Source organism: Coffea eugenioides, chromosome 5 (assembly GCF_003713205.1).
Source record: "Coffea eugenioides isolate CCC68of chromosome 5, Ceug_1.0, whole genome shotgun sequence".
Taxonomy (NCBI): Eukaryota; Viridiplantae; Streptophyta; class Magnoliopsida; order Gentianales; family Rubiaceae; genus Coffea; species Coffea eugenioides.
Genome location: NC_040039.1, coordinates 6,455,602 through 6,527,690, shown reverse-complemented (window position 1 = coordinate 6,527,690; position 72,089 = coordinate 6,455,602). Strand labels below are relative to the sequence as shown.

Here is a 72,089-nt window from a genome sequence, read left to right as displayed (position 1 = left end):
AAAAATTAAAGCTTACTCTGGTAGCAGTACATCATTGTTACTGTAAATAAGTTACTGTATCAATTAGTATATTCTATTAATTTAGCGCATTAATTAGTCAAATAGCATTAATTAATAATTAATATCAATTAATAATTTATTTTATAGAGACTAGTCTAAATTCATTGTGTTAGTTGTCAATATTCACTTTGTACAGGTCTATAAATACAGGCATAATCTCTTATAAATGCGTATGAGAAATATAATCAATTTTCCTTTCCTCCAGTTCTTCTAAAAATGGTGACCATAATACGCCCTTCAAAATGTCCAGACAAGGAGCCCCGGGACCTCTGAAATTGTTCGCCCAAAAAAAGTTATTTTAAATGAAAGAAATGTCAAAAGCTATCAAAAGTCGTGCTTGATGTCCCCTGCCTTGTCTAAAAGGACTTATAATTGCCTTTAGATCAGTGAAACACAAAGTAAATAAGATACAATATTGCGACACCGGATTGCAAAATTATACTACCGTTTTATAAAAATTGCACTATGGTGAATAATTGACATTTTATTTCTCAATTTTATATTATTTTTATTTTGTACCCAAGAAATTTTTTAGTTTTCACTAATCAACTACGTTTTCAATAATTAATAGCACAAAAATGAGAATTACAGTGTTTAGATCATGTTTAGGCTTTAAAAGTAGTCGTACTTGTCAAGAAATAGTTTTGCAATGCCAAAAAATAAAGTTTTGGTTTCTTTGATTGAGAAAAATATTCAAATGTATAAAAAATTAAACCTTTCTCGTTTTGAAGACCAAATCATTGCCACTCGTTGAATTACACCGTTGTTTTGTATTGAAAATTCAATTTTTCACGATTACAATGATTCGACTAACTTTTACGTTGTAATTGAAAGTTTATTGTCAAAATAATAATTTTATGACGTCACATCACAACATTTTGCTGCTACTAATCAAGAAAAGCATTTAAGTAAATGAAATTTTGTTCCTTTCTCATTTTAGCAACGTAATCTTTTGTACTCATGAAATTATTTTGCCTGCGCATACTAGAAGTTTTTTTTCACTAATTATTGTGTGAAATGCACGATTAGTAGGCAAAATTAAACAAACCGATAGAAGACATGAAACTAGAATTGGAAAAAAAATTATTATTTAGAAGTATCTGTTCCTAGGTTGCATCCTTGAAGAAATCAAATTCCAATAGTCATGTGCCTAATGGTCTCTCTAGCCGTATACAGAAATCGAGAAGGAAAACTAAGTGTTGTTGCTTTTTAATTATGTTATTGGTTATAACCACTTTGAAGCAAAGTAATATGATCATTTTTACCACTAAAATTGATTACTTTTAGCATTATTTAGCAGCCTAATTTTACAACAGTTACAGTATTACTAGAAGTTGTCTCGTTTAGTTTTAAGGTTAACTTTTGAACCTTTAATGTACTAAAGTTACTACTAGGTTACAGCAGCAATTGCAATTGTTTCAAGGACATTCTTATGTTCGTTATGGGCTGCTAATAGTAGCTTAATAATGGTAATGCTCTAATTAGTTAAGTCAGTTAAAAGGCTTTATTTTAAGATGTCTTGAAAGTGCTAGAACTCTAATTTTGTACAAAAATAGAAAACACAAAGATTGTGATAGTAACGACAAAACAAACAATGAATTTACAATTCAAAGTCACTGACATATTGAGAAAATTTTCTAAAATAAATGTTTTTCAAAATAAGCGACTTGCTAAAGTTATGGACTTTCCGAATTTAAAGACTTCTTTAAGTGCGTGACCTTCCTAAAATAAAGAGCACTAATTTAATAAAACTTTCCCTAAATGATTGGCTTTCCAAGAATATGGACCTAAGTTAGGATTCTTTCCAAAGTTAGGAAGACTTACCAAAAATAATAACTTTCTTAGAAGGAAACTTTCTAAAATAGAAAACTTACTAAAACGGGAAATGTTAAATATATACACTTTACTCGCTTAGGAATGTTAATTATCTTAGTCAAACTTCTCTAGGGGATGCATTAGAGAAATAAATGATGAACGGTCAATTTACACAAGGGATTTACATGTCATTTCTCTTGGGTTAGAAGGCAAGGATCAAGAACCTTAATTGGGCTTCCTATCAAGTGAATTGAGGTGAGTGGAATCTACTCCTTTTTATTTTCTTAAATATGTTTTTCTAATGTTTAATAAAATGTTACTTTCTATATGAAAATGGAATTTGTATGGCTATATTTGTTGCATCTAAATGTTTTTTTTATGAAAGCTATATGTATATGAAATGTTACTCGATTGTTTGATTAAATGTGAATGTTGATGGGATAGCTCTAATGGTCACGTCTTTATCGGTAGGGTTTATAGTCCTATCAATGTTATTGAAAGGTAAAGTGCAATGTTGGTACTTTGGAGGTCCCTTTCACTGTCCATTCTAGTGGGGTCAATCACTAGATTGAGTAATCAGTACCGATGAAGATGAAGACGTGTAACTATTAAGAGTCAATAAATATTTAATGAATGTCTATATATTATACCAATGTGCAAAGAATATGATAAATATTTAATGAATGTCTATATGTTATACCAATATGCAAAGAATTTGATATGGCAAATCAAGCCGTTTAATCTTCAAGCGTCGACCAAGTGAAGGTTCCTTTAGGTCCTATCACTAGCGTTCGTGCTAAGCGGCTTAAAGAGTCATTCCAAGCACTGATGCGGGCTATCCAAGAGCAAATTGGAGTACCTAAATCAATTGAAAGACTTGATCGTGGTAATTCGTCATTCGTTACCTTAATTCAGGTGGAGTAAAATTGATTGATCAACCCTAGCTCGAGTTCGTTGGAATCAAGGGGAGTTCTAAGTCATTGTCTTAGCTATATTCTAGAGTCATTTGATACTTAGTTATGTTATTTAGTTGTTTGTATGTTGAATAAAAGCCACCAGCTCATGTTGAGTTCTTGGTTGGCTAGATTGTTAGGGTTGAGTCCAAATTCGGCCAACTTAATGTTTGGTGGGCCATGAGGCTTGTTAGTTTATTAGAGGAAACAATTGGCATGCTTGGTTAATGGGCCAAGTAATTAGTTTAGTTAAGCTACAATGAGTCAAGTTAAGCTAATAATTAGTTAATCGGCTTTTTCCAGCTTATCTCCAGCTCAAAATTTCTGCTGCAGCTGTAAAGAAAAGTGTGAAAACTTGTAGAAACGTATTTTGGAAATCTCAAGATGCATTTCACATTAATTTTAACAATTCATTTTGAAGCTTGAATTCTCTATATAAAAGGGGCTTGGAAAACATTTTTTATAACTTTGAAAGGCTAGAGACACTACCAAGATGCTGTCTTTACTAGATTTTTTAGTTCATTAGTATAGTATAATTAGTGTAGTATATCCATCTTGCACTTACATTTAGATTTGGACGAAGAAATAAGAAGCAAGATGGAGAGCTTGGATCATGTGACAAAGTTGATTTCTCTCCTATTACTTTCTCTTTTATATTTGAGTTCATGTTTAGTTATATTACAAGTATGGTCTTTTCTTTCATTCTCCTTATGTTTTGTTAAAGTTTATGTCTAGAGTTATGAATGAACTTTCTATATTTTGTTTGTGACATTTATTTGATTATTTGATGGTATTATTTTGAGAAAATTATTTATCACTTTTGCTTTTCTAATCATGATTAACCAACCATTAATTGTGATAATCTTAAGGTGTTAAGTATACAATGAAAATTGGGATTTGACACTAGTTCAAAGAAGTGCTAAACCTAGAGAGTATATTCACAAGAGTAGAGGTATACCTTTGTGGTTTTAGTGGATTGTTCCATGTAATTTTATAGAAGAAATAAACATGTAGTTAATTTCATAACCACGAGAGTAGGTTTGGATTAGTTATAAGTATAGTTGATTCACTACAAGAGTAGGTTTTACATACATTAGAAAATTATGCCATAACTAGTCAAGATAATAACATTCAATTAACCGGTAATTTCAATTTCAAGAGTAGTGAAGAATTCCATAACTTTAGGAGTTTTCTATTGTTACTTTTATTTCATGTTCGTAGTGTAGATTTAATTTTTTGCACTTGTAAGAATCTAAATAATAAAGGAAATCAAAAATCACCGGTAATTGATAATTTTCCTTGTGAAATCGATACCTAATATTCCTATACTCGATAAACGATCTGTATACTTACAAAAAAGGAATGTTTAACTTTTATTAAAATTTGGTGCATGGTAGAACCTCGTCATGTATGACAAAGGAAATCAAGTAGCATAAGTTGTGCAACTTGCACAAAATTTTCGACTCTTGAGGATGAAACATAAGGAGACTCGTGAGGATTCATCACCTGATTCTTGCTTTGTTCTTGAAGTGCCAAGGAGAAAGCAATCTGACTAGAATCGAGAGATGAAACCACTCCAACTTCTTGTGGTTTCTTCCCCTAACTCACAACTAAACTTTTACGCATAACGTTTCTTGTTTTCACCACTTATCTTGGTGACTTGGTATATTCATTTTGCTTGTCCCTTTTTCTGCAAAACCAATCACTCAAAACAAGTAAAAGTGGACAAAGATAGTAAAATTAATCCATCAATACTCAAACATTAATTCTTAGGATAAGTATCACTTCAACTCTTGGTTCTAATAAAAAATAAATTAAAACCAGCTAAAAGAGCCATAAAATATATTACATAAGTAGCACTTATCAAATTCTCCCACACTTAAACCATTGCTTATTCTCAAGCAATAAGAAATACAATCCAAAATAATGACTCAAAAGTTTTGAAATAGCACGTGCATATTTCAAATTCAATTCCTTAAAACTAAGAAAACAACCATTGTGCAATTATTCATTTTATCCCAAGTATTCATAATATCAAGTAAAGGAGACAAGATTATACTATAATTTAAACATATCATCTCAATTTCTTATTCTCACCTAATTTTACAAACAAGGAATTCACAAGATCAATAAAAATGCTTTCTAATTCTATGATCATCTTTTTTTCAAAGTCAGGGATTTATTCATATAGCATATCCACTGAAATTATGAAAGTGCCTTTTGACATGAAAATCGACATTTTTAGATGAAAATCTCCAATTACTCAACATTTCACATAGTTGCTTTGCATGCTCTTAATTCAAATACTGTTTTACACAAAAGTCGACAAGTTTAGATTAAACCTCCCGGTTAATAAGAACATGAATCATTGGAGTAGAATAGCTCATATTCTATTTTTTTTCTTTTTTCTTCATTTTTTCTTTTTTCCTTCTTTTTTTCTCTTTCTCTTTTTTTTTTTTAAATCAATGACATATTCCCTCTTTGTAAATTTATATAGAAATAATCTTAGGCAAAATATTGCATTTATTGACCAAGTTTATCACTAAACTTTGTAAAAGCAAGTAAAGATAGGAATTTTCAATAAATATGCAAAAAATTTAGGCAAAATTTCCTCCACTTTACAAGATCTACTTCCTTAATAAGCAAAAAACTCCCAATCACATAATAACTATTTCAAAGTTAATTGAGAAATGAATTTTTCAAGGTACATGTAATTATTTTAACAAGTAAGGGAATTTGAAAACTAATGGCTTTGGAACTTATTACCCTTGCATTAAATTGAAAAATTTTGAAAAATTTTGGGCAATTATACAATTTTGGACAAGATTTTGAAATAATTTCAGCAAAGTCTTCCTTGTAACTAGACGACACCCCTTGACGGCAAGCCCATTTTTAAACAATTTAAAGCATAGGAAATATTTCCAAGACAAGTCCAAATAATTTAAACAAAAACCAATCACAATAGTGCATACATAACCTTAATTCCCCCCTCCCCTCAACATTTAAAATACACATGCTCCTCAATTTGTAAGAAGGAAACGAAAGGTAAGAAAGTAATACTTCCCTATGTAGCGATTGATAGCAAACTAACATGAAATTCACGAGCCAATGATCCAAAATCTACTAAATCCAAGCCAAAATTTTCATGAGTTTCATTGGTAGATAAAAGAAAAATTGAAAACAAGCTACAAAACTTTGAGATAAGTAAGAGAGCAAACAAATGAACAAGTGATAAGGTTCTACCATGCACCAAATTTTAATAAAACCTAAACACCTCATTTTCTAAAAGTATACAGGTCGTTTATCAAGTATGGGGGATATTAGGTGTCGATCCCACAGGGAAGATTGTCAATTACCAGTGGTTTTTGAACTCCTTTATTATTTAGACTATCACAAGTGCAAGAAATTAAATCTACACCATAAACAAGGAATAAAAGTAATAAAAGTAACAATAGAAAGCTCCTAGGGCTGTAGAATTTCTAACTACTATTGCAAGTGAATTATCGATTAATTGAATTTTATTATCTTGGCTAGTTATGGCGTAATTGCCTACTGTATGTGAAACCTACTCTCATAGTGAATCAACTATACTTGTAGTTAAGTCACACCTACTCTCGTGGTTATGAAATTAACCACAACCTCATTTCTTCTAGAAATTACATGAACAAGCCACTAAAGTCACAAATGTGCACCTCTATTCTCGTGAATGTACTCGTTAGATTTAACACTTTCTTAAACTAGTGTCAAATCTCAATTTTCATTGCAAACTTAACACTTTAAAATTATCACAATTAATGGCCGGTTAATCATGATTAAAAAAGCAAAAGTAATAAATAACTTGCTCAAAATAATATCATCAATTAACCAATTAAATATCACTAACAAGATATAGAAAGTTCATCCATAACTCTAGACATAAACTTTAGCAAAACGTGATAAAATCCAAAATTGTATTATAACTAAACATGAAATCAAATACAAAAGAGAAAGTGATAGAGAAAAGTCACCCTTGTCACATGAGATCCAACTCTCCATCTTTGCTTCTCAATTCTTCATCCAAATCTAACTACAAGTACAAGATGAATAAACTATACTAACTATACTATACTAATGAACTAAACTAATGAACTAAGAAAAACTAGCGAAAACTGCATTTTGATAGTGTCTCTAGCCTTTCAACAGTTATGAAAAATATTCTCCAAGTCCCTTATTTATAGAGGAATTCAAGTTACAAATGAGTTGTTAAAGTTGATGTAAAATACATCTTGAGATTCCCAAATATGCTTCTACAAGTTTCCACACTTTTCTTTACAGGTACAACCGAAATTCTAAGCTGGAGATAACCTAGAAAAGCTGTGTGAATGTAGAACAAGTTGATAAGCACGTTGCAGGTTTGTTTGAAGATTATGTGGGCATGAAAATGTGGGCATGAGGTTACGTATCACCCCCTATTTTGTCTTATTGCAGATCTCCTCATTTCTGATCAATTTTCAACTTTACTATGTTTTTGTACCAATTTCAACTGATATTTTCTTGATGATGGAGGCTGAACTAGCTCTTGTACAAAACATCAAAGTTTCAACCCTTTGAGTTGGCTTTTCAATGCTTTAAGAATCACCTAATTTGGAGCTCTGTAGACTAATAAATAACCAAAATACCCTTGATTGATCAATCCCCTATTTCAGCTTTTAACAACAAAAATGGCTGACTGTATTTCGACTTTTTGACTAGGAAAACTCATGAACTAGATTTTGATGTCTCACAAGAAATGTAGAGCTATGTGTTATTTTCAAAATAGCTCAAGAATCACCTCAATATGATGCTTTTAGCTCAAGATATAGCTAAAATACCAATAGGTATCAAAACTGTTAAATTTCTCTTCTTTTATATTTGATTGCATTTCAATCTTTTGATTATTTTGTACTTCATATTCTCTTTATATTGTTTCAAATTATCAACAATCATTCAAATATCTTCTTAATTCACCCCAATTGATGATTGAATCATTAAACCTAAAAAAACATAAAATTTTCACCATTTTAATCCATAGAAATGTAACGTTTTACACTTTAAACCATCAAAAGTAAACTTCACTAGAAACCGCATTAATTAGCTATAAAAATAACTAAAACACATCAAAAATATATAATAAAACACACTTAAACACACAAAATGCAAGCTTATCAACAAGAGTCATCGGCACTCCATCTCCTCCTTAGGCATCACCATTGTACCTATATAAGATAAAAAGGTAGTATAAGGTACATTTAACAAGTTTTTTATGTTACAAATATGCATCACAAATTTCACCCGATGCTCAAATTCACCATTTCCCCAATTTATGCAAAATTATCCTTAAGTTGCCAATTTCACCCAAAAGTTCTCCATACATACAAAATATAGATATTTAAAGATGATAATGAGGTCATATGGAGTTAACAATAAAGCCTAATGAAACTTAGGTACTTTTTTCTATACAATATTCATTTTTGTCAAATTTTGGGAAAACGACAATTTGGTATTTTCACAATTTTCACCCTATTTCTAAAGTTAAGAAATTAAGAACATTTATAGGGTCCAATTGTGTCTATTTAAGCCCATAAACATCAATAAACATCACCACATGCCAAATATTTACAATGATCAACAAATTAGAAACTTGACAATTTAACTTCTTCAACAATTTTCCTAATCTATCCTTTTTGACATGTTCATAGATGCTAATAAAGTCAAGGAAGTCCAAAAAATCAACAAAAAGCATCATATAATCAGCATTGCAAAGTTAATAAAAAACTCAAGAAATGCAAAAATATTGAAATATAAACTATGGAGTAAAGTTGAAAGATGTTACCTCTAATCTGTAGAATAATGCTAGAATAAGCTATTGATGCAAAAAGCCCCAAGAAATTGCTTCAAAAACAACTCCAAACTCAAGACTTTTAGATTTTGAAAATCCTAATTTCTTGAGCAAAAATCCCACAAAAGTTATTTTTGTTGGATTTAAATCAATGGAAGTTGCTTCCCAAGATGTTTAGAATGATTTTATGGTGATTTTTAGTAAGAAACATGGATGAAATTGGGGATTGAGGAGATGGTATGAAGAGGAAGTGTGAATGTGTGAAGTAAAGAAGAAAGGAGGGAAGTGTTAAATTGAAATTCAATGTGAACAAAAGGATATACAAACTTCATACGCTCATAACCGTCCTTGAATCATGAGTTACATTAGCCCGCTTTATAACTGGTTTCTTCTCCTATTCACACAAAACCATGGAACCTTCAGCTTCTTTCATCGATTGATTTCTATTAGATTGGTTTTCTGAGTTTTTGCAAAATCATTCAAGATAAACCAGTCTAAAATCAGGTGAAGTATCAACTGGTCTATTCTCCTGATTCTCTCCCCTATTTTTTTTAACACAAAACCTAGTTTCACATGCATAAAGGTCATTTTTCCAACTTTGATTCAAATATGTAATTTCACTTCAAAGCCATCTTTTATTCACAAAAACACATTTGTGTTCAATGATTCCATTCTCATTTCAATGAAACTAACATTAGAAACTTGAAAGTGCAAATTGAGCATGAAAGTTCCCTTGTTTTCGCTCCTCTTAAAAGCACATTTTGCTGCTTTCTCGAACTCCTGCAAACAAGCATAATAAATGAACTTTAAGACCCATAAGAAATGTAAAAATACACCAAAATGGAATAAAGTTATAAAAATGTTCGGTTGCCTCCAACAAGCGCTTCTTTATAATCATTAACTTAACTATTCTTGTGCTTTTGTTAAGGTGGCTTCGTTAGTGAATTATCTATCAACTCTGGACGTGACAGGTCAATGAACAATGGCTCCACCTCATGAACCCTATCTCCAAATGATTTGAGAGTCAAAAGTGGCTTACCTATTTCAAATATTTCATAGATTTCACCTTACATTTGCACCACTTGAGAACTCACCAAAGCAATATCTGCAAGACTTTCTTGGATAATTATGACTTTGGAACCTACATTTTCAAACGATTCCTCAAGAGAAGTTAAATATACATCATTTACACTTGCCTCTTGAGGTTGAAAGTTAGCTCGATAGTTATTATTATGTGAAGTAGATATTTCCTCACTAAAATGCAAATTAGTTTCATCATTCTCACAATAAAGATATCCACTTTAACGTGCAACATCCCCGTCATTTATGTTAGGGTCGTTTTGTATATTATTAGAAGTAATAGCTTTACACAAAACATGTAATTAGTTTTGTATTGTGCTAAAATGAGAAGCTAATTCATCTAGCCTTTCCTTAGCACTATCAAAATGGCCAAAAGATGCATTAGATAACTTTTCTAAATTTGAATGAATTTGATTAGTTAACCTTTTTATAGTTATCTCCCAAGATGGGTTAGATTCGTTAGCTAATCTTTCACTAGTTTTCTTCTAAGATAAAGATGCATTAGCTAACGTTTCTATAGCTAATCTCCAAGATGACTTAAATTCATATTGGACACACATTTGGGTTGATAATAATAAATAATTGAAGAATTACTATATATACATTGAGTATTCCAACCATATTCATAAGAATTATCTCAATTAAGGTTGCATTGATCAAACAAGAATTTAATATCCAAGTTCACCATAGTAATCCACATTTTATGCTTGCATGATAACGTCCACACCAATCACAAATCATATGATTAAAATTGAAAGCATTAGCATTATTTTTTGTTCAAGAATAGATGTCAACATATCTACTTGAGAATTTAATGCACTAATACCATCATTTTCATACATACTTATGGTCTTCCTTTGTTACCACTAGTGTAGAAGTATTCTAGTAGTTGGGGTCTATTGCCAAACTTCTTTCTCTCAAGTCTTGATTCTCCTTTTTTGACTCTCCTTTAGAACCTAAAAATTCTTTCAATCAATTCAAAAGCAAAATTAGTCAAGAAGAATAGCTAATAAAACTCACACAAAAAGACTCTACTAAGACAAAACTTCAAGCAAAAGAAATACCAACAAAATACCTAAACTAACAAAGTCATTCTTAACACCGATATTGAACCAAATCTTCACTAGCAATAGTGCCAAAACTTGGAGTGGTTTACATCTTACAAGTTAAAATTTTTAATTATTAAATTAATTATGCCCAATTGCCACACTTTCACGGCAGTGTACGGATATTCAACTACTAGTGGTTTTCAACTTCTCTATTATCTAGACTACCACAAATAAAGCATGTAAATCTACTCTACCAACATGCAATGAAAGTAGGAAAAACAACAACTAAGACACTCATAGAGTCATGGACTTACCAACTACTCATGCAAATGAAATTACCAGTTAATTAAGTTTATTTACCTTGGGTAGTTATCGTGTAATTTTCAAATATACGTGATGCACGCTTTCGCTGATGTACCAACTATACCAATAACTACTTCAAATCTACTAACATGACATGAAACTAGCTATAGATTCATTAAATGTTACAAAATTACATGGACAAGCCACCAAGGCTACAACGGTGCTATCTATATTAGTGAGTTAACTCCTTAAATTTAACACTTCCATGGACTAGCATTGAATCACAATAGTTATTGATGATACAACATTTTTAGATAATCACAATTAATAGATCAAGTTAATCATGATTGAAATAGCAATAGTGCTAAATAACTTGCGTAAGAAATAAGCTCAAATGACCATGAAAAACCCCACATAACAATAATAGAATTTCATCCATTCCCTAGGTATAAAAACTAACAAGACATAAAAAAAACACAAACAAGAACCAAACTTGAATGCTCACTAAACATGAGAATCAATACAAGAAATAAAGTGCTAAAAAAGATGTCACCCATGTCACTTGAGTTCCAAACATTCCATTTTCATCCTCAACTTCATCTTTGTTTAACTACAATAAAAGATGGATAAAGTATACTAACCTATTCTACATTAAAGAACTAGGAGCTTAAGTGCAATATTTTATGGTGCTTCTCTTCTCTCCAATCTCTCAAACTTAGCTCAAATGAAAGACACAATCCCTATTTATAAGGAAATTTTCAAACCTCTGTGTGTCCTCTAATGTAAACTCTTGACAAAAGTTGGCTTCACAAGTCAAGAATTGTGACTCCATGGAATCTAGATCATTTGAAGTGATATAAAGGTGTTTCTAGATGATGCTTGAGCTTTGCTTCTAACCACCAAGATGTCCCATCAAATTTTTCATTCACACAAGAAAGTGTAGGACAAAGGAAGTTGTGCAACTTGCAGAAAATTTTCGACTAGACAATCAGGAGATGAATCATCAGGAGACTCATGAGGTTTCATTGCTTGATTCTTGCTCTATTTTTGAAGCATCAGGGAGAAAGCAATCTGACTGGAATCAAGAGATGAAACCACTCCAACTTTGTGTGGTTTCTTCCCGTGCCTCACAACTAATCTTTTACTAATAACACTTCTTGTTTTCACCACTTATCTTGGTAACTTGATATATTCATTCTGCTTGTCCCCTTTTTTGCAAAATCAATCACTCAAAACAAGTAAAAATAGACAAAGATGGTAAAATTAATCCGTCAATACTCAAACATTATTTCTTAGGAAAAGTATCACTTCAACTCTTGATTCTAATAAAAAATAACTTAAAACCAACTAAAAGAGCCACAAAATATATTGCATAATTAGCACTTATCAGTTGACTTGGTTAGTCTCAATCAAATCTATAAAACCCACGTTTCTTTTCAATTTTTATTTTGCTCAATTAATTAAATGGTAATTTGTCATGGGTAAAAGTAAAAATATTTGTAAAATAGGTTAAAGGATAAATTGGGGGTTAAGAAGGAGATAAGATAGGATAAGGGTTCATAACAATAAAAACTCTTATCTAAACCATCAAGTATTGGGTAGTTATTAGGGGTCTAAAATACTTATCTAAAGGTTTAAAGAAACAACGATATTCTTATTTCTCATTATTGTTGTTCTCTTAGAACAGGACTCGTCATAGAATAGAGAAGGAGAAGGAGACGTCACTGTCAACCAAGTAGGCAACTAGGCATCTAGACCTGTAAATCCCAAACGTACGTTAAACCTTTTCTTTTAAATCTTATTAGTTTCATGAATTATTTTAAAGAATTTATATATGCGTATATTATGATATGTATATGCCTGCACGAGAAATTTAGGAATATTCTTGTCCAGATTAGTAAAAATGGTATGTTAAATTTTAATTATGGGATGGAATAGAATCTACCCCAAATCTATTAAAAAGTTGAAAAAAAAAGAAGCTGCTATTGTTGTGCGCCGTTGCTGAAGTTTCAGCAACGCAACAACGAAAAAAAAAGGGAGGAGCAAAGCTTGGCTGAAAGGCCAACCCAAGGAAAAAAAAACAGAGAAAGCAAAGGAGGGTCTGATGACCCTCCTCTGATAACTAGTCAGAAGGTAGTTGATTATGTGTGTGGGTTTGTTAAATTAGACCTTGGGCCAAGTGTAAAGGAGTATTGGGCTAGGATTGGAAAAAATAAGGTAATGCTTGGACCTAAGGAACTTGGGCCGTTATTATTCAAATCCGAGAAAAAAATGGCAAGTATACTTGGGCCAATAATATAGTATAGGTTTAGTGAATGTTCAATAGATAAGTTTTAGGTATAACTAACCCATCTTTTATGGACTATCATGGGTATTAAACTTCAAAACCCAGCCTAGAAATAATTTTTTTGTTTTAAAGATTTAGTCATTCAAGCTTATACTTTATTAATTAAGTCTAACATACTTAAACAGAAATCTGAAACATCTTAATCTAACCTTATTAGATTAATTTATAGAATGTAAGATAAATCCTAGATTGTTAAAAGAAATGCTTAAATAATAGTAATAATAATAATAATAATAATAATAATCGGGACAAAATTCAGAAAAAATCATTTTTACTGTAGCACCGGAAGCACTGTAGCAATCCGGCAAGTTACTGTGCAAACACGGCAACAAAAGACAAACAAGTTCTAGCAGCAATTCTTCAAAGCTACTTCTCTCTCTAGCTTGAAGAATCCTCCTCCCTCTCTCTCTACAAACAAGTTCTTAGTTTTTATATTTTAGTTTTTAGGATCAAACAAAGGAGCTTGTCCAAGCTTCATATCCTTGTAAGTTTTCTTTTATATTCCCCTACTACTCAATCCTTCCAAATCAAACTCAGAGACGATGCATTCTCACGCCTCTGGACAGAATATCACTACTTGGAAAACGAGCACAAAGAATCCAGAATCAGAAACTTTGATAGTATATTCTTTAACCAAGACACCGGTGAAAGAATTCCTATCTATCATATACACAAATACAATCACGTTGGAGTAAGAGAATCAAATTACTCCATACAAACTTTAAAGGAACAATGCTTCATGCAGAGAAGATACATACAAAGGATGGTTCTCAACAAGTATTTACTTGAGAAACAAGGAGTAAATACACGACACTACAAACAATGGATCAAAGAAGCATTAGAAGAATTATCAGCAATGATTTGCTGAACAAATGCTTCTAGAAACATTCAAGCTGGCTCAATCGGGACAAAATTCAGAAAAAATCATTTTTACTGTAGCACCGGAAGCACTGTAGCAATCCGGCAAGTTACTGTGCAAACACGGCAACAAAGACAAACGTTGCACTGTAGCAACACTGTAGCAAATTACTGTAGCGGGTACTATAGCACTACGGAAATTTTGCTATAAATACCCCTCAAACCCAACACATTCCACACACCATTCTAACACCAATTCTTCAAAGCTACTTCTCTCTCTAGCTTGAAGAAACTCTCCTCCCTCTTTCTAAAAACTAGTTTTAAGATTTTTAGTTTAGATTCAAACAAAGGAGCAAGCCTTGTGCGAGCTTCATATCTGTAAGTTTTCTTTTCTTTTCTTTTGTATTCTTATATTCAATCAAATGGTTGGTTGGGCCACCTACATTCATATTCATTTACTTTGTTTTTATTTGTTTTGATTATACTAACCATACATGGCTGGTCTAATCGCCTATACTAACTAGTGGCAGTCCGACTGCGACCCACTTTCTAACTTTTATGCTTTCCTCCTCTATTCTTTTATCTTTCCTGGTTTAAGGGGCTAACCCCTCATCCCGTCTGGTATCAGAGCCAGAGGGGGAAGTGGGGAGATAGCTATCTTTCTTTACTTATTATGATGTTGGTAGTGTAGATCTACAAAATTAAATCTTTCCGATGAGATTTATTAATTTCGTGATTACCATCTTTCTTATTTATGCTACTGATAGTGTAGATCTACAAGTTTAGATCTGATTAGATGAGACTGGTCAACTTCGTGATTACTATCTATTCAAGCATATTATAATTTTGATAGTACTGATTTCACAACTTTGGATCTGATTGAATGACATGGATCCAGTAAGTGCCAACGTCCGGTCCAGGTAAGACCATGAGGGATTTGGCTCTGTAGGGGCGTTGAGGTTCTTAGGGTGTGATGCTCTAGGACGGGGAAGTGTCACAAGATCAGATCCAGGGAAAATGGGTTTTTACTATCAATCTTATGATTTTGTTTGGAAAAATAGTCGTCATGCATAGTTAATCTCTCTCAAAAGATTTAGATCTATTCTCGTAGGTTTATTTTTACTATCTTTAATATGAGGAAAATATGGTCGTCATGTATAGTTAATTCTTCTCAAAAGGTTAGACCTTTTCTTGTAAATTTCACACTATCCTTTATAATCTGTTTAGAAAAATAGTTTATCCTCCATGGATCCCGAAGGATTCTGTGCCAAAGGGAAGAGGATCATAAGATTTTAAATTATTTGAATATCTGTTTATTTTTATCTTCTTGTTTTATTTTCATGACTTCTCCAGTTAAAGCTTATTTCATAAATTCTAGTTTTTCTTCAAACAACAAACCTTTAGATAAACTTCAAACTAGAATTGCTCGGATTGAGCAGTCAATTCTTATTCAAAAAAAACTAGAAAACAAACCTTCTAAATTCCAGATTAATGAACAACACATTAGATCTGAATTCTTTGCAAATCACAACCATTTTAAAAGAAAACAATTTTTTGACAAATATCAGGGAGAAACCCGAAAAAATATTCAAGAAAACTTTTATGACTTTTTGACAAAAACAAAACAAAACATTCATTTCTTTGACTGGTATGAGTCCCAAACATCTCAGGAGTCATCCTCACCAGAACTCATAAGCCCAGTCCAAACAACCATATCAAAACCTGCATCCTCTATGTCAAAAACAATAGAAACTCAAGATTCTACATCAGATCTCATGGATCAGGTCCAAACTATGTCAAAAATCATAAATACTCAGGATTCCACATTAGATCCCGTGGATCCAATACAAACTAAATCAGAACCCTTAGATCTATCCATGGATCTATCTCAAACAATCCAGACACTACAATCCTCTCATAAATATTCAGAATCCACTGATCCATCAAAATCTATTCATATAAACCCAATAGATTTACCAAACCAAGAGTCTACTGAAATTACAAAACTTTTTGTTTCTTGTCAAACTATAGTTAATTCTGTCAATACCTCTAGTTTTGATGTTAAGAAAGACATAGGAAATTCCTTAGCTCTAGGATATTCCTCAATAAATGTCTTGTCTAAAACTCAACCTAGTATCAAACCTATATCTGATAGAAATGTTCAAACAAATATTGATTCCTCCAAAACAATAGTTATTAGAAATTTACCAACAAATATTATTTCTTTTAAACAAGAAGACCAGTTAGTTGAAACCCAGTCAACTAAGGATAATTCAAAATTCTTTACAAATATTTATTTCAAACTTATTCCGTGATTTTAATATCCCTTCCGATAATGAACATATTTCTCGAAAAAATTTAAAAGAAATTCCTGCAAACAATAATCAGGGAAAAATTCCTAAATTTTCTATATATTCTTTCATAACTTACAAACAGTTGCAGCTTGATAAGCTAAAGGTACTTAATATCGGGTACCCAAACCTCAAGGTGGAATCATGTACAGAGGAAACATGGTTATCCAGCAAATACAAGGGACAAATTGAGGAGACATGGATCTTCAACAAATTAAAGGGACAACCTCATATACAAGGAGTATCTGGAAAATCAAATCTGACAAATCTGGCTAGATCTCGAATCAATATTCCAAGATCTATCAGATCCAGCAAATGGAGTCAGAAAATCCAGAAATTCAAGAAGAAATACATCCAGCCTTTATATTCTTGGAAGAATAGAATTGATCATCCTTCTATTCAAACAAGAAATAAATGGCAAGCTATCAGACACATCCGGTGGAAAAATAGACGCATCGGGGAAAAAACTCAGACAAGATCTTCTCCGAACAAATCAGTCACCAAACAAGAGATTCAGGCAGAATCTATTTCAACAAAATTGGTCATTCATGAAATTGAAATCAGGATTGACCAAGAAGCAGCCTATATCCATGCCAAGAAGATTCTTACAATCTATCCAGAAAAATACCTTTTCAAACCTTTTACCCAATTCATCCCAAAAACTCCTACTCCAAAAACCTATTTCTCAAACTTACTTTTCAAACCTTTAGAAGACCAAAAGCTTTGGATTGAACAATACTTTCCAATTCCTTTACCCAAACAAGAGTTTGAAATCCGAAGAACTTCTTTGATCAATACCATACAAAACTTCCAAGGGTCTTCTACCCTGAATAAATCATATTCAAACCCTTTTTTACAAAATTATACTTTCAACCGAAAAAACATCCAAAAACTATACCACCCTCAAATGATTCATTCTGATACTTTCAGAATAAAGTCTAATATCCTTCAACATTCATACAATAAGGAAGACATCTATGAATGGAGCATAGATGAAATGATCAGATGCAATCCTCCTATGACATCTCAACAGATGACAACCACAGCTATGTTTAATCAAACATTACATGGCTGCAATCAACTGATTGCTCATGTCCTATTCATAGGATTTATTGGGCAATCCAAAAGATGGTGGGAAGAACATCTCATCATTGAAGACAAAAATATTATTCACGATATTCTAGTCACAACCAACAGGGAAGAATCTGATCTACAAGATGGGAACATCCTGCCAGAAACAATGTTATTCAATATCAATGATGATTCTGGAGTTGTCCAAGGGGATTCATCAAAACTATTCCCAAGCTCCAGAAGATATCAATACATATTCCTGATGAAATCAGGCAGAGACAAAGTTCACAACAAAGATTTCTTCAAAGGCCTTCTTGAATTCCAATACAAGAAGATTAAGTCTTGGGAAGAAACAACTTGTGAACAGAACCAACAAACAAGCTGGTTTCCCAGACAACCTGCAGAAGAACAGTCCCAAGAGAGAAATCTTGGAGCCTTTTACAAACAGTTTGGGCCATTGAACTACCATACAAGGCCCAATAAACAACCCAAACCTATGAGTTTCAAAACCTTCTTTCCTTCTACAAACAGCTAGCCCTGTCTATTTTCAAAATCCAACATTTCCAATACAACCAAAAATTCAATATTTTGAGACTAGCAGCCCAATCGTCAAATCCTCTAATCGAATCAGATATCAAATCTGAACGAAAGGAAGATTATGACAAATCTATTTCAACATCTTCTTTCCCAATCATCAGTGATGAAGATGAAAAAGAAGGACAAATGATAACAAAAAATCAGAACCTTCTTTTCAACATCATTGAAGATATCCTTGAAACAAGACAACCATACTTAAACCAAATTTCGGATCCCTCAAAAGGTCCTCTCTTTGACATTCTAGGAAAAATCCCTAGACAAAATTCTTGTATACCAAAAACTCATGGTATCCAGGAAAATCTTGACAGATATCCTATTCAACCTATGACCTTACAAAAAGAAACCATTAACCCTGAGAACCTGAATAACAATTCTCAGTTATTTCAGGAATATTCGATCCAAATACGATTACTAATTATTGGTAATTATGTAATCGAAACAAAAGCCCTAGTTGATACAGGGTCAGCCCAAAACTATATTCCTGAAAACCTTATTCCAATCCAATTTTTAGAATTCCTCAGAAAGATCAATAATCCTATACTTGATATTGAATTCAAATTTTCAAACATATAAAACCAATTCTCAGATACCTTCTTATCGACTGAATATTTGACTAACCATATCATCCTAGGGGCATTATTTCTCAATCAATTGGCTCCTTTCCAAATTATCTATAAAGGGATAATATCCCAACTTTTTAAACTAACTAATTCTTTGTGCAGAAACATGGCAGGTGAAGGAAGTTCATCATCATACAATTCAGAAGAGAAAAATACTCTCTTTGATGGATACTCTACTTGGGAACAGATATCCCACAAAGAAATATCCACCATTCAAATTAATGAGTGCCAAACATCATCAAATCAGAATCAAACTAATTGGGAATGGATACCCGAGGAATCATCTTCAAACTGGATACCTGCGGAATCTACTTCAAACGGGGTACCCAATGAAACAGTCTCAAATCAATTTCAAGCAATTGATGAGACTTCAACAATAAATTGGATTCAGGAAACTGAAGAGGAAGAAAATGGATATTATTATTATTATTATTATGGATGAAATAAATTAAGAAAATAAATGAAAATAAGATAAAATATAAATAAAAGTGGAATAAGTTAAAATAATAATTGTAATGGTAAATAACCATATATACGTATATACATGAATAATAATACATACATACATACATAGGTGCAAAAATGAAAATAGAACAAAAGATAATAATGACTAATTAACCAATATATATATATATATATATATATATATATATATATAAATGAATGAAAGTAAACTAAAATGGTGTCGATAAAGACAATAATAATAATAATGAATAAAATAATAATAATAATAATAAATATATATATGTATAGTAAGACAATAGTCAAGGTAATAAATATGATTCTAAATAATTATTTTTAAATTAGGAAACTTTACAAAAAAAAAGAGAAAACTTTTCTAATTAAGAAACTTTCCAAAAATAGAAACTTCCCAATTTAGAAAACTTTCCAAAAATCGAAACTTTCCAATTTAGGAAAACTCTGCTAGGGTTTATATAATGGTCTAGACATAAATCTTAAACTTGTTCAAAGTTTGTTTATTTATGCATCTATAAGAAATATCAACTAATTAGGAAATCTATGCATTTGATAGGTACGACACAAATTTAAAAGACCTAAGGTAATTCCACTCGAGCAGCCAGACAAAGGTATATGGTACTTACCCTTCGGAAATTTCAAAAGTTCGAAGTGAAATTTTTATTCTAAATCATATTTTGATGGGTTAAGTTGAAATGTACTTGATTAAATGATTTACTTGAGTATTTATGCAAGTTCTATTTTTTCTATACAAAGATGGACCATATGACTTATTTGAAACATTTTGATATGTTAATATATACCAAATGAGTGGTATCTTTTATGAAATCAAAGAACTATGCATGTAACATGTGAAATGAGTTTATGTCAAATGAAATTCAAAACAGTCATGGAATAGACTGTATGGACTATAGTCATGCCTAATGGTTATGGTAGTCTACTATAAAGTCCGACCGATTGACAAGGTCATGGTAGTTTGGTATAAAATCCGGCCAATTGACCCATGTATGTAATGAGACCAATCAGTAGTCATGAAATATATTAATCACCCACCTAGAAGGGGTTTAATTTTTAGGCTGAGTACTCAGAAGCCGGTCATTGCATGTATTTGTTATGAGGTAATATGAAATGATTTATAATTTTATGGTCTTCATATACAATTATGAATAAGATGTTTACCAATTATTGTGTCACTCATTATTACTGACTGTTTTACAGATTCTGAAGAGTATAAGTTGATCTACATAGAAGACCCCGAGGATGATTTTTATTAGTTCTAAGTGAATAGAAATTAGCAGTCTAGCTGTTTTTAGTTGTTAGTTTTATTTAATTTCTTTCCTTGTTATTTCAATAAAAGAATAAATGTACGAACTTATTAGATACTTGTAGGCTATTTTTCATTTGAGATTCGTACTGCACTTTATACTATTTAGTACTTCCTAAGTTTAGTCTAGTTTAATGTTGCCTTCTATCCTTGAGCAGGACTTGAGGATATGGCGGAGTCACCTGATTGGCCCGTACGGGTTAGCGGCGCGACATTTTTAGTGGTATCAGAGTCTAGGTTATAAATAACACCATGAGATAGAACATGTTAAGAAAATGATCGGTAGCAACTAGGAGATTAGGCTTGAAAAACTCTGTATACCTTGGAGAGGAGGAAATCATTACTAATAGTGTTCCTTTTGGCATTATAGAAGATGGGCGAGCCGATACATAGGGAGCATTAGAATTGCAATTGCCCAGCTCATGTGACGGGATGTGATGTGACTCGTTTTAGAAAGAGGCTGAGATTCTATAGGGACATGTATCTCGAGGAATTAGAGCGAGCCACGAACAAAGTTAGGAAGGCTCATGCGTTGGCTGATCGAGTAGCTGACCAAACGCACGAGACCTTTTCATTAATAGTATCGAGAGAACACATGATACAGAACAAGAAAGGCTGGCGTGAGGAGGCCCTTCGTCTGTAGGAAGAGGTCAATAAATTGAAAACAGAAAAGGAGGTGCAGAAGGAACTAACCGATATGTGCTATGAGGGATTTGAAGAAGTGACTTCCTTACTCCAGGATCGGCATGCAAAGTACCATACTTTAGTAGTGAAATATGAAAAAAAGAGATAGCGCATGATGAACTGAATAGATAATCACCTACCACTCGCACCCCAAATACCTGGGTGGAACCACTTGTGCCCTGATAGTGATGCTAAACTAGATAATGATTCAGAGGAGGATCTTGAGGAAGAACTCCTAGAGGACATGCCATAGATAATTCTCCAGTGAAAAATAGAGTTGAGGACCAGGACGGCGCTGAGGATGATGTAGGAGATGGAGCAGTTGAGGTCCAACGAATGAGTAGTAGAGTTGGTCTAGAAGAGATTTTTTTTTATAATTATTATTGAGTATTATTCCAAGAAAATTAGTATGTAGGTTTTGGTGATTGTTTACATTGATTAGTCCTCTATCCAATCGTAGGGCATAATTAGGGATTTTGAACACTAAATTTGTTAGGAATTTCTAAAATAAGTTAGGAAGTTGATTTCTGATGTGTAAGAAGTCGATTGTTCTTTTCATCTTGAGTCGGTGAATAAAATCTCTCTATTTTAAATTGTCTTATGGGGTAGTGTGTATAAAATGTGCAAATAGATAACTTTAGTTGTGTCATATTAAAAATATATATACATATATAACTAATAATAAATAAGAATAAAATACTCACTTTAGTGTGAAACTTACCTACTTGATTTAGAAAATGTCACCAAACACTAGGTATAGGGAAAAATCAAAATGACAGTCCTCATGGTGAGAACGATCATGGTAACCATAACCAAGAACCACATCAAGAAAACAACAACCAGAATATGAGTTACCAAAGGGTTGGACTAAATGGACATCAACCCTACGTGATGTTACCCACGGAATTAGTGATTGCACTAATTGGGATACCACAAGCTTTATAAGCCCAGGCACAATTAGCACAGATTCAGACTGTCCAATCCCAAAATTATAGACAGGAGGAACTCAATCCTATTATGAGAAAATGAAAAGGGTCCATGTTCCCACTTTTGATGGGACTCCTGACCCAAATTTAACAGAAAAGTGATTAGATGAGATGAAAAATAATTTTACATTTTTGCAAGTATTGGAGAAGATAAAACACCAAATCATCAAACCCTTTTTTGTAGGAAAGACCAACAAGTGGTAAGCAACTCCGCAACCTACTATCGCCCCACTAGTAAATTGGACGAAATTTAGAGAGGAGTTCTTAAAGTACTTTTTCCCACCTGCTGTGAGAATACAGAAAATAGATCAGTTTGAAAATTTGACACAAACGTCGGGGATGTCTGTGGTGCAGTATTCGAATAAATTCACGGTGCTAGAAAGGTTTATCCCGTCGAAATTGGCGGATGTGGAGTTGAAGAAGTATAAGTTCATGCGGGGGATGATATGTTGGGTGCCAACATTAAAACTGAGGTGGATTGCAAAAGATTATATGAAAAGGTTAGAAATAAAAGGCCTAAACTAGGGAAAGAACTTATAGTGTCGGGAACACTGAAACCTGGTCCACTTAGTGAAGAAGAGCCGTGGACCACGTCCGAGGATAATTGGAGGAAACACCTTCCCTACGTGCAACACTTGCGGAAAGATGTATCGGGAAGAATGCCGACTTAAGACGACTTTTCCCACATGTAAGATTTGTGGAAAGATGCATCGGGAAGGAATGCCGATTTGGTACAGGAGCTTGTTTTAAGTGTGGACAATAGGGACATAGAGCTATGAATTGTCCAAATAAAAAGATAGAAAGAGATAAGGGTGACAACTTAACTGATAAGAAGCCAAAGGTTGATGCGAGGGTGCATGCCATGACTGACGTTGAGGTGGAGACGTCAAGCAACGTAGTCACAGGTACCCTTCTAATCAATTCTATGCGTGCATAGATGCTATTTGATTGTAGAGTTAGTCACTCTTTTGTTACTAAAAAATTTGCAAAGTACTTGTGTATGTCTCCTGAATGGACGGACCACCCCTATCGAGTGGTTGCTCTACGAAATAGAATACTAGTATCCAAACTGTAGTGTGAAATTGAAAGATAGGAATTAGAAGTGGATCTGGTGCAGATAAACATGAATGATTTTGGCTAGTTAGACATTTTGCACAGATTGATTGTAAGGGAAAGAGAGTGTTATTCATAAAATCACACGAGAAAGGTTACTCTTATCAAGGAAATACCGATGTTAGAAAAATTCATAAGTTACAACTTCTATATGCTATGCAGACTTATAGGGAAATAAGAAAAAAAAAATGTAAGGCATATTAGGCTTATGTGGTAGATACGGAGAAGGAGGAAACACTTTAGAAAAGATTCCGATGATAAATGACTTTCCTGACGTATTTCCGGACAACCTTCCTGGTCTACCTTCGGATAGAGAAATAGAGTTTGAAATAGATATTGTTCCAGATGCGACTCTTATATCTAAAGCCTTCTATAGAATGGTGCCTATAGAATTAAAAGAACTCAATAAGTAATTCCATGAATTATTAGATAAGAAATTCATTAGATTTAGTATTTTTCCTTGGAGTGCACCAGTACTCTTTGTGAAGAAGAAAGATGGTAGTCTGAAATTGTGTATTAATTATAGAGAATTGAATCGAATCACAACAATAAACAAATACCCCCTTTTGAGAATAGATGATCTTTTTGGCCAGTTAAAGAGAGATAAAGTATTCTCTAATATAGATTTAAGATATGGATACCATCAATTGAAGATTAAAATCGAACATATCTAGAAAAGTACATTTCGTATAAGGTATGAGCACTATGAATTTTTAGTAATGCTCTTTGGATTAACCAACGCCCTGATAGCTTTTATGGTTTTGATGAACAGGGTGTTCAAACCGCAACTAGACCGTTTTGTTGTGGTATTTATTAATGATATTCTAGTATACTCTCCAAATGAAAAAACTCATGCTGCCCACATTAAGGAAGTTCTAGAGATATTAAGAAGAGAGAAATTGTATACTGAGTTTAATAAATGTGAATTTTGGTTAAAGAGTATCGCATTCTTAGGACATGTGATATCAGTTCAAGAGGTGTCAGTTGATCCAAAGAAACTGGAGGCAATTGTAGATTGGCCATGGCCCACTAATGTAACCAAAGTAAGGAGTTTCTTAGGGTTGGCCAGCTATTATCGAAACTTTATGGAAGGATTCTCCACCATTGTCATACCTCCTACTAAGATGGCTTAAAAGAGGGCAAAATTTGAATGGACAGATAAATGTGGGATGAGTTCTCAGAAATTAAAAGGTGAAACTTGTGTCAACTCCAATACTTACCCTACCCTTTGGAACGGAAGGGTTTATGATCTATAGTAACACCTCTAAAAATGGTTTAGAATGTGTCTTGATGCAAAATGAAAGAGTAATCGTTTGTGTTTCTCGCCAATTGAAACCCTACGAGTAGAATTACCCAACGTATGATTTGTAATTGGTGGCAATAGTTTTTGCATTGAAAATATGGAGACATTACTTGTATGGGGTGCAATGTGAAATTTTTACCGATCATAAAAGTTTCAAGTATCTATTTACTCAAAGGAAGTTGAATATGAGGTAGAGAAGGTGGTTAGAATTAATTAAAAATTATGATTTAACAATCAGTTACTACCCAAGCAAAGTAAATAAGGTAACAGATGCTCTTAGTAGGAAGTCAAGGGCATTAAGAAAACTCACGGTAAAGGAACAGGTAGAGAATTTTGAATTGAAAATGGTAGACTCCACTGCTTAAATGCTAGCTGCCCTAGTGGTTGCACCTACTTTAATGAATAGGATTAAAGAAGTACAACATTTGGAAGACGAATTTGCAAAGATCAAGGAAAAATTTAGAGTGGAACCCTTCGATGGATTTGAATTGAAAGACGATGGGAGTTTGTGGAAAGAGGGTAGATTATGTGTGCCGAAAATAAAGAATTGAAGCAGGAATTACTAAAGGAGACACACAATTCAAAATTCTCAATTCCACCTGGTGGGACTAAAATGTACCGAAACTTGAAGAGGAATTGTTGGTGTGAACAAAAAGAAAGCTGATTTGCTCTGTTATCTTTTTTGTTCTAGGCTCTATACAACATTTATATAAATGGAATTTGACTTTTGTCAATTCCATGAAATCTGTAATCTCCAAAAATTAGGATATAATTTATTCTATCCTAAAATACATTAGGAGTAAATTATTCTATCCTAAAATAGAGCAGAAATCATGGGATATACATAGAATTTATAGCTTTATAGAAAAGATATTCTAGATTTTCAACACTCCTCCTCAAGATGGTGAATAGATATTCTCTATTTCCATCTTGCATGTAATGTTTTCAAAGTTGGAAGTTGGCATTCCCTTAGTTAAAACATCTGCCAATTGATTATTTGATGCTACATATGCAGTGCAAATCATGCCATTGTCCAACTTTTCTTTAATAAAATGTCTATCTATTTCGATGTGCTTTGTGCGATCATGTTGCACTAGATTGTGTGCAATGTTGATGGCAGACTTGTTGTCGCAATAGAGTTTCATAGGTCCTTCCCACTTGATTTTAAGGTCATCAAGTATTATTTTGAGCCATAGCAATTCACAAACTCCATAAGCCATAGCTCTAAACTCTACTTCAGCACTTGATCTTGCAACAACCGATTGCTTCTTACTTCTCCATGTCACTAGGTTCCCACCAAGAAATGTACAATATCTTGAAGTTGATCTACTACAATAGAACCTGCATAATCAGCATCAGTATATGCCTCTATGAGCAATCCTTCATTTTTCTTGAACAAAATTCCTTTGTCCGGTGTCCCTTTTAGGTAGGATAGAATTCTGTTGACAGCCTGCAAGTGTTTCTCTCTTGGATCATGCATAAATTGGCTTACTACACTTACAGCAAATGCTATGTCCGGCCTTGTATGGGACTAGTATATCAGTTTCCCAGCCAACTGCTGATATCTTCCCTTATCTACTTGCTATCATCCTTCTCTTCATTCAATCTCAAGTTAGGCTCAATGGGTGTGCTTGCTGCCATGCATCCAAGATTTGCCTGTTTCTTTAAGCAAGTTTAACACATACTTTTGTTGAGAAACAAATATGCCTTTACTTGAGTATGCCACCTCAATGCCAAAAAAATACTTCAGCCTCCCTAGTTCTTTAATTTCAAACTCCTTTGCTAAGCACTTTTTGAGTGTTTCTCTTTCAATTGGATCATTCCTGGTGATGATGATGTCTTCTACATATACGAGTAGAGCTGTATCACCTCCTTTTGAATGTTTTATGAACAAGGTATGATCTCCTTGGCTTTGTTGTATTGCATTGCTAGCATCACTTTAGTAAATCTTCCGAACCAAATCCTTGACGATTGGTTTAATCCATATAAAGTTTTCTTTAACCTGCACACTTTCTTTTCAAAAAATATTTCATTGAAACCCGGTGGAGGTTCCATGTACACCTCTTCTTCTAAATCCCTATGTAAGAACGCATTCTTAACATCAAATTGTTGTAAACACCAACCAAAGTTAGCGACTAAAGACAAAAGAACATGCATAGTATTCATTTTTGCAACGGGTGCAAAGGTCTCTTGGTAATCTATCCCATATGTCTGTATATATCCTTTTGCGACCAATCGAGCTTTATGCCTTTCTAATGAACCATCAGCTCTATATTTCAAAGTAAACACCCATGTACACCCCACTGTTTTCTTTCCTTTAGGCAGGTTTACAATTTTTTAAGTTTTATTTCTCTCAACGGCACTCATCTCCTCTTTCATAGCTTGTAACCAGTTCTTATTTCGAAGTGCCTCTTGTAGTGTTTGTGGGATTGAAATGGAGTTGATGGTGGTAATAAAAGTTTTATGTTGTGGAGAGAGTCTATGGAAAGACACGAAATTTGAGATTGGATGCTTAGTCCATTCTCGTGTTCCTTTTCGAACAGCAATAGGCAGGTCTAAATCATTAAATTCACAAGGAGCAGAGTTAGATTGAACACACAAAGGAATAGAATTTTCAATACCTGATTGTGGTTCAGATTCTTGGATTTGCACAGGTTCAGAAATATGAACTTTCTTCCTTGAGTAGACCTTGAATGGTGTAGTTGAATTTAAATTAGTTTTTCTCTCAGCTCCAAGATCAGGTTCAATTTCTTTACTGGCATGTTCAATTTCTTTACTGGCATGTTCAACTTCAAATTCAGGTTCAGGTTCACTGCTAGCATGTTCTCCTTTGGAATTTGGTGTATGGTCAGGTTTGAAAGACTTCAAGCTTAGTGTAGGAGTTTAAAGATCAACGAGAAATTCCTTATCTTCCCAAGAATTCTCCCCTGGAGATGAGGATTGTTACTTTGAGAGTGAGATTCATTTTCAACAAATATGACATTCATGGAGGTAAAAAAAATTTTTGAAGGTGGATGATAACACTTGTATCCTTTCTTTGTGTTTGAGTATCCCACAAAAATACATTTTAAAGCTCTTGGATCAAGTTTCCCTCTTTGGTGTGCATAAACATGTACAAAAGCAACACAACCAAACACTTTTGGTGACAATGTGCAAAAAACATTAAAATCAGGGTAAAAAACAAAAAGAGCAGCAATGGGACTAATTATTTAGCACTTTGGAAGGTACTCTATTTATCAAATGTGCAGCAGTTAAAACAGCCTCCCCCCAAAGGTTTTTGAAACTTTATGTTGAAACAAAATTGCTCGAGTTATATTGAGTAAATGTCTATTTTTCCATTCAACAATCCCATTTTGTTGGGGTGTGTCTACACAAGATGACTCATGTATTATACCCTCTTTTTGGAAAAAAGATGAGAGAATTTGATTAAAATAGTCTCTTGTATTGTCAGATCTTACTCTTTTAATCAAACTTCCAAATTGTGTACAAATCATTTTATGAAACATTGGAAAAATACTGCTTACTTCTGATTTTTCTTTCATAAGAAAAAACCAAGTAGTTCTAGTGCAATCATCAATGAATGTGACAAGCCATTTTGCTCCAGAAATACTAGAAACTCTACAAGGCCCCTAAATATCAGTATGTATCGAAGAGAAAGGTCTAGTAGATCTTGTACTACTCAATGGAAATGATAGTCTATGATGTTTAGCAATTTCACATGTATCACAATGAAAACTACTAACATCTTCATTCTTAAAAAGTGAAGGAAACATGCTTTTAAGTAAAATAAAAGATGGATGACCAAGACGGAAATGATGAAGCCAAATTTCAGATTTATTATTTGAGGAACAGGTGAGGGATAACTGATTATTGTTCTTCTTGTTGCCACTCATTTTCTCAAGGTAATAAAGCCCATCATTCACCTTAGCAAGTCCAATCGTCCTCCTCGTAACCAAATCCTGAAATACACAGTGAGTATAATAGAAAGTTACTTTACAATTTAGATCTTTGGTAATTTGATAAATGGATATGAGATTGGAGGACAATTTTGGGACATGCAACACATTATTTAGGGACAAAGAATTTGATAGATTTACTGTCCCTTGGCCTGCAACAGTTATAGGGGATCCATCCGCAACAGCAATTTTTGTATTTCCAGGACATGGGTTGTATGTTCTAAATCTGATTGGACTGTGAGTCATATGGTGAATAGCTACTGAGTCGATGACCCAAGAGCCTAGAGAAGACATGCTTGAGGCATTTAAAGTATAAGAGTTAAGGTACTTACTTGATTGAGCCAATGAACACGTACTAGAGGATTTTTCAAGGGAATTTAGGAGGTTTCTTAGCTTTTCGATTTCTTCTTCCTTGAATTCTTTCCTATACTAGCCTGGTTGGATTTTTCTTGTGTTTGGTTTTCTTCATCAGTTAAGTGGGCTTTTTCTCCTTTGAATCCTCCTTTACGACTAAGGACTTGTTCCTTCCCATGAAGTTTGAAGCAATCATCTCGTGTATGGCGTGATTTTTTGTAGTATGTGCACCAAATTGTGTCTTTATTTGACTCTGTGCGCCCATTACCTATCTTTGCTTCCTTATAGTTTGACTTTGTAGAAATCATTGCCGAGCCTTCTAATGTTTTAGGCTCCAACATGACTTCTCGCCTATTCTCTTCAGATCCGATCAATGATATTGTCTCATTCAGAGATGATAATCTTTCCTTCCCCAATATATGGACTCTGACCTGATCAAATTCCATATTCAGACCTACAAAAAAGTCATAAACTCTATCATTTTCCATAAAGTTTTTCAAGGTGGCTGCATCTTCACTACACAATATCTGAACACACTGATATTGGTCCAGTTCCTGCCATAGATTTTGCAGAAGATTGGCATATTGAGTAACAGAAAGGCAGTCTTGTTTAGTGGTTGAGATCTTTGTTTTGATCTCATATATTAGGGCAGCATCTCCTGCTTTTAAATAGGTCTATCGAATAGTAGTCCATATATCTTAAACTGTTGGTAGGAACATGCAAGTATCGCTTATTTCAGATAACATGGAGTTCCACAGCCATGACATGACCATAGAATCCTCTTCATCCCAAGCAGCGAATTTAGGATCTCCCTTTTTCAGTCCAGTTCCAAGCAAGTGGCTGATTTTGCCCTTTCCTTTGAGAAATGTTTGAACAAATTGTGACCACTTCAAATAGTTTTTTCCGTTGAGTCTATAGGCTATCTGGATACTCTGCAAATCCCCTGTTTGAGGAATATTTGAGGTCTCTTCTGATTTGGTATTGGAGTTGATTTTTGATGTTTTAGTTTCAGACATGTTGGAGGTTTCAAAGAAAAATTGGCAATGAAGGCCTAATGAAAAAAAATCAGCAATGAAGGCTGAAATTGCACTTGGCAATAAAGACTTGAAAAGAAGAAAGCACTCAGAAATGAAAGCTGACAAGAAGAGGTCCCAAGAGCAAAAGCTCTGATACCATTTTTTTTTTGGTCAAATTGAGAAACTTTCGATTCCATTTTAAAGATTCTTAAATGAGCCAATATTCATTAGGCTCAGGAAATGAAACATGATAGTAAAATCTATCAACGATCTTTTTTTTTTTTGATACATGTCTTTTTTATTAGGATAAAATGAAGAGCAAAATCTTACATACACCTAATTTTCCGAATTGAAGGCATCCCTAATCTATCAAGGCGAATTGCCCCACGAGCCATACGTGGGAACGTATAAAAGGTCTCGTATATCTTGACTTGCTGCTCTGGATGAGATACTCCCACATTGGACAACGCATCAGCAACTGTATTAGCCTCCTTGTAACAGTGCGAAAAGCAATTCGGATCTTCCAAGAGCTGCCAAATCTGTCTAATCTCCCGTCGAATCTGCCAGGGGCACTGAATGCGATGCTGAAGCATTCCAACTAATACCAAAGAATCCGATTGCACATATAGATTCCCAAAACCCCTATGTACACATGTTTGAAGACCAATAAGGAGGGCACGGGCCTCTGCACGGAGACATGTAGTTTCCCCAAGATATGCCGAAAAGCCAATCAAAGGGAGGCCATTTGAATCCCAAAGAACCCCACCACCTCCACTCATTCCTGGATTACCCTTAGAACAGCCATCCGTATTAAGTATGAACCGACCGGATTCCGTCGTTTCCTAGCGAACAAGTTTGTATTAAAGCTCTGATACCATGAACAAAAAGAAAACTAAATTGTTCTGTTATCTTTTTTGTTCTAGGCTCTGTACAACATTTATACAAATGAAATTTGACTTTTGTCAATTTCATAAAATTTGTAATCTCCTAAAAATTAGGAGCTAATTTATTCTATCCTAAAATACTTTAGGAGTAAATTATTCTATCCTAAAACAGAGCAGAAATCGTGGGATATACATAGAATTTATTGTTGTACAGAAAATATATTCTAGATTTTCAACATGGTGGAATGGGATGAAACGAGAAATAGCAGAATATGTGGCTAAGTGTTTGGTATGCCAACAAATAAAGGCCGAGCACTAAAGACCTGCCGGCTTATTGTAACCCCTAGAAATCCCCCAATGGAAGTGGGAACATGTGACAATGGATTTCATGGTAGGTTTGTCTCGAACAATTAGGAACAATGATGCTATCTGGGTTATAGTCGATCGGCTAACTAAGTCTGCCCACTTCTTACCAATATCGAATGGAGTAACAATTGAGAGGTTAGTAGAGATGTATATGGAGGAAATTATGTGTCTTCATGGTGTCCCAGTTAGTATAGTATCGGATTGGGACTCTAGATTCACGTTTAAATTTTGGTCGATTTACCAAGAGATTATGGGGACTGATATGAGACTAAGTACTGCCTTTCACCCCCAAACAGATGGACAGTCAGAAAGGACCTTACAGACACTGGAGCACATGCTAAAAGCTTGTACTCTAGACTTCTCGGATAGTTGGAATAAGTTGGTGAAACTAATAAAATTCTCGTATAATAATAACTATCATAGCGAGATAGTTATAGCACCGTTTGAGGCATTTTATGGGCGAAAGTGTAGATCTTCCTTCTATTGGGATGAAGTATGTGAGAAGCTGATCACTAGACCCGATTTGATGGAAAGAACCTTGGAGAAGATTAAAGTTATTTGAGAAAGACTAAAAATAGGTCAGAACCGAAACAAGAGTTAGGCGGATTTAAAGAGAAGACCTTTAAAATTTCAATCGGGAGAAAAGGTGTATTTGAAGGTATATCTCACCAAGGGAGTGATAATATTTGAAAGAAGTGGTAAGTTAAGTCCAAGATATGTGGGACCTTACGAAATACTAGAGAGAATTGGACCTTTAGCGTATTGACTGGCCCTTCTGCCTACTCTGTCGAGGATACATAACATTTTTCATGTCTCCCAATTAAGGAACTATGTGTCAGATCCAAACCATATTTTAGAGAATCAACCCATCGAGGTGAGGGAAAACTTGTTAGTGGAGAAAGCTCCTTTAAAAATCATAGATCGGAAGGATCAAGTTCTAAAGAGAAGGACCATACGTGCAGGTGTAATGGACGAACCATACACCGTGAGAGATAACATGGGAGTTAGAGAAAGACATGCGGAATAGATATCTCTATCTTTTTAATCAAAGTACGTAAGTTTTGAGAGCGAAACTTTTTGTAGGGGGTAGAATGTAAAACCCACATTTCTTTTCAATTTTTATTTTGCTCAATTAATTAAATGATAATTTTCTATGGGTAAAAATAAAAATATTTGTAGAATAGGTTAAAGGATAAATTGGGGGTTAAGGAGGAGATAAGATAGAATAAAAGTTCACAACGAATTAAAACTCTTATCTAGACTATCAAGTATTAGGTAGTTATAAGGGGTACAAAATACTTATCTAAAGGTTTAAAAAAACAATGATATTCTTATTTCTCATTATCGTCCTTCTCTTAGAACAAGAACCATCATAGAATAGAGAAGGAGAAGGAGATGTCACTATCAACCAAGCAGGCAACTAGGCATTTAGACCTATAAGTCCCAAACGTAGGTTAAACCTTTTTTTTTAAGTCTTATTAGTTTCATGAATTATTTTAAAGATTTTATGTATACATATATTACGATATGTATATGCCTACATGAGAAATTTAGGAAGATTCTTGCCCGGATTAGTAAAAATGATGTGTTAAATTTTAATTATGGGATGAAATAGAGTCTATCCCAAATCTGTTGGAAAGTTGAAAAAAAAAGAAGAAGTTGTTGTTGTTGTGTGCTTTTGCTGAAGTTTGAAACTTCAGCAACGCAACAAGGAAAAAAAACAAAAAAAAAAAAAGAAGGAGCAAAGGTCGCCAACAAGTGTTAGCAACATTGACCGAATAAAAAGGTTGGCCTGGGAAAAAAAAAGGAGAGAGAGCAAAGAAGGGTCTGTTGGCCAAAAGGCCAACCCAAGGGAAAAAAAAAAAGAGAGCAAAGGAGGGTCTGATGACCCTCCTCTCGTAACTAGTCAGAAAGTAGTTGATTATGTGTGTGGGTTTGTTAAATTGGACCTTGGGCCAAGTGTAAAGAAGTATTGGGTTAGGACTGGAAGAAATAAGAAACTGCTTGGATCCAAGGAACTTGGGCTGTTATTATTCAAGTCCGAGAAAAAAAAAATGACAAGCATACTTGGGTCAAAAATATAGTATAGGTTTAGTGAATGTTCAATAGATAAATTTTAGGTATAACTAACCCATTTTTTATAGATTATCATGGGTATTAAACTTCAAAACCCAATCTAAAATAATTTTTGGGCGTTAAAGATTTAGTCATTCAAGCTTATACTTAATTAATTAAGTCTAAGATACTTAAATAGAAATCTAAAACATCTTAATCTAGTCTTATTAGATTAATTTATTCAAGGTAAGATAAGTCCTAGATAGTTAAACGAAATGCTTAAAATAATAATAATAATAATAATAATATAAATATGGATGAAATAAATTAAGAATATAAACAAAAATAAGATAAAAATATAAATAAAAGTGGAATAAGTTAAATTAATAATTATAATGGTAAATAACTATACACACATATATGCATGAATAATAATAATAATACATATATAGGTGCAAAAGTAGAAATAGAACAAAAGATAATAATGACTAATTAACTAATATATATATATATATATATATATAAATGAAAGAAAGTAAAACAAAATAGTGTCGATAAGGACCATAATAATAATAATGAATAAAATAATAAAATAATAATAATAATAGATATATGTACAGTAAGATAATAGACAAGGTAATAAATATGATTTTGAATAATTATTTTTAAATTAGGAAACTTTACAAAAAAAACTTTCAAAATTAAGAAACTTTCCAAAAATAGAAACTTTTCAATTTAGGAAAACCCTGCTAGTGGTCGTAAAATAGTCTAGACATGAATCTTAAACTTGTTCAGAATCTGTATATTTATGCATCTATAAGAAATATCAACTAATTGAGAAACCTATGGATTTGATAGGTACGCCACAAGTTTAAAAGATCTAAGGTAGTGCCACTCGAGCAACCAGACAAAGTTAGGTGGTACTTACCCTTCTAAAATTTCAAAAGTTCAAAGTGAAATTTTTATTGTAAATCATATTTTGATGGGTTAACTTGAATTGTATTTGATTAAATGATTTACTTAAATATTTATGCAAGTTCTATTTTTGCTATATAAAAATGGACCATATGACTTATAAGTATTTTGATATGTTATTATTACCAAATAAGTGGTATCTTTTGTGAAATCAAAGAACTGTGCATGTAACGTGTAAAATGAGTTTATGTCAAATGAAACTCAAAACAGTCATGGAATAGACTGTATGGACTATAGTCCTGCCTAATGATCATGGTAGCTTGATATAGAGTCCGATCGATTAACAATGTCATGGTAGTTCAGTATAGAATCCAGCCGATTGACCCATGTATAGAATGAGACCAATTGATGGTCATGAAATCTATTGGTCACCCACCTAGAAGGGATTTAATCTCTAGGTTGAGTACTTAGAAGCCAGTCATTACATGTATTTGTTATGAGTTAATATGAAATGATTTATAATTTTATGGTATTCATGTACAATTATGAATAAGATGTTTACCAATTATTGTGTAACTCATTATTATTGACTATTTTACAAATGACATTATTTTCTATAATTATTCATGTGAATGGTATGCAAATAATTTGATATATATATGTAGGTATGTAAAGTTATGGTTGCATGGTCCAACAGAGAGGTAGATACTACCTATTGAGCGAATTTGTCACTCAACCCAATTTTTATTATTTTTACAGATTCTGAAGAGTATCAGTTGATCTATGTAGAAGGCCTTGAGGATGATTTTTATTAACTTTAAATGAATAGAAATTAGTAGTGTAGTTGCTTTTAGGTATTAGTTTTATTTAATTTCTTTTCTCGTTGTTTCAATCAGAGAATAAATGTATGAATTTATTGGATATTCGTAGGTTACCTTTCATTTGAGATTCGTATCGCACTTTATTTAGTTATACTATTTAGTACTTCCTAAATTTAATCTAGTGAATGTTGTCTTGTATTCTTGAGCGCGACTTGAGGATATGGCGGATATCATGTGACTGGGGCGTACAGGCTAAGGGCGTGAGTCAACTCGATATAGGTCAATCATTGATTCAGTTATTGACCTCATACCCGAAAAGCACTTCCAGTCACATCTCGGACTTGGGCAACATCGTGAAGCCTGAAGTAAACCAACAAGAAATTGGAACAACTTAGGCCTTGCTTGGATTGCTTGTTTCCGTCGGAAAATATTATCGTTTTCCGTGATCACATTTCCCTATCACCTTTTTTCTCACATATATCAAATCGCTACAGTAATTTTTCCATGAAAAATGATGGAAAATGCAATCCAAACACAACCTTATATTTCCTAAATTTCAAGTTGCAAAAATATAGAACCAAAATCACAACAAATTGAAATTTAACGAACTTTGCCAATATTTATCTTTGAATCAGAGAACTAGCCGAAGAAGAAATTGAAGCAAATTATATTTCCTAAAATTCAAATTGCAGTGATAGGGAATCAAATCTAGAAAGACTTCCTCATCTCAGGTTCAGTTGGAAGCCATACCAACGCCCAAACATTTTCATATTCATTGCTTTTCCCCCAAACATTACTTATAACCCCAGGCAACCAAGCGATTGGCACATAGTAATGGAAGAAGAAAAGGATGGATTATTGGAACATGGCCATATAATCGCTCAAACGCAGAGAGACAGAGTGATTATGTCATTCAATAGGGTTCAACACAGAGTAGTAATGTTCTATGTGAAAAGTTGTGGTTTCTCCTATTCTTTAATTTTTCCGAATCGTAAGCCTAAGAGGCAAAAGGGGGTATGAAGGAAAATTCACACCCAATCAAGCATTACTGAATAGTACAACCTGAAACTAATGTCTCACAATAGAGAATTAAAAGGACTATTTTACCCTAAAGAGGCTAAAGAGGCAAAAGAAAACAAAGCCACCACTAATATAGGTATGTATATATGTACGTATGAATGTATGTGTGTGTGTGTCTATATAAATAAATAAATATATATATATATGTATGTATGTATAAAACAATTAATTACTTAAGAAAAAGGGTAAAGAAAAGAACCTAATAAGTAAAAATCAATTAGAGGGAAAAAGAAAAAAAGACTAAATAACTAAATGCGAATGTATGATTGTAAAAAATAGGAAATTAACTTTGAATTGTCTAATTATAAGGAAATACAATACAAATGTTTTCCTAAGTTTCTAAAATTGCAGAATAAAAGAAATTGATTTCTAATTAACTAATTATACAGAAAATATATATGGTTTCTTCAATTTTATAAATTGGAGAATGGACATCCTAAATTTTTTATTAAGAAACTTTTTTAATTTGCTTAAATGTAAAATTTGATAATACAAAACTAATTTGGAATTAAAAAAAGAAGAGAGTAAAGTAAAAGAAAAAAATCATTATTGTAGAGCAATATTTTGTCTAAATGATGCAAAATAAAGATTAAGGAGTAAAGTAAGAATTCAGGTGTACCTTAGGAGGGTAAATTATAATTAACCCTTAAGGTTGTATGCGTTGACGGTTTATCTACTGATGACACCCTTGGATGCATGCTTGTGCATAAAAGGAAGTTCAAAATTAGATTGGAATTAAATCATGTATCCAAGGGTGTATATACACTGTTAATATATACAAGATTAATTTAATTTATGTTGCCTTGAAATAAATCTTGATCATTGGATCATACCTACAGCTATCTATCTAAATGTGGACACATATTTCTCCACCAAAATAAGTTTTTTTATTAATCTATTAGAGAATTGTTATTACTTTACAAAAAATAAAACATATGAATTTTATATTTTTCTAATTTCCATGTCTGTTTAACAAAAATATTAGTATTTTCTATATTGCTTATCAGTTTAGTAAAGATAGAGGAAAGGATAACTTTAGCTCTTCTTTCAATTGTTGGTGACTTTTTTAAGCCAGGGCTTTTTCCCTCGTTTTGTGATCTTTCTCTATTGCACTTCCATTGTGGCCTTTTAATTTAATGTATCGTTTAACAGATTTTGTCATAGTACTTATACCATTTTGATACTGTCAATATTGTACCTATGTTAGAACGAATGATGTATCTTTTCATTGATTTTGTCATTAGTATTTGCATTATTTTATTATTGGCTAATTAATTACAATAATTTAGCAATTATTGGTTGTACTTGTTAAGTTTTTAATGTAGTTTATAAGTCAAAATGTATGATACAATAGTCTAATTAAGTTGAAATGCTTCTTTAATATTTTCAGCAGTGAATGAGTATTATTGTACATAATTTTCAATACAGAAAATACGAGGGATGATAACAAAATTCATGGGTGGATCTGGCTGTGCCTTACTTGACTAGCATTAAGAGGAGAAAACACAGGCTAACAATAGAAAGAAGGATACATCTGGCAGTGAATGCCATATAGATATCTTCAAAACCCAATTTAACTAGTAAGAATATTAGTCTGGTTTGGAATCTCAAATCCTCTTCCTTCTCGTTGTAAGGTTTGGAATCTGCTTTTGAATCACACTTGTCAACAGTGGATATAGTTTTTTTTTTTTTTTTTTTTACTATTAGCACCAAATCTTTTACGCTAAATGTTATTACCACCGTAAACATTTCCCTGGGAAAGGAAAATAGTTAATCATTAATTTGTCAACATGTTAATAACATGGATATCATATGTAGTCTGTGTTAAAAGATGGCTGATAAAGTAATGTACAAATAAGCAGAATGTACAAATTTTTTTCTTTATTAAATCTGGACAAACTTCATACAACAAGACAATAATAATTTGAAGAAATAAACACAATATACAAACTTCTTTTATAAAAAAATTTGCACAAACTTCATACAACAGGAGAATAATAATTTTAACAAATAAAGGCTGGTCGTGCTACCACTTGAAATCAATTTGGAAACTACTAAGGTTACAAATGCTTTAAATGAATGATTCTAAACAAAGCATGTACATGTAGCTTTTCAACCTTATTCACAGTTATTTGAAATTTTACATGCACCTAACTAAAAAGTTGGCATAGAGATTGGTCCCCCTAAAGTCTTCTTCAATAGCTTCAATTTGCACCATCATTGAATATTAACTGGGAAAGCAAGGGCAAAAGCAAACCAAAAAAGGGATTAAAAAGACAAGATACAAGTAGAATTCCGAACTAAAGAGTCTGCAGTTAGGTAATGTTAGAAATTTAGTGCTATATTTACCAGTGAATAACTTGCCTCTTGATAAAAAAAAAACCCCACTCTAACCAATTAATGAATATTTCTACTTGATTTGTAGAAAAATTATTTATTTTTCCTTTGAAGCAAAAGAAAGTTATGGATACTAATTTACTGAATTCTCAAAGTATGCAAAGTTTTGCATTTGCAAAAGCCATTTTTATCTTGTATGCATAACATTACATTAAAAGTTGTGCATTTCAAATCATATCCAATAAACAAGCAATTCTCTCAGGCACCTCATCAATTCATATTTCCATTATATATATGTCTCAGTTAATGCTTGATTCATTATTAAGGACATATTATTCTTTAAGGTAGATTTTAATTTGTTGTAATTCTTTAAGTAGTAGTTATTTGATTTATAAGATGATACATATAGGGAAAGGTGTAAATAACCGTAACTGAGCATATTAATATTAAGATATTTGAACTCAGAGTAATTATCCCGCAATTTGTTTCAACTCTCGATTTTTAAGCTGTTGAAAGATGATATCTTTCCAAGAATGCGATGTGGTAGAGTCTTAAGCTCACGACAGTACCGAATATGCAGCTCCTCCAGGCGTGGCATGATAGAGACAGCAATTTTATCATCTTCTTCACTTAAGTCCTCCCAATTTTTCCAATTTGGGAGGTAATCAAAATGTAATTTTCTCAAATTCGCAAATGTTACTGCTTTGGTCGAGGATGATGACTTGGAGTTTGACAATATATCAAAAGAATCACGACTATCCTCATGTTATGCTTTTGTGATTCTAAAGAATTTCTTACCCAAATCTTCTAGCTTTTCCATTCTCTTGAGCCTAAGATCTTCTAGGGATGACAACTTCCACAAAGTAGGCAAGGATGAGATATTAAAAGCTCTAAAAATAATGAGCTTTGTCAAGTTATTAGTGAGAGACATTGTTACAAGCCAACTTGGTAATTGGGTTCCTGGATATTTAAACTAGCGCAAGCCATTGCAAGTTTGGAGGTGGTTCCATGGTTTCAATCCAACTTGAAGTTTCTATAAAGTGGGTCTCATAGCTAAACCGCAATAACATTTCATACATGTAGATTTTCTTTCCAAGCTCCACACTTCCAAAATCTCCATCTCCACGAATATTGATATCCAATCTTTCAAGCTGGTTTAGGTATTTCAGACTTGCCAAATCATCAGACTTGCTCTTGGCAATGAAATTAGTCAAACTACAAAGTGAAGTCAGCTTCCCAAGTCCTTGAGGCATTTGAAGTAATCCAGAGGCGCCGTGATTGAAAAGGTGCCTCAAGTGTACAAGGCCTTCAATCCTTTGAGGGAGGCACAAAAGCTTTCCACAATGACTGATATCAAAAGTTTCCAGATAATATAGATCACATGTAGTTTCTGGCATTGCTTCGAAAGGATTATGACTCAAGTCCAAGTGCCGAAGGTGAATCAAACTACCAATCTCAATTGGGACTTCACGTAGCTGACAATTACGTAAAGTTAGAGTCCTCACACAATTCAAACTGCAAAATAGATCCAGGGGAACTACTCTTCCATGTGAAAAAGTGAAAAAGCTCCTGAGCCTTCCAAAATCAAGGACTAGAGAACTTAACGCCTCCCCCGTGTCTAGCCATGTTAGATGACGATTTCTTTCAATAGATGAATTTCTTCTTGTGCCTTGTTCACAATCAATTCCATCAAGTACATGACATTCATTCTTTGTGAGAAATTGTGCAAAATCATGCACTATGTCATGCATCTTGCACTTCATATGTTCATGAACCGAAAGGTATTCGTCAACTTTTTGTAATTCTTGAAAAAAGCAACGCATTGCCAAATTATTGAAGTAATCAAGACCTATTAGCTCCAAGTGCTCACCTCCTCGGTTTGGGCAAACATAACCTTGTGCTATCCACAGTCTAATAAGTTCTTCTACATTTATATCATGATCTTTGGGAAAGACATCACAATAGGAGAAGCAACGTTTCAACTCTGGGGACAACTCATTATAGCTTAAAAACAAATGAGGGAAAAGGTCCACAGCTGCTTCCTCCAATTGCCATATCTCACTATCCAAAACTTTCTGCCATTGTTGTACCATATCTTTAAACTGTAATAGGCTTCCCATTGTCTTTGCAGCAAGTGGCAAGCCCTTGCATTTTTTTGCAATTTTTTGTCCAATGCTTTCCACTTTCTTACACCACTCCTCTGATCTTCCAGCAAATTCTATCCTTTGCATTATTAGCCAACAATCAAAGTTAGACATTAGGCCTAGGGCATGAGTATGCGTCGTTCCCAATACTCTGGCCACTCTTTGACTCCTGGTTGTTACCAAGATTACACTTTCAGGAGCCCCATCCTTAAGAGAATCTTTGAAAGGTTTCCACTTTGAATCTTCCTCTGTCCAGACATCATCTAGGACAAGAAGGAATCTCTTATCGAAAAAGGTTTCTTTTATAAGCATGGTTCAAAGTTACGGTTGCAGTTGCGGTCACGACCCGGATCGTTCCACATCGGTTTCGGCATATCGGTCGTGGTCTCGGCGAGACGCGAATTTTTGAAATATTTAATATTCTAAAAATTGTAAAAAATATGATAAACAAAGATAATTAAAAAATTAGTAAAAATAATAAAAATTCAAGTTGACTCGGGATGACTCGGAGTGATTCGGCCGTTTCAACCCTTCACGGTGACGTCTCGGTAAGTCAATTATCTCAGAATCGTATCGTTTTGATATCGTGTCAGGAGGGCTCGAGACGGTGACGATTCGACCGAATCTTTGAACCATGTTTATAAGTCGGATGAATGAATCCAACTCTGACATGTCACGAGAACTCCTTCCAGCACTCTCAAGGATAGCTTTTGCGATCCTTTTCTGGTCAAAAGGATTTGATACGCAAATCCAATTTCTAAGTTCATTGTGGTTCTTCACTTTATCATTGTTGAAGAGTAGTTGGGAAAGTGTTGTCTTTCCACTACTCCCAGCCCCTACAATAAAGATAACTTGAACCCCATCTCTTCCTTGACTACTACTCTTAGACAAAACTTGGTCAAGTGATGCATCCTCATCAGACCCGACCATAGACCTCTAATTCGTTTATCATTGAGGTAGTCATAATTCGCTGAAAATCTTGAGAATCAGGAATCCCCTCACTTGAAATAAACTTGAATTGATCTGCCTCTTTCAAAGTCAATTCTAGCTGTTCGTTTATTTTCTTCATTTTCAAAGCAATATCACTACGCACAGGAAATTGTTTGAGACAAGAACGAAGAGGTAGGATAAAGGAACGAACCTTGTTCCGTAGTGTTGGCTGCATTCTGGCATTCTGATGAGTTCCCTTATTTTTTGGTTCCTGAATCTTGAAGTTCCATTCGTCCAACACATCATCCATCTCATATGTTATGTCTTCAAGCTTTTCAAGCCAAATGCCAACATGTTTCTCCTTTAGCCTTCTTCTCTCTGCATCATGCAAAAGTTTTTCAATTGTTTCCAGCTTAGAGGAGATGTTTCTCACCTCGTCATCAACCACCATCACCAGGTTAACTTTCTCCCTGAGGTGCTTCACGACAACATCTCCCAACTGACCTATTATCTTTGGAACAAACAATTCAGCCATTGATTTTGCTTTTCGTGTACAAGGAGTATTGGAAATAAAATGTTGCAAGGATGAAATACGATATGATTTGGAAAGGATATTTAACTTCGGACAACCCGATTGGTTACTTAGGACTACTACTTCTAAGTTGCTACTTGGTTTCTTGCTACGCCAACATCCTTGTCTTGAGCTTTATAAAACAAAACAGGCGGTGGCTTCACTTCTAGAAATCTCCATGGCAGAGAAGTATGGTTTTGAATTAAGAAAAGGATGAATTTTTAGTACTAACAATTTTATGTGGTATGTTTGTAACAAGGTACGCCTTGTATATCAATTAAAGTCAATGGTAGGTAGAAAAGCTGTATCTTCCTCTAAAATGTCCTATTTGACAAATTAAGGAGCTAAAAACAAAATGATGTAGATTAAATAATCGTAAGGTTGCTTTCGATGATATAAAAAGGCACGCTTCGGCATATTTGAAATTCTTGAGGAAGCTGCTCTGAACTTACAGAGAAAGCCAATTACTAATACACCATTTTTTAGAGATGGAAATATGCAAGTGGTGGAGTTTAGTAAGACTTTACTGTTGTAGTTGTGGGTTCCAGGCTTCAAAATAATGCAACATTGATGATTCAAGAATATATAAGATTGATTGGCGAGAAAATCTTTTATGCAACTGTAGGACAAGAAGACAATGAGGTGCAGCCAGCTTAATATATGCAACACTCGTATTTTAGTGCACATTAGGATTGAGAGGTGAAACTAATGGTATGCTGTCTGGGCTCTTTCCAATATAATTATGGTTACTTGTTAGTTTGCACAAACATAATTGGAATGAAAAAAGTGTATATTAAACAAGAGCAGCAAACAGATAATTAAATACTTATGGGAGCTGCCCGAAACTTACAACAGCAGCCAACTGCTACAAAAAATAGAGTAAGGTTACGTTTGATAAAACTGAATCTGAATTCTGAATTCTAAATACTGAAACAATTAATTTATTCAATTTTAAACATTGAAAAAAAATACATGAATGTCTGAATTTTAATGCTAAAGCTATTTATACTATTTGATAAACATTTATAACTGAATGCTTAATAAGTTAAATTTGACAATTTTGCCCTTATATCTTTTCATCCAAAAAAGAAATAGAGTATATGATTTAATTAGTTTAAAATTGTTAGGTATGAAAATACAATATATATTTTTAAATCAAATTAATATAAAAGATGAAATATATTATATGAGGAGTATGGAGAAGATGTGAAAGTAATTAAAAGAGAGAAAAGAGAAATAGAAAACCGTTAGTTAGAGAATATCAGATTATTTAATAAAATAAGAATTTTGAACATAATTAACAAACAATGGTAGATTTGTTTGATAAGATAAAGTAGTTGAAATAATTCTATTGATTCTTATCAAAATTAAGCATTAATTAGGATTCTTGTACTGAAAAAAATACACACAAGTTCAGCACTGCCTAACAAATTCAGTAAATAAATTTTCATTTATCAAACATTCAAAACATGTGAATATCTGAAAAAATTCAGTTTCAACACCTTTTCATGTTATCAAACAGAACCTAAGATAAAGATAAAATTGATCTGCAACTTGGTGGAGTTGGGAAGACTTTGCTCTTGCGCTTATGCGTCCTCTTCCCTGAAGGAGAAAAAAACCAGATATGAGAATAAAACCCGAAGGAGGACTCTAATAGCATTACAGACACGGAAAATTGCATAAACGTAGACAACTTTGTCAATCATGCATTACTATTCATGGCTTGAGCTTTTAAGGATTCGTGCGAGTGTCTATGAAATATTACTTCTATGGTGGAAGTACCTAAAAGGGAAATAGTGAGATAAAATCATAAAAATTGAAGGCTGCCCATTATCAACCAGGAGTCAGAATAATGGTCCATTGATTTGTAATATGAGCATTCCGAACAAAGAATAACGTGAGGGATTAATTGGTGTTTCATCGATCGTTACAAGGTACACCTTATTGATAAAAAGTGAATGGTAAATAAAAAGCTGCATCACCCTCGAAAATGTCCCTTTTGACGAATCAAGGAGCTAAAGACAAAACAAGGGACGTTAAATTAATCATATTGTTGCTATTGATACTTGATAGAAAGGCACAGCCAGCTTATTTTAAATACTTGAGGAAGCTGCTTGAAACTTTCAAGGAAGTCTAGTACACGATAATGCACCATTTTTGAGAGATGAATATCTGCATGTGGCGCACTACCTATTTTGACCAATACAAACTTAATCCTATCTAGCAAAAAACAAAAATTGAAAGGAAATAACACATGTAGACCAAGACCTATAAGCATTTGTATCAATGATCTTGATGTCCATATAGCAGAAGCATGCTGTTGAAAACTCAGAAACCAATTCGTTACAAACACATAATACCACTTCTTTGGAAAAACGTGGCGCTGCCTTGACTATGTGAATTTTACATAGAACAGTTCACTTTCTGGTCATCAAATTAAACCAACCAGCAAATTTCAATAGCACGCAAACATTTCCCACATGCATAAACTTCAAATCAATTTTACCTTTTCAAAATTTAAAGACATGAGGATTGGTGAACCTGTGCCTACTGGGCAGTGGCCAGACAAGCCTTATTAAATATTTAATAATTTTTTTGCTTTTTTGTTCTTTGTTTTTTTCTTCTAAAGAGGATCGGGATTTTAGCCATCCTTCGGTGACACAAATTTGAGATCCAGATGACAAGTAAAGCGTCTTAACAATTAAGTTGCATTTCATTGTTATACGAAGTATTTATACATATGATAAAGAAATACAGTTTCATTACTAAGACATTTCAGTAGTGATAGATAGGTTTTAGATTTGACCTATCAAGAGTATTGCTAGAGTCCCACTTACGATCCTCTTTAAAGAAAAAGGAAAGATGTTTTTGTATAAGCTTTGAAATTTTTAACTATTTATTTAATTTAGGTACATTAAAAAAGAGTAATTTTGACTTGTTCCTCTGTTGAAGTAAGAATTCTTGCTCTAGCATCACACGTTCAGCAAATATTGGGTCCTTTATTACTCTATTCCAATTGCTTATGTTATTCGTTGCATTTGTTTATTTTGGACAGAAAGATTTTTGTATGATAGAAAAATAAATAATCAATAAGTTGAGCTATTTGATGGTGCGAAAAAAATGCTTGACTTTGATGCACTCCCAATTCCGGAATATATTTTTTCTCGATGAAGTTTAATAAATGATGCTCATATTCCAGTTCTTTGGAATCAGAAATCATTAGCTAAAAACTTACAAACAAGAATAAATTCAAATGAAATGTTGCGTTATTTATTTATTTTTTTGGGCATCAGTTCCATGAATCTTTTTGATCTTTGCAATTGAAGTAAGTGAAAATATTCAGAACAAGCGACAAGAGTGAGACTTGTAGGAGGCATCTTATTATATATATATATATATATATATATATATATATATATATGCTTAGAATCAGGATTCTGAATTTGACCAAAAAAGGTCGCTTATGTGAGCTACAACTTCATAAAAGGTGCAAACATATCTCTAAATTGATTTATTACAAAGTCCAAGAAATCCTTAAATATAGATTGATTATGTCCAAAAAACGATTTTGACAAAATTTTTAGATTATTCTCTGCTATTAGGCGTTGTTTCATTTTGGTGCCTAATTTGGGGTCCGTTTGGTTGGACTGAAAATATTTTCTATAGAAGTCATTTTCCCGGAAAATCACTTCATTCCCCATAATTTTCCAGTGTTTGGTTATTTAGTGAAAATATTTTTCAAATTCCCTTTTTCATCATTTTCCGGTGTTTGGTTTGTCAGTAAAATATTTTCTGATGTGTTTGTTGATATGTTGCAAATGTTTTCTACTTTCAAAATATTCATTTTATTACAAGTTATTTTTAGTTTCTATCTATTATAATCATATTATCATTTTTATAAAATATTTATTCATATTACACCATGTATTCTTAAATGGAATTATTAATGATACTAATTAATTGACTTTTTATCTTCCTTTTAAAAAAACATTAAGGGGAGAAGAGTCTCTTTTATGAAAATTTGAAAGTTGAATTGATGATCACTACCGGGATCCATCTATGAAAATTTAATATAATTATTAATTGATTGCATGCATATAATCGTTAATTAAGTGAACTGTGGCAACTAAAGGTAGTAAATTAAAGGTACATGATACCAGAAGTCGCTGCCACTATGTAGTTAGTACCTCATGAAAACTAATCAAAGTTGACCGAACTCAAAGTAATACTACTCTGTTTTCTTGATATTGGGAAACCAGAGTTCTTAACTCTTCAAAATATTGTTCAAGTTTGGCATTGTTAGGGACCAAGAAAAGATAATTATAGATGTTTTGATATCCCACAAAGAGAGACAGAGAGAGAGAGGGGGGGGGGAAGCTGGGTGGTGGAGTGGGTCTTCAATTGTCTCAATGGGAGGTGGAGTGAGGCCGTGATTTTCCATCTTTCGGTGAAAGCTGTGTTGTGAAAGGAAAATAACTTCAGAATGATAGATAAGGAAGTTATTTTCCTTCTTTCGGTGTAAGTTCTTTTCCATCGGAAATCATTTTCCCAAATCAATTGGCAACCAAACAACGGAAAATGTGGAAAATATTTTCCGAAAAACATTTTCCGCCCAAACAAACAGACCCTTGGTGTTGCTATTTCTCCATTCTTATGCTGATATGGATGAAAGGGCAACAAAAGTCCAAATTAAGTAAGAACTTCATCTGCATTAATGAGCGGAAAAATGCAATAAATAGTCATAGTAGTATTTTCATATTTTATTGTATATATATCTATTTTTAAAAACTTATTTAAGTTGAACCAATTTTGTAACTCAATTGGCTAGGTGGTCAATCACCCTCAAAGCACTCCCTTTGCTAAGGCCGTGAATTTGAATCCAAGTCTTGGCAAGTACATTCTATTCTTATCATAAAAAATGATTAACCTTGAATCAAAAATTATCTTGCCATATTTGTGTGATTATTATGAAAATAATGCCACTTTTGTTAATTAGCTACGCCACGTAATAAAGGAAATGAATTGACAGGAAAACTGGCTTTTCATAAAGAACATGTACAAGATGTCTCTCCCCATAGTTGCACTGGCAGGAAATTTGGCAAGCCCTCAGACTTAAAATGGTGTATTGGACTAAATCCCACTAATATCATAAGCAAGATGCATAAACTGGACACCCAAATGAGGTGGTCCAATTACAGTATTAACTGTTGGAAATGTTATAATCAAATATTAATATAAAAGCTGAGTCATTGTCTAGAATTTATTTGCTCATGATTGATATTTTTGGTGGTCTTAATCCTTTGCTCTAATTCTGGTATGCAGCATTTTCTGACAGAAAATTAACCTTAATTTATCTAAATTTTGAAAAAAAAATTAAAATAATTCATTCCCTCTTTCAAAACGTATTATGAGAATTGATTTACTAAGGTGCCCTCTGTGACGGAGATGAGACAAAAGTGCCAAGAAATCAAATATGAAAAAAAATTTTAAAAAAAATGAAGCTTCAAGTCTTTCTAGTTGTTCTAGGGAAAAAACAGCCGAGAAGATCTGCACTAAAAAGCTAGTCCTTAACCATTTATTAGCTTAATGGGTGAAAGTAAGACAGAATAATCCAACTAAAATTGCAGATTATAATTAAGTTTGAGTGGAGTGCATCAATGGTCATGAGACCATTTCAAACTTTCTTTAACATGTTCAAAGAGAAAACGAAAGTGTTTAATATGTAGTATTGAATATTTTGGTAAATTGAAGAAATTTGTAAAACAAATTAAACAGGATGAAAAATGATAAACAGAAAAAGAAGTAGAAGTTCATCATATCCTCTCACAAACTTATTCCCACATCCTCTCTGCCTTCTTCAACTCTTATTTATATCTTTCCAAATACAATACGAATAGGTTTCTTGAAGTGAAAGAAAATCGAGTTGGCTTCGAAATTCGATGAAGACCGGTGCAATAACCAGTGACAAGACCGGCGCCAATCATTGGCTTGCATAACTCATGTTCCTACTCCAGATGGTGTCCGGTGCCATGTCCGGCAGAATGACCGACACCTGACATTGGTCTAATTTCTCCTTTTGTCGCATTTTCAATTTGTTTCCTACTCAATGACTTGCTTTTCTTACAAAAATTGATATATATATATATATATATATATATATACCGACATTAGGCAGTTTCCACTCAAATTAAGCGTGAATACAATGATCAGTTGCCAATTTACACATATAAAAGCATGAGAATTTATACCCTATCAAAATTATATTATAGTAGTGTGTGGCAATTCAATTGCTCGTAGTACTCCATGCTTATGAGTTCATGATTTTATGGTATTTCTCTTTCTACCAGTCATCGCCATCAAATTTATAAACTTTAATTATCTTCTTTAAGGTCATATTTCATTAAGTAAATATACATTTTAATTATAATACCAAATTCTATCTTCTTGGTAGAGTTATCCTCGCTATTCAATGTGAATTTTTTGCATGGTTGGCCTAATCTTGGCCATCAAAAGCCATTAAAATCTCTGACAACCATCCCTACTGTCATCCTTGTGTGATCCTCTTAGGAATCTCTTCCTATTTGTCAGTACTTATTTCAAATTGAAAAGAAGAATCTGATATTTGATTTCGATTTCTTGTTGCTTTATTTGTTTAGAATAATTGATTACAATAACTCAAGTTGATTTAGAATCCCTATTTGATTTGATGAGGCGCTCATGGTATCATTATGAATATACAAACCAGAACCATGAAAGCCTAAAAATAGACGCCCTCGATGCAAGCGGCTGGTATCCAGCCCCCTATTCGATAGTAACGCTTTTCAATCAACTGAGCGTAGCTGGTAAAATAACTTCTTGACAAAAACACCTGCTAGTCAAACAAACTTCAAAATAAGATAAGAAAAGAACGAATTTCTCAAAACCAAATTGAAAGTACCCTTTTCTACCGACGAGAGAATCTCTGTCTTTGGTTCTCGTCCACCCGCTCATAGCCCGACGAGAGAATCAACTAGGGTTTTTTGCACGTATTTGATGGATGGCCCTTCTTCAGAGATTCCAATGATTTTTGTGTTTTTTTTTTTGGCCAGAGATTCCAATGATTGACAGGGAGAAGCTTGCAACTAGCCATATAGAATACAAAATTCAAATGGCAAAACTTCATTATGCATGTGCAGAGTGAGGCTTGCGTCCTTTTCTTAATTTTTAAAGTCACAAACGTTCAATCTCAAAAAAAAAAAAAAAAAAAAAAAAAAAAAAGCTTCTCCATCGAGTTAGTTGTGGTTGCAACTTACAAGTTGAATTGGCTGCATATTCAAAGAGTCAATAATAGAGGTAGACCTTTAGTATTACAGCAACAGCCAAAAAAAAAAAGGGCAAATTTCACTTTACTCCCTGTGGTTTAGCATTTTTTACATAACCCCCTATAGTTTCAAAAGCTATATATAACCCCCTCATGGTTTGGATTAAAGTGTTAAAGTAACGGGAATGATCATTCGTAACGTAGTCACCTAAAATGTCAAAAATACCCTTATGTAAAGTTGAAAATTATTTATTAACCAAGGGGGGTTATGTGTATATTTTGAAAATCATAAGGGGGTTATATGGTAAAATATTAAACTATAAGGGGTTTATATGGTAAAGTATTAAATCATAAGGGGATTAGTGTGTCATGTATTTATAAGGGTAATTTCAACATTTTTAGAAGTTTCGTTACGAATGACTATTTCCGTCACTTTGACATTTTAATCCAAACTATGAGGGGGTTATGTATAACTTTTAAAATCATAGGGGGGTTATGTAAAAAAAAATGCTAAATCACAGGGGGGTAAAATATAATTTGTCCAAAGAAAAGGGGAATTATGAGAGGTCGAATTGGAATCGGAGACATTATCAAGCAAGTGATAGAGTATCATCAGTCATTAAATCCCACATTAAAAAGATTGAATTGGTTCGAGAAAGACAAAACTTAATGTGGTTCACTTTTTGTAGAGAATTTGCTAGCGCTAGTTTCTCCATTAATGATTGGACTAAAATGAGATGATTTTAAGAGTTTAAGAAGCAATATTTTCCAAAGTTAATGCTTCTTACTCTAGTCCATTTACGCATCTAGTTGTAGACAACAAAATTTCTTTGCGGTCATAGAATTAAACAACAAAACGATAGGGGGTTTGTGATTGATATCTAATGGAAACTGAGGTGGCCAAAAATGACCTTGACAGCAAAAATCGGTCCTCTGCTGGAGCTTGTAAAAGAAAATGGATCACAATACAAGACATTATTAGGATTGGTAGAGTTTTTCAGACTCATTCCAAGCTCCAAACTTGATGGCCAAAGCCCACTGGATTGCGTGAGAATAAACAACTGAAAGAATTAGTTGAAGATTCTGTTTCACTTGCAATATTATTGTCATTTTTATATTCATGACAATAAAAAAATGTATCATCAGGGCCATTAGATCGTGTAAATTCCAATAAAATATTAAAATCTAGTTGAAGATTCTGTTGTCAACAGCTAAGAAGGAATCTTAAAGAGCTTAGACCTGTAGACAATCAATTAATTAACCGCCAACAGAAGCTCCATGTATAAGTTAGCCCCGTTTGATAGTCTTAGTTAATCATTTTATAGTTAATTAATTTGACAACCAACAAATGACAACCCAATCCTTCTAACAATTTACATAAAAATAAAAAGGGCAAATTACACTTTACCCCCATGTGATTTAGTACTTTATTAAATAACCCCTCTATGGTTTCAAAAACTATACATAACTCCTTCATGGTTTGGATTAAAATATCAAAATGACGAAATTTGCAATCCAAAACGGAGTCAACTAAAATATTAAAAACATCCTATGTAAAGTTAAAAATTATTTATTAACCATAAGGGGGTTATGTATATATATTGAAAATCATAAGGGGGTTATATGGTAAAGTACTAAATCATAAGGGATTTATATGATAAAATATAAAACTATACAAGGTTAAAGTGTCATACATATTATATTTATATATTTTGGTCATTTAAACCATTTTAGTTTTTAAACAAGGGTAATTTCGACATTTTCATAAGTTTCGTTACGAATGATTATTTCCATCATTTTGACACTTTAATCCAAACTATGAGAGGGTTATATATAGATTTTAAAACTAGATGGAGGTTATGTGAAAATTAACTATACTACAAGGGGTAAAGTGTAATTTGTCCAAATAAAAACGTGAAGCACTCTTTGACAATTAATAAGCTTAATATTACCTTATATTTAGAATATTTTGTTAAATGCATTTATTATTTTTGCTTCACACCTCATCATTATTATTCTTTTTTAAGTCTAATTCCTTGTATTTAAAATAAAAAAAAAAAACTTCAAGTACTGCAAATGTTCATGGATAAGTCGTATCGTACTCTATCAACTATTCTCGGTAGTTTACTTAATAAGCGAAACGGACGACTATGAATTGAAATAAGGGCGTCCATGCTGGATTATTGGAGTCATATGTTGCTACGGGAGCTTCTTCTTTTGGTTTGGATATGAAAACTAGAAATGAAATCACATGACAATACGTTAATTCTTACATCTCTTGAACAATTTGTGAAAATTTGATGAACATATAATTCAAATATCCAGCCTATTGCTTGATGAAATGTCAACCAATAAGTCTTCAAGATTTGCAGTAGAGAAGGATTAGTTCCCTCTAAATATTTTTAGAAAAAACTACAATTGTCATGCATGCCGCAAAAGGGTCCAAATAAGACGTTCAACACAAATTGTCAAGTGTTCGTATTTTTTTCTAAAGAAAATAATTTTATTTATTTGCCCTTTGTCCTAACAAAAGATGTGGGACAACATATTATTTTAGGCACTCCATTCCTTGGCATGTTGCATCCATACATTTATGATGGTAAAACTATTTCAAAAGTAAATTCAAATCTTGCGTTCAAATTTGCCACTTCTCCTCCAGTTAGAGATTTGAATTCTATGAAACATGAATGTCTCCAGAAAACTACGAGATTGAAAGAACTACAAGTCAATTTTTTACAACAAGAAATTCAATTTATGCGAATTAATGAACAATTAGAAAATCCTACGACTCAAGAAAAAAAAAACAAAAAGTCTCAACAAATCATTACTCAAATTTGTAGTGATCTACCTAATGAACTTTGGGCTGGGAAAAAAACATATAGTCAAATTATTGTGTCAAAATGATTTTACTGAGAATAATATTCCAACAAAGGCTAGACCTTCACAAATGAATAAAGAAATGGTAGAATATTGTAAGAAAGAAATTGATGATTTTATGAATAAAATGATCATTAGAAAAAAGTTATTCCCCATGGAGTTGTTATGCGTTTTATGTCAATAAAAACTCTAAAATTGAGAGAGGAGCACCTAGACTTGTTATCAATTATAAACCATCAAATAAACTTTTACAATGGATTAGATATCCCATTCCAAATAAAAATGATATTTTGAATAGAACATTTGGATCAAAAATTTATTCAAAATTTGATCTTCATATAGGATTTTGACAAATACAACTATCTGAAGAAGACAGATGTAAAACTGCTTTTACTGTTCCTTTTGAATATTATAAATGGAATATTATGCCTTTTGGATTGAAGAATACTTCATCTTAATTTCAAAATATTATGAATTATATATTTTCTTCCGACCCTTTTATTATTGTTTATGTTGAAGATATTCTTATATTCTTTGAAAATATTGATCTAAACATTGCAAGTAAAAATTGTATTGTTGTTTTTGCTAAAATGATGAAATTAATTGAAACAAATACAAAATTTTTAGGATATGAATTACAAGACAGTTAAATCACCCCAATAGTAAGAAGTATAGAATTTGCAAATAAATTTTCAGATGAATTGAAAGATAAAAACGATTAGAAACATTTTTAGGAAGTCCAAATTACATTGGTAACTACTATAAAAATTTAGCAATCGATAGTAAACCATTATATGATAGGCATAAGAAAAATCCTCCTGCTTGGTCTCAATTACAGGCCAATGTAATTACAAAATAAAGCAAAAAATTAAAATTTTACCATGTTTAAATCTTGCAAATCCTTAATTGTATAAAATTATTGAATGCTTTAGATATAAGATATGGTGGTATAATAAAACAAATTGACTCTAACTCAAAAAAGGAAGAATTGGTTAGATATACTTCTTGTGTCTAAAAAGAATCTCAAAACAAAATTATTCAACTATAAAAAAAAGGAAATTCTTAGTAGAGTTTTGTGTATCTCAAAATTTCAAAACGACTTGTTAAACCAAGACTTTTTATTACGTTGATTGCAGTGCCACTAAAAAAAGTTTTACAAAAGGTTGTTACGGATCGATACTACTTCTAAACAAATATTTGCTAGATGGCAGGCTATTCTTTCTGTTTAAGCAAGCAAGTGGCCATTTAAAATACAAAACTCAAATGGCAAAACTTCATTAACAATGGTCAGAGTGAGGCTTGTAAGATAGTGTTTCCTATTCTCAATTTTCAAAGCAACAAACGTGCGATCTCGAGATTCCAATGATTGACACGGTGAAAGCTTGTAAGTAGCCATTTGCAATACTCCCTCCGTCCCACTTTGATAATCATATTTTCCTTTTTCGTCTATTCCAAATTATAGTCCACTTACCAATTGAAGAATGTAGTTGTCTTTTAATTTCTCTAAAATATCCTTATTTAATGTAAGTTGTTATTACTATAAATTGCCTTATTTAATATAGATTGTTAGTATTGAATATAACCTACCCCATTTAATGCATTTCGATTTTCCAAAACATATTGATATATGAAAAGCCAACTTTATTTAATGTAAAAGTATTTTAAGAAAATAATAATCTAAATTTGTTTTTCCAACAAAGTTAACTACTTTTTCTTAAACTGTGTGAAAAAAAATTATGACTATAAAAATGGGCCAGAGGGAGTACAAAATCAAATGACAGAAGCGCATTAGGCAGGTAAATTAGCGAGGCCTATAGGGTAGTGTGTCTTATTCTGAATTTTCAAAGCCACAGACGTGCAATCTCAAAAAAATAATAATAATGATAATAAAATTGCTTCTCCATCTAGGTGATTTTGGTCAGAAATTGAGATAGCTGCATGTTCAAAGAGTCAATAACAGAGGTAGACGTTATTAGTGGCTTATAAATTGCCCCTTTAGTTACTATCACAGCATCAGCCAAAACAATATATATATATATATATATATATATATATATATATATATATAAAGAAAGCATAGTATTATTATAGGAGGTTGGATTGGAATCTGAAACAATATGTTGACAAAGGGGTACTGGTGCAGATACACAATATCAGAATTAACTCAGGACAAATTACTCTTTCCCCAGGTACCAATTAAAATAGGAATAAATCAAATCACCAAACAACAATACCAACAGTAATAATAAAATGCAGAAAGATAAAAGACACCAAGATTTTTACGTGGAAAATTCAAATTGAAAAACATCACGGGATTTAGTCTAGTTAAAAATTTTCACTATCACAATAATGGGAAAACATAGGTCTATCTAGAACATCTAGATTACAATAATATCACCGATATCAACCAAATTAAATTGCTAAAAAATCACTCCCAAAAACTACAACTATCAAAGAAGTGGATTTGGAAGGGTACTATCAAACGAAGAGGAAATTCAAATCTGAACTAGTAGATGGGTAGAGTTTGACGAAAGGATCGCGTAAGTAAAATTTCGTCTCAATCGGATTTCGAATCACCCTCCAATCAAGACCTTGAAGTTATTTCTCTCTCTAGTTCTCTCCCCAATTTCTCTCTCTTCGTTCCTCACTAAGACAAGGCAAAAAATGTTGGCTACTCTTTTTCCTTGGTTGATTAATCTCTTGGTTGAAGCTTTTGTCCATTGTTTTTCAAGAAAGAAAAGTCCAGCTTTTCAAGTCAAATTTGACTTCAACCTAATGGGATTTGTTTTGTGGTTTGACCCACAAATGGGCTTAAACCACACAAGCCCAACAATCTCCCCCTCCAATTCATTTGGGGGACATAATCAAACATGCTTCCTATCTACAAAACAAGAGTTTTTCCTTAGGCAACGCCTTGATCAACATATCAACGCCATTATTATTTGTATGCACCTTCTCAATCGTCAACAACTTGAAATCCAATACTTCTCGAATCCAATGATATCTCATATCAATGTGTTTGGACCGAAAGTAAAATGTAGAATTCTTACACAAATGAATGGTGCTCTAACTATTACAATAAAGACTATACTTCTCTTGCTTCATACTCAACTCCTGAAGGAATTTCTGCAACCAAAGAACCTCTTGCATGCTTCAATAGCTGCAATGTACTCTGCCTTCGTACTTGAGAGGGCGATACATTTCTGCAATTTGCTTTGCCATGACACTGCTCCTCTTGCATAAGTCATCAGATACTTAGATGTGGATTTCCTATTGTCGAGATCACCTGCCATGTCTGCATTGGTGTATCCCTCTAGCATGGTCTTGTCACTGCTGAAACACAAACACAATTTGAAAGTTCCCTTGAGATATTTGAGGATTCACTTGACAGCATTCCAATGCTTTCTACTAGGATTAGAAGATACCGGCTGATTACCCCAATATCATGAGCTATATCTGACCTGTTCAAATCAGAGCATACATCAGACTACCAACAGTTGAGACATAAGGAACATTCTTCATGTCTTTTTTATTTTTCTCACTTATAGCACACTGTTTGATGCTCAGTCTAAAGTGACCCCGCAAGTGGGGCAAAGACTTCCTTAACCTTGCTCTTGTTAAACCTATTAAGTATTTTCTCAATGTACTTTTCTTGAGACTACTAAAGCTTCCCATTTTATCCGTCTCGTGAGATTTTCATCCCCAGTATCTGTCTAACCAAACCCAAATCTTTCATTGTAAAGGATTTACTTAGCTCATTTTCCAACCTGTTAATCTTCATAGTATCACGGCCAACAATCAATATGTCATCAACATACAACAAGAGAATAATAAAATCACCATCTGTAAAAATTTTCACATAAACACAGTGATCAAATGTAGTCCTGTGGTATTCATGGTCTGTCATGAAGGAGTCAAATTTCTTGTACCACTATCTCGGTGCCTATTTTAGCCCATACAAGCTCTTCTTAAGACGGCATACAAGGTTTTCATTACCACTTTCTTCGAACCCCTCCTGTTGCTTTATATAAATCTCCTCTTTCAAATCACCATGTAAGAAGGCTATTTTCACATCAAGTTACTCGATCTCCAAATTCAAGTTGGTTGCGATACCTAGAATAACTCAGATTAACGACACCTTTACCACAGGAGAGAAAATGTCTTCAAAGTCAACACCCATCTTCTGACGGAATCTCTTCGCAACTATTCTTCCTTTGTATTTTGGTTGTGAGTTGTGCTCCTAAGTCTTCAACTTGTAGACTCATTTATTTTTCAAAGTTCTCTTACCCTTAGGCAGTTTCACTAAGTCATAAATGTAATTCTCATGCAAAGACATCATCTCTTCTTGCATAGCTTACAACCAGTCTTTTTTCCTCTCATGCTCTAGAGGCTCACTATAGGACTCTGGTTCCCCTCCACCTGTCAGCAACATATATTCATGGGGATTATATCTACTAGAGGATCTCCTCTCTCTGGTAGATCTCCTAAGTTCATCTTGTGATGGTGGTGATGGAGTTGGTGGTGCCTCATGCTCAGGTTCATCAGCAGCAGGATCATCACCATCATCAATATCCTCTCTCTGCTCTGTCTCAGCTCCCCTCTGATCAAAATCAACAAGTACTGAAACTCAATCTAAATCTAAATTGGCAGGAATGTCATTTGAGGATCTTGTCTTCTCATTTTTCTCCATGTCTTTAATGGTTTGAACTTCCAAAAAGACAATATCTCTACTCCTAATCACCTTCTTCTCAACAGGATCATACAGTCTGTAGCCAAACTCTTCATGTCCATAATCCAAGAAAATGCACTGCTTGGATTTCACATCAAATTTTGACCTCTCATCTTTGGAAACATGAACGAATGCTCCACAGTCAAAAACTCTCAAGTGTTTATAACACACATCCTCCCGTGTCCATGCTCTCTTCGGAATATCACCATCCAAAAGAACTGAGGAGAAAGGTTGATCAAGTCAACTGCAGTCCTCATTGCGTCACCCCCAGAAGGATTTTGACAGTTTAGCATTGGAGAGCATACATCTGATCCGTTTAGTAATAGATCTGTTCATCTTCTCAATTACTCCATTCTCTTGAGGAGTTGATGTGAGGACCCGAAAATTTTCTAATTTTTTATAGAATATTATTGGAATATTTAAATGATTATTCACTCATTTTCTTCGAATTATTTATTTCGACCATTTTAAATCCATTTATATGGAATGACGCCTCTTTATATTTTTAAAGCGTTTTGTTGAAAAATTCACTTTTCGAAAATTTGTTTAGTCCGGAACGACGGGTGCACGTTTTTCTAGGCTATACTTGAATCAGGAATGTATTAATATTGGAGAATTAAGAACGATCAATAATAGATTAAGAAAGGTTAATGGAGGAATTAATACTCAATTCACGTGAGGACTCGTAAAATTATTATTTTTAAAAACCCCTAATTTTGGCTCAATTAATTATCTATTTGGATTTTTGCCCCGAATATTATTTTCTATCCTTATTAGATCTAAGTACATGGTTTTATAGTTTCGTTATATTTTTAAAGTATCTCGTTTCAAAAATTATTTTCTTAGAAACTTGTTTAGTGAAAAAGTGAAAACGTGTCTAAACACTTTAGCCAATTGGGAGTACACTAAGCTCGAAAATTTGGGGATATGTACAATGGTCCTAAAATAGGTAAATTTAGGTTTAAGTACTCAAGTGATAATTAGTGGTACGATCGTTATAAGAATTTCTCGAAGGTTTCATTTTATTGCGCCTAAATTGGAAATACGTGTTTTCACGTGCGCGCTTAATTGAGGAACTTTGGATAATTATTTTGGGACAATTAAGAATGAATAATATTTATATGAATGTAGTGCCCTAGAGGTTTAGTGCACTAGTGCAACAAACTTAAGGGAAATTGAACACAAAACGCGCGAGTAGGGCACTAGTTGCAATTAAATTTGACATATTTAAAATATTAGACGTCAAGCGTCTTTTGTACGCAAAGGAAACCAGAACCGCATCTCATTTCTTCTAGCTGCAATGGACGGATAGCTTCAGCCGTAACAGCTTCACCATTCCTTCTACAAATTCACTAAATCACTACCAAAACCTCCATAGATTCAACCAAAACTTCACATACACTTAACTCTACACTTGGACAACACTTTAAGCTGAAAAAGGGAGGAGCTTCACGGTTTTCTTCAGGCTTCAAAGGGACCGAAATTTTCTGAATTGAACAACCATCAAAGTAGGTAATGATCAATTACCTTAAACTTGTCTTATGGAGGTTGATTTATGCATTTGAGCTGAAATCTTCACTTTAGTAGCTTGTATTGTTGGAAAAAAGTGGGCTCTATGAATTCCCACTCTTGGGTTGTTGCTGATTTTGTGCTTGATGAAGTTTATGATATCGGATCAGTGTTTAAGTTAGTGATTTGTTGAAGGAAAACTGCTGGAAACTCACGTTGAGTGCAATGGCCAAGTTTGACCATTTTACCCCTGTTTGTTCGGCCACTTTACTGCAGATATTTGAGGATTTAATGGCTTGATTGTGTTTTTTACACGTTGTAGAAGTTGTGTACAAAATTTCGTTGAAAAATATTGAGTTTTGGTTGATCAAAAGAATTTATTTTCCAAAGCTAGTAATCTGGAAACGGTTGCCGTCGTAACCAGACCAGTGTTCGTGTTTCGTCCATAACTCCGTACTCCGATGTCGAAATCGAGTGCCGTTAGCGGAATTTGAAACTAGACGTTCCCATGTTTACAACGGTGTATAATGCACATTCTGGTTCCATGTGTGTGAACCGTACCATTCATCTGAATTCAGCTGTCCTGTTTCTCCGTTCTGCCGAAATGATTTGATGATGCTGCAACTTTAGGCTTAATTTCGAACCAGTTGCATGCTGAAACTTGGAACGATTTCTTCTGTGAAATTTTATCCCTGTGAATGTATTTTCTAACACTATCAACCATTCCCAGTTCCGAGTTAAATTGAGGGAGTTATGATCAAAATACGGCGACTGCGTCGTTTTTGAAAATCTTAGATTTGGACAGATTGCCTTAAGGATTTTTCCAAACTTTGGTTGATTGATTAACCACCTTTCCGAGGGTATTTTTCTATGAAATTTGATAGAGAGATACCCTTCATATGGGAGTATTATACTGCAAAATTTGGTGTCAATCCAAGTCCGTTTCGACACTTAATAAAAGGTCCAAAGTCGGAACCAAATCTGGAAATTTTGTAACAGTCTTGAATTTTTCCCAACTTTGAGCTACCATATCTTGGTGCTCGAAACTCCGATTCTTGAGCCGCTTGTTCTGTCCTAAACCTTACTTGCAGCTCTAATTGAGCTATAAATTTCAAGGGCTGGTTTGCAACGAGTGAATTCTACCGAATTTCCAAAATTAGCGAAAAAACCAACCCCGGCTCAATCCTGGGTGATCTGGGACAGCAACTTTAAACTCATTTTTGAATACCTTCCATTTAGATTCGTGGAACAGTGTCTTCTAGGAACTTTTAGTACTTTCAAAGACGATTCCAACGGTACCAAGTTTATCAATTTTTGACTAGTAGAAAAGAAGTTATGATTTTTCAAAGATTTTACCAAAAATCAAAAATTCTGGAATTTCAAAAGAAATCCGCGCGGGAAGCATTTTTCTAGAATCCGGCCTTGAATCCGGCCAGTTTCTGGCCGGATAAGCGGCCGGATTGTAGTTGGAATTTGAAAAAAAATGAGGATGGCTACTGCCTCCAATCCGGCCAAGAATCCGGCCGGATTGTGACGTGGCCAACCCTCTTTCGATTTCGATCGTTCGTTTTGCAATCGTTTCGTTCGTACTCGTTTCCAACCAATGATTCCAAGGATAATAATCCGATTTTACTCGAGTCCTGCACCTTTTTGAAAATCCAACTTCAAAGACAAGTCAAACGAAGTTTTCAAAATATTTCCGAACCTTACTCGTGTTCAATCTTTCTCGCCACTTGGGGACTTATAGAAATTGTCTACTATTCGATGTTCTGGCACGCACGAGGACCTCCAAGAGGACCCTACCGTGGAAGTTTGAACTCTCCCTCCAACCTACTTGCTTGCATAACTGGTGAGTGTCAAGTGTATGATTACTTGAACTCTAGGGACTTGATTCATGCTTGACTTACCTGATTACATGCGTAGCCTATTCGATTTTGACAAAAATGGAGTCGAGTGTGTACTTGATCGCACTCGTTCTCATTTGAAACGAATGACTCATGCTTAACATGATTTGCCTGGTTACATGACTTGAAATGCCTGCTTAAACCTGTCAAATGCTTGAATACATGACATGGTATGCTATGATTGCATACGTCGTTGGAGTGAATCTCCTCGACACTTACATGATACATGGGGGACGCCCAAACTCATAGGCCGACCTTGGAACTCGAGCCGGCATGGGCTTGGTCGGGAACCTTGGTGAGCCATGAGAATTACATGATAAGCTTGACCTATTTGAGAGATCTTACTTGGCATACTCGTGGAGTATAGCCTTCTAAATGTCGTGCGGGCCCGAAGCGGTGTATGGTGGACGGATGAGAAGTAAGTGGTGAACTACGGATATGAAATATCAACCCGGTTGACGGAGAGTCAACGCGGGGAGATATACGAATGACATCGGCAAAATGTGGAACTTAGCTCCTGAGAGCTACCATGTCCTTGAATTGTTTTGGTTACATTTTGTTGGCATTATTAATTACTTGCAATTTATTACTTGAATTGTTACTTGGCTTGTTACCTGAGCTATGTGCCTGCATGTGTGTTCTTGGCCTCACGAGCGTTTTGCTCACCCTGTAGATTTGTTTTCCTTAACAGGATTGAACTTGGCAAGGTATCGAAGAAACCTTCCTGCTACGCTTTTGTTTAGGGTTTCTATTACTTTTGACTTTGTCTTGGCTTTTGGGTTGTATTTTGGAATCCGAATGTAACTTTTGGAGCATGATGTATATTTGGGATATATGATGGTTGTTGAACACCCGATGTGCGGGTTGGATATCGGATGACTTTTATTAAACTTGAACGCTTCCGCATTTATTGTATATAAGTTATTGACTCATATGGTGTGGTCCGGCAATAAGTTTAAATGAAATTGCTTGAGTCCTGGCGAGAGCTAGGCAGGCGTCCCGCGGATACCTTTTGGTTCGCCTTAGGGAGAAGTGGGGGCGTCACAGTTGATGCGAACATAGGATCTATGGTTCATGTTCAAGTCATTATAATGATTGATTAATTCAAATCCAAAATTTCAGACCCTTCCTTGAAGTTTAGTGTGTTTACCTCTTAGTTATTAAGTCTTTGGTATCATTTGTTTGGAAAAAGTTCTAGCATTTGTTTTAATTATTTCCAACAATAATTGTTGATTAATTAGAGTTAGTTGGAGTTAGTTAAGTCATTAGTTAGAGAGAATAAAGGCTAGGTCATATGGACCATTATTAGATCAATTCAAGTTAGTTAGTTTTCTAATTTAGTCAAGTTAGGGTTTAGGAAAGCAAGTAAATTGTTTTCAAATTTGAGTAGGTTTCTTGAGTCATGTAAAGGCTATAAATATAGCCTTAGTCCACGCCATTTTTCATACATTAACAAGAGTGAATTTTCTAGCAAATACTTGTGTGACTTTGCAACTCTCTTGTCCAAGAGATCCTACTTGAATACTTGAGGAATTATTCTTGAGTGTTTACCGACTTATCAACCAATAATCACAATTGGTTGTGTGCGTTATCTACCAACCAATCTTGGTTCACTAAGTTATTAGATTGTGAGTTAAGATTTTATCCTAGTTTGTAATCTCGTGATTTAGAAGGGTCAAGAGTTATTCCGCAACCTTCAATTTGATTTTTCATCTAGATCCAGGGTTGTGTGGGATACGAATTCATGTCATTTTGGTGGGTTCGTATTAGGAGTCTTTGGTACAGACTTCTCCAATCTGATCCCACGGGACTTGCAGTAGATTTCAAATAGTTCTATGTACTCACCACCATTATTAGCAAATATACACTTTAGCTATTTGCCCATCTTCCTCTCAACCTTGTTATGAAAGTCTTTAAATACATCCAAGACCTGATCTTTGGTTTTCAAAACAAAATACCATACTTTTCTAGCAAAGTTATCAATAAAAGTCACAAAATAAATAGCACCACCAAGGAACTAATCTTTCATATAGCAAACATCAGTATGTACCAATTTTAAAGGATTCAATTTTCTAGATGGAAGAAAATTCTGAAATGCGACTCTATGTTGTTTTCCATAAATGCAGTCAACACAAGATTTAAGTCCATTATCTCTAATTTCAAGTAGAAGTTGCTTGCAAACAAGTGTCTGAATTTCCTTTTCACTCATGTGCCCAAGTCGCCTATGCCAAAGATCAATTGAGAAATCATGAACTGCATTCACTTCTCCCTTCTCCAACTTGGCTTGCATCAAGTAGAAAATATTCTACTTCTTTCTTCTAGCAACAACGAGATTTCATTTACTAAGTTTTCATTTGCCTCCACCTTGAGAGCTATGGTAGCCCTTGTCATCAAGTTTTCCTATAAAAACAAGGTTAATGTGAATATCAGGAACATATCGAGCATTTCTTAAGATCAACTGGCACCCGATATCTGTGTCCAAATATATGTCTCTCATACCAATAACTTTGCATGAGACCTCATTTCCCATCCTAATATTACAAAGTCTCTTTCGGTGTAGGTTGAGAAGAAATGCCTGTGAGAAATAACATGATAGGAACCACTCGAATCAACTACCCAATCACTGTCATAACAGATAATATTCACATGACCATCATCACATAATACAAATATCTCATCATGAGCTGCCACAACTGGTGTAGTTTCCTCATCATCTTTTTCATTCGCCTTACCTTTTTTCTCAGTTTGTTCCCGTTTTAAAATTCTGTACTCCTTCATATAATACCCCATTCTTTTTGCAATAAAAGCATGCAATATTTTTTCGCAACTCAGACCTGTCTTTGAATTTGTCATTCCTGTTGTGGGGTCCTCTGCTTTTGCTTCTCCCCTTCTTTCTTTCTTTTCTGTCACTAGGGACTAGGACTCATAAATAATTTCTTGTTCCTTCCTCCTAAACTCTTCATTCATCACGGCCTCTTTTGCAATAATTATGGTCAACACACCATTAGGAGCTAAATTGCTGACGGAGACCACCATCGTTTCCCCACTATCCGATAGTGAACTGAACAATAATAGAGTCTGCACCTCATTATCTAATTTCAAATTCAACATAACTACCTGGTTTATCAATCTCTGGAAATTACTCAAGTGCTTAGTCATATCTTCCTTATCTTTATATCTCATCCGAGTAATCTGCTTCAAACAACTAGCTTTGTTCAAACCGGTCTTCCGTTCATACACACTCAAGTTTTTTCCACAATACATCAGTTCTGGTGTCATTAGCAAAGTGTTGGAAGATATTCTGTCCAATCCACTTTCTAATAATACCAACAGTTTTCCTATGCATAACTGTCCATTTATCATCACTCATGTCACTTAGTTTAGCCACATCTCTTAGAACAGGATCAAACAAATCTCTGCAGTACAAATAATCTTCCATTCTAGACTTCTAAGTCGAATAATTAGTTACATTTAATTTAATCATATAACCACTATTCGAGTCCTCCATTTTAACCAGTACAATTGAGCAACACAACCTGACTGCTTTGATACCACTTTGTTGGGAAATGAGTATTGGTGCGGACACACAATATCCGAGTTAACTCAAGATAAATTTCTCTTTTTCGTAGTATCAATTAAAATAGAAATAAATCAAATGACCAACAACGATACCAACAGTAATAATAAAATACAGAAAAATAAAAGGCACAGGACACCAAAATTTTTACGTAAAAATTCAAATTCGAAAAATCATGGGATCTAGTCTAGTCAAAAAATCTCGACTATCATGAAAATACGCAGGTCTATCTAGAATACCCAGATGACAATAATATCACCAATATCAACCAAGTTAAATCATTACAAAATTACCCCCAAAAACTACAACTATCAAAAAAGTAGGTTTAAATGAGTGTTACCAAACGAAGAGAAAATCCAAAAATCTGAACCAGTAGATGGGTAGAGCTTGACGAGAGAATCGCGTGAATAAAATTTCGTCTCAATCAGGTTTCGAATCACCCTCCAATCAAGACGTTGAAGTTATTTCTCTCTCTAGTTCTCTCCCCAATTTCTCTCTCTAGTTCTCTCCCCAATTTCTCTCTCTTCGTTCCTCACCAAGACAAGGCAAAAAATAGTGGCTACTCGTTTGAAGTTTTTGTCCTTCGTTTTTCAAGAAAGAAAAGTCAAGCTTTCCAAGCCAAATTTGACTTCAACCTAATGGGATTTGTTTTGTGGTTTGGCCCACAAATGAGCTGGACCAGACAAGCCTAGCACAATATTGAGAATCATGACCTGTCCAACATTAAAAAATTATGGAACATTGAATTAATTAGAGAAAGACACATGCATATTAGTATTTTATTTCTAATTCCATCAATAATTGGACTATAATGAGACAATTTTAAGTTTAAGAATAGAAAAGGAGGTATAGTTTAGAGTCCAAAATGGAAATAATTCTATACTTTTAATGCTGCATTCTCTTGTCCATCTAAGTACATAGTTGTAGACAGAAAAATTTCTTTCTCGTCATACAATTAAGCCAAAGATCGATCAAACAACAACAGCACTAAGGGAATAGTGATTGACATCTGGGACATTATTGATCGATGGAAACTGAGGTAGCCATAAATGGAGCTGACCTTGGTGGTTCTCTCCCTGTGGAGAATGTGCAAGAACTAGCTTCTAATTGCTCCAAAGAGATCCCACATCGATACATCCGGCCTGAAATCATCCTTGATGAAATTTCAACCGATGATTCTTTACAGGTTCCAGTCATTGACATGGAGAAGCTTGCAACTAGTCATTCAAAATACCAAAATGAAATGGCAAAACTTCATCAGGCATGTAACGAGTGGGGTTTCTTTCAGGTAAATTCAAGAAAATTCTGTGTATTACCTTATCAGTTAAGTTCATCACAGACTTTTGACAGGCACAATTTCGTTGTACGAAATTTTGCCCGTTTAGGATAACTTGCAATACCTAGATAGTGAGATTAATTTCCCTTGCAAATTAACTATCGATCCATGAGTAATCCTGCAACAGTTAGTCAACCATGGGGCCTCAATGGTAATCGAGAAAATGAAGGTGGTGACAGAGGATTTCTTCAAGCTGCCATTACAGCAGAAAATGGCTTGTGCACAAGAACCAAATCGTATTGAAGGCTATGGTCAAGCATTTGTTGTATCAGAGGATCAAAAGCTTGACTGGGGGGACATGCTCTTCCTCAATTCATTGCCAGTTTCTCAAAGAAACATGAGATTCTGGCCTAATTCGCCAACATCTTTTAGGTAAACCATGAATAGTACACATTATCACAATTTTTTCCCACAACCCACATTTGCAGCAAAATTATCTTACTTTATTGTTGGCTGAGGAGGCCTAGGTCTGGTGGCTAAGATTGAAGATCAAGGAATTAGAGGTCATGGGTTGAATTTTACTCTTCTTCCTCCCCGCTTTTTAAACTCAACCGGTCCCCTGCTAAAAGAAATTAAAAAAGAAAAAAACTACTGCTCTATAATCAGTCTCTTCAATAGCCTAATCAATCTTAATGGCTAGTCCTGTTTTCAAGGACTCAAGGTCCTTTCTGCTTTGATAATCTCCCGTTGAATTTATCCTCTTGCGCACAATTATAAAACATACGACATTTTAGTCGTTATGATGAAGTATCTTTTGCTTCCATTAGAAAGCGACAAGGAATTTTAGGCGACAAAAAGCCAAAAAGTTGTGTGCAAAAATTTCATGACAATGCTAACTGCAATTTTCTGATGATATCAGATCAACCTTGGATGAATACTCACTTCAAATTCACAAGGTTTGCATGAGCCTCTTCAAACTTATCGAGTTGAATCTTGGGTTGGAGCCAGGCAAACTATGCAGCATTTATCAAGATGGCACACAAGGAATAAGAATGAATTACTATCCACTCTGCAGGCAATCAGACAAAGTTATTGGCCTCTCTCCACACTCTGACGGAACAGGACTGACCTTATTAGTTCAAGTGAATGATGTTCAAGGCCTGCAAATCAAGAAAAGTAATGCATGGGTGCCCATTAAACCCATTCCTGGAGCAATTATAGTCAACATTGGTGATATGATGGAGGTACCTAACCATAAAAAGATAATAACTCGATATATGAATAGATAAAGACTAAACAACTGGAAAAAAATTTTAAGTGCTTCTGAAGAACATCTATAACTTGCTTTTCAGTTCATGTTGCTTTTATATTTGGTGGAATGCAGATAATGAGCAATGGGGAATATAGAAGCATAGAGCATAGAGCTGTTGTGGATTTCCAGAAGGAAAGGCTGTCAATTGCTGCATTTCACATTGCAAATTTGACAGCAAAAATCGGTCCTCTACCGGAGCTTGTCAAAGAAAATGGAGCAAAATACAAGACATTAGGATTGGAGGACTATGTCAGACTGATGCTAAGCAGCAAACTTGATGGCAAAAACCAACTGGATCACCTGAGAACAAACAACTGAAAGAATTAGTTGAAGATTCCGTTTCACTTGCAATATTATTTTGCTTTTTTATCTTCATCACAATAAAAAATGTATCATCCGGGCTATAAGCTGTAAACTGGGTAAATGGTTGATAAATGGATCTTCTTAAATCGATAGTGGGTAAGTTTAATTCAATCCAGTTACAAGCACTTAATAAATGGATACAAATGGTTTGGATTTAAATGGATAGAATAAAACCATAATCCATCCATTTGACCATTTACTAGTCTTAGGGCTAGTGAGATTCCATGCATTCTATTGTGGTCTTTTTTAATTCCCGTGTATATTGCCTTTGAATTTTAGTGTACGTTATTTCTTAGTTCCAGTCCATACAATATCTCTTCATCTATACTAGACTAGTTTTTGCTTGGAGTTTTTTTCATGGTTAGTTGATGATGGTGTTTGACAAAAATTCTTTTATCATAGCTCTTTTTTTAACTTATTCTATTCCTATTTATTAAATTAATAATTTGTTAAAAACGATTAGAATGTAATCCAATAAATGTATTTGTTGAAAATGATTAGAATGCAATCCAATAAATCTACTAATTACTGTTATGAAAATGTTATAATTCTTAATACTTAAAATGTATCCCCTATTATTACCTAGCTACTAGAAAAAGGAAAGATTAGAGTGATTCTTTTTCCATCTCCATTATGTGTAAAAGAATTTTCAATATTTTACCCGAGTGTTGGGATGGAAATTTAGACAAAGTATCTTATCAAAAAAAGGGGAAAGAAAAGCAACTTGTGGTTACAAGTCGCATCTTTTGGTTGTGATGAATTCAATAATTAGCACAAATTCAATTGAAAACAAAGAACATGTGAACGTTTGGTAATTACGCGAAAATCAAGAAAAAGGAAAATAAGATAAAATGAAGTAAAGACGAGAAAATAATTTTTCTTAAATTGTAAACAGGTATCAAATGTTTGACTATTGTATTTTTATTTTCAGTGATTGTGATTGTCTAAAAACATATTCTCTTTTCAAATTCAAGCGGACCACAAGGAAACTTCTTTTTTTTTTTTTTGGAATAAAAAAACTTCTTGTAGGATGAAGTCTGAAAATAGTGAACGTCTCTCTCCAATCCTTCAGCCGGGTTTCAATCGAGATCCCTCTTCACTAGTCTGATTCTATTCTTTATTGATAACTGGATCTATGTGGATCACATGGATTAACGACTTAAGTCCACCAATTTAATTGGTCATAAATGGTCATCCATTTAAAACCGTTTTGCACTTTTTTATTCATCCAAATCCATTTAAGTTTGGTTTATTGAGGGGATAAATGGATATTAATTCAATTAGCCACCTCTAATCAGGGCCATTAGAACGTGTAAATTCTAATAAAACCTAGTTGAAGATTCTGTTGTCAGCAGCTAAGATGGAAGCATGTAGGATTGCGTGAATTCAAAATATTAATTAGAAGAATAAAATTTCTCTTAGTTGGGCAATCTTAGATTAATAACGAACACTTGGTATAGAATTATAAGCCAAAATGGGTATTGAGTTTGTCTTTGTATTCCATATTAAAAATTTTATAAAGAAGTCTCTCCTGTTGGTAGTTATAAATATATTGGATTTAAATAATTTTAAGTGTGCTAAAGGAACCAACCCAAGAGAGTTTTGGGAGACTCATGTCCTGATTTAACAGAAATTTTGGTAAGGAATCAGAGCGAAAAATTAAATTAACGGGTCCTTGGGTCGTTAAGTATTTCGCGTTATTTATACTCTTTTGGCTCTCTTGTGTTTCAGTTTTAAGTGCCTTTAGACTTTGGAATTATTTCCTAGATTTTGTACTCTATTTTGTTATAGTAAATGGGCTACCCCTTCGTCCGTGGATGTAGATCAATTCGATCGAATCACATAAATTTTTGTATCCTTCTGTTTATTTTATTTGCTTTGTTATTATCTCTATTAAGTTGCTAAGAATCCTATTATTATCATTGATCAATTTTTTGGAACCAAACCTAATGGTGGCTCCTCTATATATCTATATCGATTGAAGGCCAGGTAATTGACATTTAGGTGTACAACAAACTGAGCTCCTCTTTTGGGTCTCAGAGGAATAGGTACCCGTTGATTGCCACAAAGTCGTTTTCTTTGTTTCTTTTTTTTGTTTCTTGAAAGATTTTATACTTCCTTTGGGAAACCATTCTCTCAATTGACATCCAATGATTAATTCACTTACTTTGCTACGATAAGGAGTTGTATAAGGAGTTGTGTGCTAGACTTGTTATAGTGGTACCTACAACTACTTTTTGGCACTTCGCTATGAAAATCAATCCATAGAAGTAAAACTATTAGATCGTCCACTATCATTTGCTACTTATTGTTAAAGTTTCAACTTTGATTAATTGTTTGGGTAAATTACTTACTATCCCTTGTGGTTTCATCTATTACTACATGACTTCTCTGATGTTTCAAAAATGTCCACTTCATCCCCCTATGATTTTATATAAAAATTTGACGAAAAATAGCTATGTAACGTCATTAGTTGAAATACTAATAGTGTCTTTACTTAAAAGTTAAATTAATCGACAGTTTAACTACCTTATATAAAAATATAGGGAGATTATATGGATAAATGTAAAAATTACAAGGGATAAAGTGAATATTCATACAAATCATAAGGAGGTCACATGGATATTAAAATTTTATCACACATGCTTTTAAAGCGCGTTTGGTATAAACACTATAATTGATTGTGCATTCCGTCTATTTTTCACTTTACATAAAATCACAGGAGATTATGTGGTTATTTTAAAACCTTAGGGGGTCATTTAGCATTCTGTAAAACCATAGGGGGTAATAAGTAATCTACCGATTCTACGCTGATTGTTTTAGTAGAATCCGACCCGTTCTGATTCTAGACTAAAGCCCATATTCATTGTGGGGTTTCTGATTCTAATACCAATCTTGTATTCCAAAAAATGTGAACCAATCACCACCTAAGAGTTTTGAGTCTTTTGACTTAATATCAGCCAATGATCAAGAACTCTTTTTGTATTTCACCTGGTGAATTTTATATCATGGATAAAATATCAAAGACGGATTGCAGCATCTAAACAAGCCAAACAGCTGGGACAATTGTTAGTTTTGCATCCTTTGCAACCTCTATAGATGCTCCAATATTACTGAGAAGAACACATGCAAGAAGTATTGGAAAAGCTTCACTTGCAAATGAAATCAATGCCGATGATCCCCAAGACAAGACCTGAAGGAAAACTAAACTGCAGGATGAAAGTGTTAGGAAACATTAAACCGCAGGTTCTTTCTACCACAATGCGTGTTCTGCCAAAAAAGGAATCTTAAAGAGTTAGGCTACCAAATTAACTGCCCTGCACATAGTCCGACTAGTTTCGTAGTCTTGTAGTTATCAGCAGGTTCCGTGATCAATTTCCATATACTGTCTCACTATGTATCCTTAGGTCAAGGCTCTACACATTCTTAGGGGATTAATTGGTCAAAAGGTTGAGATACCTTTGAGTGTAAAACAAAATCAAATTAACCGCAAATAGACGCTTCATATAAGTTTGCTTTACAAGTCTTTGGTCATAAATTAGGACAAGTTCAAGCATGAGAACACTAATCATGCTTGATCAAAACGCCAGACTTCAACCTGTAACGATAATGATGATCAACCATAGAAAGGATGAAGTCTATAATGCGTAAATAACTCAATTTTTAAGGTATTTAATGTTGGCGGAGAAAATTGAGGGATGAACATTTACAGTTGTGATAAAGAGTATGAGAATATGACTTCAAGTTTCGAACTAGATTCACTTTTCTTCAGGATAAATTTGCCTTTTATTTAGCACAAATTACAATGGAGGACTGCCCTTTCGAATAAAACGAAGTTTTCTTGAAAAAGCTTTATGTTAGTGTTTTGAGACCCTAACTACGAAGGATTTGTTGTACTTTTATATTATTTGTAATATTGATTTTCCACAGCAAATCAGTTCTAAGTTGATCTTTCATAGATTGCAGATGTCAATAGTTAGTTACAAACATTTTCGTTCATATCCTTTCACTAATGAAATATTTATTCCCTTGTGAGAGAATAGGAATAATTCTGTTACTCCAAACTTGAATGAACAGTCATTACATACTACCCAATTTCATTGCATTTAAAAAACTATCCACTCATGGCACTTCCTTCTCTCCTTCTTCTCTCTTCCTTCTCTCTAGAGAAAGTTTTCTAACTAAAACTCTCTTCAACTTTTCCATGGAAGAGCCATGGAAGAGAGATCAGATTTTTCTGATCCTTCCCCGTAGGAGGAGCCCTCTTTATAGTTTTTTTTTTCATTTGTGCGAATAAAATCTCTCTTAAGATTTTCTAGTGAAAGTTTCTTCTCTTCTTAGGATTGTCTAGTGAGAGTTTTCTTCTCTTCTAAATTTTTTAGTGAGAGTTTTATTCTCTCCTAGAGATTCCTAGTGAGAGTTTTTGATAATCTTTTCCTTTTTCTTTTATTAGATTTGAGATTTTTTAAATTTTGATTATTAGATCTGAAATTTCTTGGATCTATTTAGCAGATCTCACCATAATATCTAGACTTGAAACAATTAATTAACAAATCTGGCAATAAAAAAGTATGTACAGATGTTCATGGAGTTACAGTTATTTTATCTCATTTTTAAAATTTTGAACTTTATAATGTAATTTTTATTGTTCTTCAGATCTGGAGTATCCTTTCTTGAAATCTGTCTTTTGATATTTGTGTATGTTTAATGATGTAATTTCTACCATTAGTGCAGATTTTAATGAAATTATGATATTTTATCAAAAAAAAAATTCACTGCAATTAGTAATGATAGCATAAGTTTTCCCAATTTCATTGTAGTAGTAATGACAGGGCATCAGTTACTTTTAAGAATAGTAATTTTCTTGTTTGTGCTCAGTTAACTTGAAAATAAATGCTGGAAAATACAAGTTTATTTGTTTGTTGGCAAGTACAGCATGTTAATACTAGGGATAATTTCAGACAC

The 72,089-nt window shown here is 33.6% G+C and overlaps 2 protein-coding genes across 2 annotated transcripts; one reads left to right on the top strand and one right to left on the bottom strand.

The window, feature by feature from the left end:
* Positions 1-39,600: 39,600 nt before the first annotated feature.
* LOC113771090 (putative disease resistance protein RGA1) lies at positions 39,601-41,088 on the bottom strand. Its single transcript, XM_027315712.1, has one exon. The coding sequence runs from the start codon at positions 41,086-41,088 to the stop codon at positions 39,601-39,603; it is 1,488 nt and encodes a 495-aa protein (XP_027171513.1).
* Positions 41,089-65,200: 24,112 nt separating this feature from the next.
* LOC113771089 (S-norcoclaurine synthase 1-like) lies at positions 65,201-67,079 on the top strand. Its single transcript, XM_027315711.1, has 4 exons — positions 65,201-65,461; positions 65,637-65,881; positions 66,369-66,693; positions 66,834-67,079. The coding sequence occupies exons 1-4, from the start codon at positions 65,201-65,203 to the stop codon at positions 67,077-67,079; spliced, it is 1,077 nt and encodes a 358-aa protein (XP_027171512.1).
* The last annotated feature ends 5,010 nt before the right edge of the window (positions 67,080-72,089 follow it).

What these genes read in the sequence shown, in the direction of transcription:
- LOC113771090 (XM_027315712.1), bottom strand. Translation starts at nt 41,088, where the DNA reads ATGCTTATAAAAGAAACCTTTTTCGATAAGAGATTCCTTCTTGTCCTA.
- LOC113771089 (XM_027315711.1), top strand. Translation starts at nt 65,201, where the DNA reads ATGGAAACTGAGGTAGCCATAAATGGAGCTGACCTTGGTGGTTCTCTC. An exon ending in ACGAGTGGGGTTTCTTTCAG is followed by an intron (nt 65,462 to 65,636) that starts GTAAATTCAAGA and finishes ATCCTGCAACAG; the next exon opens with TTAGTCAACCATGGGGCCTC. An exon ending in ACATTGGTGATATGATGGAG is followed by an intron (nt 66,694 to 66,833) that starts GTACCTAACCAT and finishes GGTGGAATGCAG; the next exon opens with ATAATGAGCAATGGGGAATA.